This window comes from Strongylocentrotus purpuratus, unplaced genomic scaffold (genome assembly GCF_000002235.5).
Source record: "Strongylocentrotus purpuratus isolate Spur 01 unplaced genomic scaffold, Spur_5.0 spur5_scaffold_5, whole genome shotgun sequence".
NCBI lineage: Eukaryota > Metazoa > Echinodermata > Echinoidea > Camarodonta > Strongylocentrotidae > Strongylocentrotus > Strongylocentrotus purpuratus.
The window spans coordinates 18854552-18907094 of NW_022145611.1; the positions used below are offsets into that span (position 1 = coordinate 18854552).

The 52543-nt window shown below is 37.6% G+C and overlaps 2 protein-coding genes across 3 annotated transcripts; one reads left to right on the forward strand and one right to left on the reverse strand.

Moving 5' to 3' along the window:
- Positions 1–960: 960 nt before the first annotated feature.
- On the reverse strand, positions 961–10353 carry LOC763820. The gene is made up of 9 exons (XM_011684293.2): positions 10255–10353; positions 9595–9764; positions 8941–9017; positions 8202–8330; positions 7769–7846; positions 6697–6790; positions 6101–6183; positions 5445–5596; positions 961–3784 (listed from the first exon to the last, which is right to left on the reverse strand). Exons 1-9 carry the CDS (start codon positions 10343–10345, stop codon positions 2283–2285), a joined length of 2376 nt encoding a protein of 791 aa, XP_011682595.2. The 5' UTR covers positions 10346–10353; the 3' UTR covers positions 961–2282.
- Positions 10354–10602: 249 nt separating this feature from the next.
- On the forward strand, positions 10603–49862 carry LOC575699 (protein arginine methyltransferase NDUFAF7, mitochondrial). 2 transcript variants are annotated; one of them, XM_030999297.1, is made up of 12 exons: positions 10603–10777; positions 11927–12132; positions 13044–13124; positions 13648–13758; positions 15073–15298; positions 17129–17187; positions 18257–18327; positions 18455–18503; positions 20167–20310; positions 34997–35102; positions 35738–35805; positions 49500–49862. In XM_030999297.1, the coding sequence occupies exons 1-12, from the start codon at positions 10711–10713 to the stop codon at positions 49650–49652; spliced, it is 1341 nt and encodes a 446-aa protein (XP_030855157.1). In that variant the 5' UTR covers positions 10603–10710; the 3' UTR covers positions 49653–49862. The 2 variants fall into 2 exon arrangements, with proteins under 2 accessions (XP_030855157.1, XP_781178.2); XM_776085.4 differs by lacking the exon at positions 18257–18327 and having other exon boundaries at positions 10604–10777; positions 18384–18503.
- The last annotated feature ends 2681 nt before the right edge of the window (positions 49863–52543 follow it).

The following is a 52543-nucleotide window of genomic DNA, read 5'->3' on the forward strand; positions in this document are numbered from 1 at the left end:
CCTCGGTAATCATGATGCCGATCGAGGTAGTTAAATGAGGAGACTTGTTTAATAATCTGTTCTTTCAGTTTCAAGTTACATTTTGGACTGCTCTTCTTGGATACCACCAGACACTTCGTCTTGGTATAGTTGATCTCTAGTCCCATTCTCTCACTTTCTTTTACAACTACATTCAGGAGTCTCTGGAAATCTTTCTCTGATTCAGAAAATAAAACGGTGTCATCAGCATATCTAATATTTGTGATTGAATGGCCACCCACTTGTATCCCATTTTCATCTTTCAATTCTATTAGAATGATTTCACTATACATATTGAACAGGTCTGGTGACATAACACGACCCTGCCTGACTCCCCGTCTGATGTTAATATATTCACTACACTCTCCTTCTACCCTGGTGGTTTGTCACTATGGCCAAAATGTCGGCTAATTCGGTACGATCCACCACACCCCCTCCCCCTTAGAGCGCTTCAGGAATGCCCCTGTGGTTGTTCAAGAGTTGCGAGTAGCGTTGATTTCCATTATTTTACTGTTTGCAAGAGACCTTGGCTTTTCATGTACATATATGACTATTTATTTATTTATCTATTTCAAAATGTTCACTTTAAAATCTAAGATAAACTTTCTCTTCTCCTCCTCCCTGCCACCCCAGCTCTCTCTCTCTCTCTCTCTCTCTCTCTCTCTTTCTCATTTTTTTCTTCTCCCTTGTTTCAACTCTCTCCATTCTCTTCCTAAACAAAACCTGTGATAGCCTTTCTTCTCTCGTGCTCATCTTTCATGGCTCAATATACCGTAGCTACAAATTTATTGCTCTGTAATAAATGTATCTTTGTATTTATCTTTAATCATGCTCAATCTGATGTCTGACTCTTCGAAATATGCAATTTTTTATTTCAGATCATTGAATGGTATTCAGGAATCGTTAGGAGGAATAAACATGGCAATGCACATTGAAGGGATATACATGTCTTACATTTTATTCTATGAATCATGATTTTCCTACACTTTTCATCTCTGGTATTAGCTCAAAGCTATATTGGCAATTGTGAATATAAATAATGTCCCTATATTCTCTCACTTGTGGACATAATGCATGGATGCTTACTAGTATGATAAATCAAGATACATATATTCAGGATACATAATAATGAAATAAAACAAGTATGTACTACTGCAAATGGAGGATTCCCCGTTTGGTTTGGTACATGTTTTCATTCCAGCTTTCACTATTCTGTAAGACTAGTTTAAATTTTGTGACTGGGCATTTCTTATTCCAAACAGACAATATTTTATTTCTTAGATTCTCTGAAAAATGGAGCAATTAAAGGGTTAAATACTAAGCTTATATTTACTATAGTAAAATTTGCTTAAGATTAATTGCTTCAATAGTTCTTGTAAGCTATAGCTTGAACAAAGTATGTTTATTTTACAACTACATGTATAGGCTATGAACCCTTTTAATTCAAAATACTGTGAAATCATATTTCTATTCTCATAGTTTTTAAAATTCCATTAATGATTCTCAAGTTATGAAAGTTAGAAAAAAGTTACAAAATAACTTTCTCAGATTTGTTGTGATCCAAAGTGTATGATAATTAATCTTGAAACCCTTTCATATCAGTTTAATCCAATAGATAATGAGGTTCAGGTTGAGGTTCTAAATTGGCCATCTTAACATGAAGTGAATAGACAAATTGAAGTGAATAGACAAATTGAAGAAAACAAAAATTATGCCAGCAGTATCTACCAGGGAAAAAGAGGCAAACAGACTTGTAAGGTACACAATTACACCAATAACATAGTTTGAATGTTAGGTTGATATCTACTGTTTCCATAACATACTTCTCTAGAATATATCTAATGATTTTATTTTCATTTCCATAACCACTGAAATTTTGACGATGATGTTCCAGCTTTCTTTGAAATAATGCCTTTCTTGATAGAAATCTTGATTAGGCCTAAAAAAATAGAGACGTTGATTCACTTGCATTTCAATGTCATCATTTTCATGAAAGTCCAAGATAACTACATTAGTGATTACAGGTACATTTGATACAAAGTTAATTACGTTTTACTTAGTCACCCTTTCAATTTTCAAGTATTTTCGAGCAAAAATCAGAGATGAGTAGCGACTGGGTTTTACAAGTAGTTTAGGGATAGCTTGATTAGGGTTAGATAAAATATTTGGTCCTGAGTTAAAGCCAGGAATTCAACTTGAGTTAGAAATTGCCGGAGCACAAGTTGTAACATCATGTTACCTTTGAGAGCCCTGTTTGTCTATGATCAAAGCAGACTTGAAAATATGGAATCCATATCATGGTTGGTATATCCCTTGTCTTTATTGTTTCCCTTATTCTGATCAACTACCAATTCTTGCTTGGGTATTAAAGTTTCGTGACTCTTCTGTCCCTTCCTTTTGAATATCTTGTGACTCAAATTGTGTCTGACATTTGGTAATAATTGTACTTGTTGGTGACCGTGGTGATCACTGTAATCAACATGCTTCCACTGCTTGTTGCTATGGTGATCATGTTGCTCCATGCTGTATTGGTGATGATGATGCTGACGTTGATCCCCAAAGTGAGGAAGGTCGTACTGCTGATGCTGTGGAATCCGCATTGGACCGTTTCTTGGGATGCTCATTTGATTTGCATAGTACAGTGTACTGTCTGGTACAGTTTGCATTCTACCTACAGCTCTGTTCTTCCCTAGGAACGTCTGTTTCAACTTCTTCAATCTTTTCACAATTTTTCGCTTCTTAGTAAGTTTAGGCTCCGTACCCAGCATGCTTACTGTTCCCGCTGACTTTGATGTAGAGCCTTGCACTGTGCTGACTTTAGATGGCTCATACCTGCTGGAAGGCAACATGCTGTCTGGAAGACCTTGCTCTTTGGCTATATTACTTGATGCTTTTGGTTTGTTTCTTGTTTGGTGCGCTGAATGTCTGCCTCTGTAGCTTGTGGTATCCACTGCAGATGGCTGGGTGATAGAAGACATGCTTGCTTTTGTTTGTCTTCCTCTGTTCAAGGTTGAGATGTGACTGGGTGAAGAACTGAACAATTCTGGATGATCCCTACGATAACCATTTCCTGAATTGTGCGAAGGACCTGCAGCAGTGTGGATTGCTGAGCTAGGAGTACTGGACACAGCAGTATTCTTGATGACTAGACTATTCCAATCACTGCTTTTATCCCCGGACCTACTTCTCTTCTTTCTCTGCTTTACCTTAGTGATATGCTGCTGTAGCCTCTTGCCTCTCTCAGGGTTTTGGATGGCATCCAAGTGATTTGATGATGTACTCTCCGAAGACAAGCTACGTCGAAAGTAAGAAGAACTCCCTAACCTCTGGCTTACAGAAGTTCTTCTACAAACTTTACCTCTCTGAACTGTCATAGCGGTTAGAATGGAGCTTGCCAATCCCTTTGGCTTGCTTCTGTTCCGAGATCTTTTTTGTGTCTTTGAACTGCCAGTAAATATATTATCTGTCAAATGACCGTACCTAGGAACTGAGCCAATATTAAACTTCTTTGTAGGCCATCCTAATTTTGAGCCAAATCCTTTTACTTTTAGCTTCTGCTTCACAACCTTTGGAGATTGTCCTTCCTCTGTATGATGCCATGATCTACGCGCTTTTGTTCTCCTTCTCTTTCTGGGTGATGTCATTCTGTCATTCACCTTCCCTTTCTTGGATGCTCCATCTTGTTTTCTTGGTGAGACTTGAGGATTATATCCCTGCTTACTTCTTGCCATCACCAATGAGGCCAAGTCTGCTCGACTCAATTTTTCTGCATAGGAAAGAAATAAACATACATCTAGATAGAAGTGTGGGAAAATAATGGGCTCTCTCATCTCAAACTTTGGATGGACATGTCAAATGTCTATCACAACAGGAATGACATGGTATCCCCTAACATAGAGGTTATCTACAATTCAATTTTTTATATTATGAATTGATAAATTGTACTGTTTCACACAGGGGAAAAACTATAAGATATCAAACTGTTTTTCATATGATCAACTCTCTTTTTTTACTCATCTTTATGGATACATATTATTCCTCCCAACTGAAGAACATTCAGCTTCTACTTACTCCACTTTTTTTTAAAGAATAACAAACCCTGACTGATAATTTGCGAAGAAAAAATGTTGATTAATATTGTTATCCCCAAAAATCTTTCTTTGACAAAATTGTCGTTGTGCATTTTAATCTTTATACAGTCAAACCTGTCTACAGCGACCGCCCAAGGGAAACGCAAAAAGTGGTCTTTGTAGACAGCTTCCTTTAGTACATGTTTCAATGAGAAACCATTTTCAAGGGAAACATAAAATGTGCTTGTTGTAGACAGGTGGTCATTTGACTGTATAAACCCCCCCCCCCCAAAAAAGACAAAACAAACAAACAAAAACATCCTTTAATTTCTGTGTATGCATATTAAAAGTTCAGGACATAGGAATCAACGAGTTGCATGGCATATCTTCTTTCTGCATTACTCTGCTTTTCATGTTTGAAAATGATTTTGGTTTACAGTAAATGGGTGCACTTTTAAATATTTGCGGAGTCATAGAGACTTTGATCAGGCACAGGGGGTAATAATCATTAAGTCCTTATGCATTACATAAATATTAATATCCTCCCTTTTGATTATGTTGGCATGCTGAAAAGGATGTCCTGTACGTGGCACGGTATCCTAGTTCATCGGACAGGTTTATCTGTTTGTTTTATTGGCTGTTATTTCACCCTTTCAAATAATCAACATACCCTTTGACCTCACACAACAGTCGTAAATTAGAAGTGAATTAATGGCGTTTCTGAAGTTTTAAAACCACAAAATCAATACTGTGAGGTTCAGAAATAAATCATTAGCTTTTTTTTGCCCCTCTGCTCTGATACACTACAAACATACATCACCTCTTTAACCCATTGGTGACAATGAAACGTTCACTCAACATGCTTCTCCATTGGCAAATGTAAGTTAAATTGGACTTAGTCCTTGATGGGTTAATCAGAAGGAAAGTAGGTTCAATGAATCTCTGGTTAAGAGTATGGTAGTGGATCTCCTGGAGCAAAGCCAAATGTGTTATAGCATTTAGGTAGAATGTAATTCCTATTTCCTCTTGATCTGCAGGCAATGTGGCTGCTTCAACTTATAGGATACTAAAACAAAAACTAAATGGAATGAAATTTATAGAAATGTTCAACAAAAAAACCTCTCGATATGACATGACTATGGAATAATGATAGTGATACCAAGAAAACCATTATCACTCAATCATCACATCAAGATATTTTCATTTTAAAAAAATGAAATAACTTGATAAGTTGTCCAGATAACTGTCCCAGGGGAATCATTTGAGCAGTTGTTGTCCGGAGGGGTACTATAAAAGTCATACGTTGTATGGGATACATCGTACAGAATCGCCCTTCCCAACAGTTGACAAATTTACCTCCAAGATCTGGTATTGTTACAGCTGTATTTGTTGATAGCTGACTGACTGCAGTGACCTCCCTCTCTCCTCCGTCTCCCGTGTCCATACTGACCTCTAGACTAGTATCGAAGAGCCTGTCCAGCAGACTGGCATCAGAAGCATTCTTTGAGCTACCAATATGAAAATTACAGCGTTATTAAAGCATGTTTATTCTGCGAATTAATTCAATGCAATGATATAAAATAGGAGCGATTATTGATTACTGATTTTCTTCTTTTTTCCCCCTTTTTTGGGGCCAACCAAACATAAGCAAAAATACCAAGTAGTAGACTTGTGAATGCTATGCTCTGTGTTTTACATGCCATGTTTCACCTGGCTATGTGTTTTACAATTTGAATAATATAACAGGAAATTATTGTGTAAACTAGATAAGCATGAATTGAACATGAAAGAATATCTGCTTGCATAATAAACAAATAAAATAAAATCATGTGGACAAATAAAAGACGTCCTAAAGAAAAGTTTAATGGACTAATAAAACCAGTCCAACATTTCTCATACACAAATCAGTTTACAGCCTACTGTTATGATACTGTCAAGGCACTGTATGTGCATGATTATGTCTAGAGCTATACGTAGTGCCCTCTTCTACAAAAAGAAGTATAGTGGGATACCTTGTGACATCTAAGGCAAGTCTTGTAGCCTCGTTTCCTAGCCATTCTGTCAGGGATGAGGGAAGCTGGGTGTCTTTGAGAAGCTGTGTAGTGAAGCAATCAAGATATGGATTTCAATATTCAGCGTAAAATGATGATACCAAGCAATGTCTGCTCTTACAAAAACAAATAAGCCTGAAGGATTATGAAAGTAATTATATATATACCTGTATATGACCAATATAGGACAATTAAAATACACAGAATGATCTTTCTCCAAAGTCTCAATTCTTTACTAACCTAAACTCACTCACAATGGTTCATGAAGATCATACTTTTTAAAAATAAATAGCATGATATGGATTAGACAGGAGAATATTAACCAATTCTTTACTACAATCCCTATTTATAAATGTGTGATTACCATCATTGTGACAAGAAAAGACTAGGTTCATGTAGGTGCAACTCTATAGCTAACGTGCCTAATGATATTTCATCAAGTGTATGAAATGTATGCCAAGTTAAATTCCAATCTTTAAAAAAAGAAATTATCATGTATTCTATCTAATGAAAATGAGTTAGTGGACAGGTGGCTAAGTTTAAAATGTACAGCTTACCCATTCAGAATTTGTAGAGGGCAAAGAAGACCTCACTGCTATGAGATTATCATACCATCCCACTGCCGATTTGTAGAAATTACAAATCAAGACTCTGCAAAGAGATGAACAAAAAAAAGAAATGTTTGCTATAATGTCAGGAAGTGGACTTGATGTTACACAATCAAGCCATTCTGTCCTCCCGGCACACCCAATAGTATGTAATTTACAAGTAATATGTAATTGTCATAACGTTTTACCAATGAATCTCCTCTAGACCCTAGGCCATTCTAGAAGTTTTGACATGTTCAGAAAATGATACTGAGAAAACGTTATCGGTCAGCAAGGCCTGATGAAACAAGAAGCAAATTATATCACAGCAATAGGCCGTCTTTCAAAATGATAATTATAATAAAATAATAATAAAAACGGTACTTATAAAGCGCTTACCATCTTTCAACTGATAGGAACCCATAGATAATTCATTAGTTATTTGTGTCATTAAATTAACTATACCAATATATAGATACATGTAAGTAACTAAATGTATTCAGTTTGCTAGTATGGTATATATATACCATATATATACCATATATATATATATATATATATATATATACCATATATATACCATATATATATATATATATATATATATATATATATATATAAATATAAACACTAGGATGAGGATATACAGGGTAAGAAAATATGTAATCTTACCCGACAGTTGAATGCATGAAACCTGCTCTTGTAACAAGTGCTCTGCATCAATTTCCTAACCAAACCAAAACATATACATCAGTCCTAGACTTAACACTAACCCTACCCCCAAAACCTAACCTAAAACCAAATTGCATTCCTAACTCTAACCCTGATCCTATATCTGTGACAAAATAAAGCCTGAAGCACTTGTCGCATGAGCAGGGGCCTGTTTCATAAAACTTTTTATTTATAACAAATGCTAAATTTCTATGACAAATTTGCTCTCAGCCAATCAGATGCCATGATTTCAGTAGCTTATAACAGTAGCTTGTAACTTGTTGTTGATATCAAGTTTTATGAAACAGGGCCCAGATGTTGGGTCACCCACCTGACACGACTGACAATGGCCAGGAAGACTAGGTTGCTGCTCAGGAACATCCCACTATGTATAGTCTCTATCATGATGCTGTTTATCACAAGGTTAAGAAAATCATTTTCAGAGTGGTCCAGTGGATAAGTCTCTGGACCGTGAATCACGAGGTTCAGGGTTTGAATCCCTGTAGCAGCACTAATGTCTTGTGACAAGACATTAATCTACATTTGCCACGCTCCACCCAGGTGAGGTAAATGGGTACCGGGTAGGAAGACATTCCTTGAATGCTTGAGCGCCTTTTCATGGCAGCTTGGCTAAAGCCAGGGTAATAATGGGATTGCATGGCCCTCAGGAAGAACAGTATTAATTACTGATGAGGCTAGCCAGGGTAAACAAGAATTATTATTATTATCATTATTATTACCACCATGATGATAATAAAGGATACAGTGCAGCTTGCTCACACAGAGATGCTAGGAAGATACAGAGCTTGGCACATCCTTGGAGACTCACACATAAGTACTCCAGCATTTGCCTACTTGGAAAACTGGTTACAGGGGTCGATGGCTCAAGGGAACTATGAGGCAGAAATGAGAAAGGAAATGAGGGGGGGGGGGGGGAAGGAAAGATGGCAAGAAGAAGATAGAGAGGAAGAGAGGCAGAAGTAGGAGATATTGACAGAGAAAACCATAGAGGGACATGGAGAGTTTGAGAGTAAAAAACAGAGAGAGAGAGAAAAACCTTCAACTAACAAATATATTGGTTGGATGTATTTTTACATAAAAATAAATTCATATTCCTACTTTAAATTATGTTAATGAAAGATTACAACATAGTTTGATTCAAAATTGTGTATCCTAAACTTCTCACCCTCTGTTAAATTAAGTACCAAATAAAAAAAAAATAAAAAAAAAAATCTAGTACACCCTATTTAGCTAGTGCCATAGCATGGGTCCAGACACTGATGGGGTGCTGGCAAATACGAGGGGGGGGGGGGGTGTGAACTTATAATTTCCTAATGCTATTAGGGTAGGCTGTGGGTGTGGGATGGGTCAAAGTATCTACTTTTCACATTTCCTTTCTCCTTTGTTTGTCTGTTGTTTTTCGGGGGGCCATTTGTTTAGAGGGAGGGGAGAACCCATCCCCTGTGCCTTTTGTAACTACGCCTCTGTACTTGGTGAACTTACCTATCCCAAGCTGATAGCATAGTGCCTGCATAGGAGTGTATTGTAGTCTCTGCTAATCTTTCCAGACATTTTTTCAACTGTAATAATGTGATATAGAATATGTCAGAGTGATGTCACAAGGAATAACACATTTTTCTGACAGGCAAATTTGGAATGAGAAACAAAACCTCATTCACATCACTCATTATATCTCAGTCACACGCCAAAACCGACTTAACGCCGAATCCAAACTGACTGAATTTTGGCCACTGAGGGTGATGAATTTGTTTGTTTGGTCTTATGTCAGTCTTGATGGTGTATCTGAGGTACACAATCATGTATAAAACTCCATTATAACGTCAACCTCCATTGTTTGGTGTAAGCATACAAAGTAAACAACTGTGATGCAAAATAGGTACTATTTGGCAATGGCCTTCTGATATATCTAAAGACTGGAATCATTCTACCCATTTGAAGGAAGAAAATGTGCTCTGTTATGCTGCTGATGATACTACATTCCTATAAATTACAATTCGTTGTCCATTGTTTGCGCATTTATGCCTTAGCAACTTTTCTGTTCATAAGACTTTCATTTATATTTTTATATTACAGTGTTACCGGGTTTCTCTTTTACAATTTAAATTCAATTTCTAGTTTTCAGACTGTTATAATTACCTTCACAAGTAGTCCATACAATTTCCAGCTCCTTTGGGAATTCTTATTTTTGTAGAGGAAACGAGAGAGTGTGACTAGCTCCCCTTTCAGCAGTGAACCATTGAGATCCTTGCCATTGTAAATGGAATGTAATGTAGCTTTCAAACAATCATTGGAGTGTGAATGCTCACCTAAAAAAGGAGAAATAAATAAAATAATGATTTTAATGGCCAGTTACTGAATTTCAATCGTGAAAGATAAATATTTAAGATGTTAATTCAAATAACCAATTACACTTTAGGCAAATTGAGCATGAACAGTTTGGAGTGAACATTTTTATGATAGAGGTCTAGATGATAGATCTAGAGGTCTATAAAAAGTAGATTATATTGTGTCGGATATGTAATGTAACACTAATGTAACACTTACACAATGATTGAGTCTACTATTGGGATTCATTACTAAAGTCAAAAGTTTAAAGAGCTTTTATATATTCCACAAAGCTCAAAGGCATAATTCATAACTTACACAATTTAGATCTACTTTAGTTTCACGAACACAAAAATCAACATGTGGGACTCGCATTTATAAATGCAGAATAGTTCACAAGCATTCGTTCTGTAACCTTACATAACATGTAATAAAATAAACCACTAAATTAATAAAAATGCTACTTATTACCATCTTTCAATCTTGTTAAGTTAATTCTCAGGAAATTAGTGGGTGGAGGAATCAACTCTCTGGAATTCCATTGATCACAGGGCGCAGCCATCTTGCAGTAAGAAAAAGAATTAGTTTTTCTTCGAGTCCAAGGGATTAATAAGCGAAGTGAAATGATTTAAAATGTAACTGTAGTTTGCCGTATAATGATTTCTAATCTCTTTGTTTCATTAAAAAATAAGTTAAATCATCAACAATAAAACAGTTTTACATGTATACTGAATTTTGTCAATTTGATGGTATATTTTCCATTTCTATCTTTCTATTTACAATGCAGTAGTATGCATGTGAAAGACTAACACATTTGGCTGGTAGAGGGGCGGGGCTTAATTTAACCGTTGACTGTGCTATGTTGTTGTTGACATCGATGCAGAAGAAGAGAAACTGACATTATTTTCACTTTCAGGCAGGGAAATCATGTTTAGGTCTATAGCTTTTCGACAACAGTTCGCCAGAGGTTACAGGGACTTTGTTAATAGAGTTGGTGAGATCGCACTTTTATTTAGACAATTCTATTTAGAGTAGACGTACAGTAACTAGTCGTCTAAGTTACATCTCAATTCTCATGACTCATGAGACATGAGTCATGATATGAATGATGTACTAAATTAGCTAGATTTATTTATATACCTCATACATAGATTGTCATTCACTGATTGGTCAAAACTATATCACATGTCAAAGAGCATTTCGATCTATCAAGTATCATTACGTCAGAGGGTTTGATAGCTACTATCAAACCCTGGGATAGGACCCCTAAGGCCTAACCCCTCCTGCGACTTAGTTGCGCACACAAATTTTTTGAGTTGCTAGGCTACCGCAATCGCGCGCACGGTTACGCGCAGCGCGTAGGAATTCAATACTCTTGATCTTGCCTTTAATTTTGACTTGATGTTGGATTTTTCTTATTCTGGTGAGTGAATTCCTCTTGATCTCGTTTCCTGTTTTTTAGAGCTAGATCTCGACATACAGCTAGAACTAATCATGAATCAATAAAAAGGATGAGGTATATAAAACAAATATGGACTGCTCTGTAATCGGATGATGGTGGGAACTACCACTCCCTCGGTGGTATTCACACCGGCCCTTCTATCACCCCCTCGGCTCCGCCTCGGGGATGATAGAAGGGCCGGTGTGAACACCACCTTGGCCTTGGGAGTGATAGTTCCCACCATCATCCTCATGAGCAGTCAATATTTGTATACTAGTGTACTTTCGTATCCAGTTTTGACCCGTAACTCTGGTGTGCAGATACCCTACTGAAACATACCAAAACATCAACTTAATCTTCATCAATTGTTTAAATAATGGTCATGTTATAAAATCGTTAATATTTCTTGCCTTTTCGTGTCAATTTTCTTATTTTGGGGGAGAAATTTTTCCAAAAAACGAAGACAAAATAAACACTTTCTCACAGGTTTCACGCAAACCGCTGCACAATTACAAATACAATTGCATTCACGCACGTGGGCCCGCCCGCACCCCTTCGTCGGTATATGCTGTGATATTAAATGTTTGTTTTGTATGCAAAATGTTCTTATTTGACAACAGATAGGTTTTTTTCATTTCTTCAACTAATTTTGGTACATTTTTTCTTTCCTAAGTGGTATGAATATGGTTTATGTCATTTTAGGTATTATTCAAAAGGCAAGGGAACCTTTGTTACCAAGACTGCGCTCGTCTCGGCATTGGAGGACAACATGTACACGTTGCCATGGTAGCAGTGCAGCAGTCGCAAAGGAGAATGTGGTGATGGAGGGGCTCAAGCAGCGCATCCGTACGTTAGGTGCCATCACAGTAGCAGACTATATGAAAGAAGTCCTTACAAGTCCTGTCGGGGTATGCATGAAGAAATCAATTTTTTTTCTTTCTGTGAAAGTTTAGGATAAGATAGGCTTGATGCAATTTATAACAGAAACTTGTGCCATATTCATTATAAACTGTATTGAGCAGGAGTTGTTATAGACTAGCAATAATCTGTTTGTAATAACTGTTTTAGGCCCGTAACTGGTCAAAGCTGATTGTAAACCTCTCACAGCAGAGCCTGTTTCTGCTCGAAAATTCTAAAACGAATTAAAGTTATGTATTACTTTATAAATTGTGTGAGATGAGGCTTTATATATATCATTCACCATCAACATTTTAAGTCATCACATTACTGTTTCCCCAATATCTAGCAAAAGTGAGAGCCATGTTGTTGACCTCTGCCAGGTATCTAGTGCATGCATAATTAATGTGTCATGAAGTGTGTCACAGCTCAACAGACAATATATGGTCTTGGGGCCCTGCCCATACCCATATTGCATACTCTGTTTGCAGTGTCATTATTTCCGCACTTCAGGGAAAAAATTAATATCTTTTTTTCGGGGGCTACTTTTCAAGCTTGCCTGCATGAAATTAACACTCTAAAATTTGTTTTGCATTGAACTCTATGCAAATTAAGAGGGGCTCTTTTCTGATTTTCGGGGGCTCTTTTGCGCATTTCCGGGGCTAATTTTTCCAGAGCCCCCGCACTTGTGCATATTTTCCTTGCAAATATGTTATTTCTGTTCCTAGTATACATTTGGTGTAATCAGCATAGGTGTCGGTGAAATTTAAAAGATGATCCACACTTTACCGGTACACAAAATTTCAAACAAAATTTACAAGTATTTCAATTCTCATTCAAAAGGTTTTGTATTTACTCCCTTTCTTTTTCTTCACTGGAAATAAGTATCACCATCAACACTATTCCTTTCTATATTCTCTAGGGTTACTACATGCAAGGAGATGTATTTGGCGAGAGAGGAGACTTCATTACTTCACCAGAGATCAGTCAGATGTTTGGAGAGGTATTAAGTGAAGTATTTTATTTCTTTGTTTCACTAATCCACATAGATTGTGAGTTTTCCAAGGGTCTACATGCATTTATCAGCTTTATTCACCTCAAACCGGCACCAATTATTCTTAGCTTTCTGCTCTTACATTCATATCAATGTGAGTATTATAATTAAGTACTTTGTGAACTTTCTCATTCTTATGTCATTTTGGAAGAAATTCATTACAGAAATGTCTGTGTTCACACCTGGTTTTTTGAAAGTGTGTTAGCACAGCAAATTCCTGGGCTAAGCTGACCCTGCTGCCAAGTAGGGTTAGCGCTGAAATTGCGGTGCTAACCTGTCAGGTGTGAAAGCATGAGCCGATAGCCTAATTTCTTAGCCCGGGCTATCCTTGGCTAGCTAGGCTAAGAATAGCCCGGGTTATCTGAACCTTATTCTTATTCTATGTCTTATTAATTTAAGGATAAAGGATAATGTAATCTGCCTTTCCAAATTGCCTGATATCCCTTCTGTTTTTGTTTTCTCTTTCTTGTAGTTGATAGCATTGTGGATCATCCATGAATGGTCTAGACTAGGATGCCCTAGACCACTGCAGCTGGTGGAGCTTGGTCCTGGAAGAGGCACCCTAGCTGATGACGTACTCAGGGTAAGGATATTTGATAATATCGATATATTGACTGTTATGAGAGGTCTGGCTGTTTTATATAGGCTCAAGGTCCCCGAGCGCCAACAGCCAGGCCTCAAATATTAAAGCAGTCGATATGTCTTTCATATACCGAATTGACACAAAAATCTACCAAGAATTCTTACCTTATCCTTTTCTTGAGTGAAGATTGGTTAAAGCATCCTGGAAAATCTGAGACACTGTCTGTTAATCTTAGCTGGAAATATGACTGACAATGACAATGACAATGATTGAATGTTACAATCATTTTGGAATTGCAGGCAAAAAGCACTGTATGGTATCCGCGCTCGCACCAAGTAAGTTTTAATACGTAAATCAATGGGGATCACAGCATATTTTTAAATATTTTCCCAGTACCCGGATTTTTGCGGGAATCTCACTCATGAACTATTTACCTGTACTGGCAATGTTCGTTTCTTTACGGGAATGGCTAAAATCATGACTCCAATCAGATTGCTAGATTTCTAAGGAGATGTATATAAAGTATACCAGTCACCTGAAAAAATAGTTTGTGTACAGATAGAATGTATGAAATCAAAATCTTGCATTTTTTGAGGAAATGAAGGATACCATAAGACCCCGAGCTTGGATTGGAACCCAAGTCAGAATTTGTATTTATTCAAGGCAAGTCCTACTAGTCGCTTTTATTGAGAGAGAGTTTTTACTAAAAGTGTATTCAAAGTAATATACATTTGAATTTTATATTTTGAATTGTATACAGAGATGGAAACCCTTGCATACAGTGCAAATTAATTGTTGCATGGTGTGTGTACTTGTGATTGGTACACTTTAAAGCCCCAACCAGGGATTAAGCCCTCAAAAACTTATCTTAAAATGTATCTGTAGCAGCAAGATGAGTTTATGAAAGTATGCGTACAATTAGAAATAAAACAAATGTTTTTCTCTCTATGAGTTAAAATTGAAGCCCTCATTTTGTCACAAGCAGGAGAGAAAATTTCTTCCAACAATGAGATCACCACCACACTATTAAATTAAAAAAATAGATTTTGTCTGTTTCCAATTAAAGTATTTTGTATATGTATTTTGTAAATGTACACCAAGTATGATAATAGCAAATAATTACCAATTTGATGCTGTGTCAACAAATCATTTCTCAGTACAGGGACCCATTTCACAAAGCTTTTTTTCAATGTCAAATGTCAAAAATCAGTGACAAATCTGTTGACAACCAATCAGAAGCAAGGATTTCAGTAGCTTATATAAACAAAAACTGTCATTTGTCACTGATGACAAGTTTTGTGAAACGCCCCCCAGGTCTTCAAGCAGTTTCCTCAGCTTCCCCTGGACACCCTGAGCCTTCATCTTGTCGAAGTGAGTCCTGGCATGAGTGATGTCCAGCACAAGACACTCACAGGTCACCAGCAGAGGTTAAAGGAGGAGGTCAGTGGTGGGATCGTAGATGGCATACCGTACAGGTCAGCATCGGTCAAGGGGGGTATTCCTGTCTCCTGGTACACAAGTCTTTCTCAAGTTCCAAATGGTAAGCCTTCTTTAAATATAGATTGAATTTGATTTTTGTTTGCATACCCACTAACAGTGGCGTTGCATGTGTCCAGGAGTTTAGGAACCCTCACATTTGGGTTGCAGTGGCAGATCTATGGGCAAAGGGGGGGGGGGCATGGGGGTCTGGACCCCTTTTCTTTTTGTCTGCTTATTAGAAATTTGGGGGATTAAACCCCCCCCCCCTTGAGCTGCCTCTGATTTTACTGATCTTAATAGGTGTATGAAATAGGGATTAGAAGGGCTGGTGGTTTATTGGGGGGGGGGGTGGCATGTTGGAGGGTCCTATCACTTGTTTTGTTATACATTGTCCTCCACTTCTCCCTTCATATCTCTCTTTTGTTTATTAAATATTTACTTTATTTTCCCCCTTTTTTATTATTATAATTTGGTTGGGGGGGGGGGGGACATGTGCACTTGTTGCTATGCCACTTCCTGAATTAACTTATTTCAAGGGATTAAGTAATTGGGGATTAAAAGCCTATAATCAAAGGTCACAAGCTCATTAATTGACTTCATTTCAAATCTAGGACCACCAAATAACTGCATCAAAATACCTGTCTGATTACATATAATGCAGCAATTGGAAAAAACTTGTCAAACTAGACTAGGAGGGAAAAAAATGTGTGACCATTCTTACTATGAACATGACAGACAAAGAAAGAGGACAGAATATACAGTTCCCCATTCTACCCTCAACAATTGCTGTGGTAGACAAAGGAACATCCCTTTACTGCTATTATGTAAAAATAAGTAGAACAGGTGAATATGCATGTGACACCTGTTCTACACATTTTTACATAATAGCTGTGAAGAGATGTTCCTTTGTCTACCAAAGCAATTGTTGAGGGTAGAATGAGGAACTGTATATTTTGACCTCTTTCTTTGTCCGTCATGTTCATAGTGGCTTGCTCATAGTATGGAGTCTGAGGAATAAAGACTATGCTAGGGTGAAGAATTGTTATTATGATTATCACACCCTAGGTTTGTGTGCAGTGCATCTATTCTGACTCAAATTCAATAGAATTGTTTACTATTTATAGAACAAAAGTTGCTTTTGACAGTCGGAGAGCTTGCCAGACATAGCAACAACTAATGTATGCTAAGTGGATTCCTTCCATACAGATACCACTATGCATAGCAGGTGCATTAAATAGTAACTAAGGTTTCCAGAGAGATTTATAAGTATGCATAACTTTAAATACCTAAGGAAACAGGCCCATAGATATTGCATTGCTAGGCAAGCAATTAGGTGTTTTCTTTGTAATACAGTATGTAACAAGCTTGGATGAGCAAGCTCATTATTATATAGTCAGTCTGTAGTCAGCTGTAGTAGGGAGAGGATCTACTGTGTTTAGGCTGGGGCAGCTCCGGGTGAAGCCACGCCTAGCTCGATATCATTACTGGAAGTCAGCAGTCATGTTGTACATGGGTGGGTGCTAAAGAGGTCAGAATGAGGTGATGATGCTGTAATAGCAGAACATTTTACTGAAAGATTATAAAATTACTTAAGAGACTAGGGTGTTTTGGGAAACCACTTGTTCCTTTGCATGCACATGCATGCTTGTGTGTCTAGAGTCTATATAGGATTGAAAAAGGAGACCTATGAAGTGCTACTGTGCGGGGCGAATGGATTCCTATTTCATGATAATGCAGAGTCGACCCCAACTGCTTTTAACTATTGCCCAACATTAATAGAGTATATTTTTAGCTTTTAATCTGAGAACAGTCTTTCTATGCAGATATGTTGGAGATGTGTAATTCATAAAATCTAATGTGAATGATCTGTTTATTTTTTCTTTTTCTCCAGGTTTCACATGCTTCCTTGCACATGAGTTCTTTGATGCCTTACCAATTCACAAATTTCAGGTATTTAATAAAGTCTTGCATGTTTCTTACAAATTAGGAATTGTACAGATTAGCATTAAGGGCTTGATAATAATGTAGTTGTGAACAGTGAACTTAACGTTTGCTATCCCGCTCCTACTCCTAATGATCTTGCACTGCAATTAAAATTGAAGGTAAAAATGACCTAAAATTAGTAAATATCTAACCAGAGCAATACTTCCTTTCCACATGTAACAGATGACTTTACGATCTGTATTACAATGATGTTGACCTCTGACATGTGTTGATGACACTTCCATAAAGTGCACTTCGTTTTTATACTGCATCCGGCTTTGGTAAAATGTGCTGTATATGAAGGATACTGTATATGAAGGAAGATCTGGTAATGGCTAATTTTAGGTCATTTTTACCTCCTGAGTTTTAATTGCAGTGCATCATTAGGAGTAGGAGCGGCACTTTAAGGCTAGTACAGATGTGCATACATTTAGTTGAGGTTTTCATTTCAAAACTTAAATTAACATTTTCAATTTTTTTTTTTCTCTCTTTTCCTCATACGAGGCACTTTATTACTTTATATCATTTTAACAACATTGCATATATAGAGTTTAATAACAATATATATATATTTATATTTGCAATAAACAAACTGATATGAACATTTTCAATATACATCTTTGTGTTTTATTTTATATTCAATATTTTGTTTTGTGCATATCATGGTGTATGGCATCGATTCTGCTCTACCAGCTCCTTGAAATGCTAAAAGTTCTTCAAGATGGCGAGAGATAATGATTCATATTATTCATATTCATATTTATTTCATTTCCAACAGAAAGGTAAACAAAGATATTACATTTTTTTTCATACACAATTCATTTTTTCAGGAAACTATACAAATAAACTTTGCACATAATAAAATTATTACAAGAAATTCTTAATTTCTGAGGAAATGGGGGGGGGGGGGATCCACTAAAATGCAGTGCTTGTAGTTTGATTGATGTGGATGATGATTCAAACAGTCCAAATGATCTGAGGTTTGTGCTCTCACCAGCTCCTTGAAATGCTAATTTTCACATTTCTGTTGTTCCAGAAAAGTTCTTCAAGATGGCGAGAGATAATGATTGATGTGGATGATGATTCAAACAGTCCAAATGATCTGAGGTTTGTTCTCTCACGAGCTCCTTGAAATGCTAATTTTCACATTTCTCTGGTTCCAGAAAAGTTCTTCAAGATGGCGAGAGATAATGGTTGATGTGGATGATGATTCAAACAGTCCAAATGATCTGAGGTTTGTGCTCTCACCAGCTCCTACACCGGCTTCCAATTCCTTCATCCAGGTTAGTGTTAATTTCCACAATTTTCTGTTCGACAACACCTTTAGCTATGACACAGACATTTATACAATTTGTTTTACAATAAAGCTTTCTGTTAAAGGTACTATGTCCCATTAGCAGGCCCAAAAAATGAAAAGGTTAAATTCCACCCGCATTTGAAACAAGATAATACTAATTTAGAACTTCCCTCAAAACGAAATTAGGGCTTGAAAATGTCTTTTTGTGGGAAAATAACGACGTTCAGTGGTCAAATCGACTTTAGGGATTGCAATCCTACTAGTAAATAGTCTTATTTTCAGACCCTTGTACCAAATGGAGTATGTTTTGTGCTGCTCAAAAATTCAATCAGTTTAATTTTGGCCATTACAACTAGAAGTGGGTTATTGATGTAGACAAATGCTCGTGTACCCTTCACAGCGCATGTTATGTACCGGCCGGTATGTTAATACCAAAGAAAAATTGTAGTCAGTCACTCAATAGTGTCTGACATTGAAGTCTAAAAAGTGAGCAGGTTTCCTTGCATAATTTGAATACTAGGACACTGCCGACGTTTAAATTTCACAGATGGCCTATGTGACATATTCATAATTCCTGCAAAGTTCTACAGAATTTGATGTTGCCTGCAAATGGGACGTGGAACTTTTAACACCTAAACTAGATTCATGAACCCCCTAATCAGACTAATCAAAATTTTCACTGAGTTTAAAAAAGAAAGAAAGTCTCGTCTATTTCATGTCCATGTCAGACCAAGTGTATTTTTTCTGAAACATTAACATATATGTTTCGGGACTTGTAATTTTACTGAAAACTGTCTGAAATTAATTTTTTTTAAAGGTTCAAATTCGTAGGTTTGTCCATTACACTGAAATTGACAAGATGCTTAGATGCATTTCTCCAATTTTTATTTTATTTTTAAGAATTCTCTTTTCACGCAAAATTCAGCATCATGTAAAGTCTTCTCAATCTATTTACTGTAATGAATTAATGGGATAAAGATCTGTCAGCCCATGTTATTCCGTGGGGACTAGAAAAAGGATGGTAAGAAGTTACACACGGGTTTTCAACATTGTAAAAGTGCAATTTGTATACACTGTACAAATTTATTCTCTAATAACTAGGTTTTTATTGTAAATATTTAAAGGCAGCCTAGCAAAAAAGTCTCAAACAAATCCACCCAAGTGATCAATGTAGACAATGTAGCCTTTCTAGACATGTGCTGCAACACACACACTTCTCTCTCTCCATCTCTCTCTCTATCTCTCTCCCTCCCCCTCTCTCTCTCCCTCCCCCTCTCTCTCTCTCCCTCCCCCCTCTCCCCTCTCTGTCTCATCTCTTGCTCCCCCTCCCTCTCTCACCCCCTCCCTCTCTCTCTCTCTCCCCCTCCCCCTCCCCCTCTCTCTCTCTCTCCCTCCCTCTCTCCCTCCCTCTCTCCCTCCCAACCACTCTCTCTCGAGGAAGGAGACAGGTGGCCTTTATAAAGAGGTTACCACTGTTAAAAGACAGGTTTCACTCTACTTGCTTTCTATAGGCCTCAGAAACCCGAGACCACGTAGAGGTGTGTCCGAGTGCTGTAGTCACAATCAATGCATGTCCAATATTGACAGGTGGCCTTTATAGAGAGGTTGCCACTGTTAAAGACAGGTTTCACTGTACTTGCTTTCTATAGGCCTCAGAAACACGAGACCACGTAGAGGTGTGTCCGACTGCTGCAGTCATAGCCCAGGAGATGGCGAGTCGTATCTACAGTGATGGCGGCATGGCGCTCATTATTGACTATGGACATGATGGGACCAAAACAGATACATTCAGGGTAATTACTTTTTCTTTTACATTCCTCCTTTTTGAAATATTGATGTCTAGTTTTGATCCGATTTCTTGCTCATAGGTTCAGTCTGTCACAAGTAACTCCTGTTAAAGGTTGTTCTGAAAGTCTGAGCAAAATCCAATTAAAAAAAAATAGGAAAGTTGTGAATTTGGGAAAGTTGGAATCAAACGATAAATTGGCAACTCGGTGATATCTTACAAAAGTCCTCTCCCATTTGCAGAAAATTTATATAAATCTCTACTTTGGTTTTATAGAGGAATGTATCTTTGAAAACTTATAGTTTTTTTAGTGCAGAGCAAATGGGCAAGTAACTTGAAAGATTCACCACAGAGTTGCCATTTTGTGTGTGAATTATTGTAACTTTAAACGATTCATATTTTGCTCAAACTTTCACTGATCTGTTTCTCTAATTTGTTTTGCTTCTATGGAATTCAACTTTATATTAGGACAAAACCATTGACCTTCGAACTTTCTGAAAAATAAGCAATGACATGCTTAATGTTGCTACCAGACAATATAATTGTAATACATGCATGTGTACATGTATATTTAAAGTGTATGCATATGTATATTCAAAGTGTACATTGACTAAATTATGGGAAAAAAATATAAAATTTGAAACTAGTGATGTCCCATGTTTTACTTTTTACTCTTTTCATATCTTAATGTAATAGATGTTACCCCTGTCTATTCATTACTGTAGCGCACCATACATTGTGTTTGAAAATTCCCATTTTGAAGTGACTTTGAATTGTACTTCATTTTAAATAGTACCGGTAACTAATATTCTGTCTAATGGTACCTTGTTCATTACTCTACTGCTATGGGCGACTGAGCAGCCTTTTAAAAACATTGTGTACCAAGCTTAGTCTGAAGCAATGAATGGGTCAATAGCCCTGCGCATTATTTCATTCCGAAAACGATTGCTAACTTTTTGTTGTTGACAATGTCATCTTTTAAACACCATGTTGCTCAGTCATCCGTGGCAGAAAAATTATTAATATGGTATCATTTGAAAGAAAAAAAAGGGTCCCTTTTTTTTTTAACGTGATATAGATTTAAAGGTCAAGTCGACTACGACTTCAATCATAAACTACCAAAGTTGGGTATACTTTTTTTGTGATACATACTGTATAGGGATATGTATACAAAATACATGTGGAGTATTCTGTGTCAAATCACTGGCATTCTACATGTCGGTGTCAATGTTGCGTCAATTTTGGCAGACGTGCCAGTGACTAAAATCTATATCGTGGTACAAAGTGACCTTTGATTAAATTTCTCCCTATCAACAGGTTTGTCTGTTTTGTTGATATTGACATTTAAAGGCAAGTACAAATCTAGATCTGCCATTACTTGCCATGTCCCAACGACATCTTGATCTTTGCTTTAAAGGTAGTATACAAAGTTTTGGTATGGGGTCATGACATTAGGAAAACATCTCATTTGAGCTCTGCTCACCAGTTCACCACTTTTCCTGGAGCTACCATAATCTGATAGGAGCACTGACCACTGATAAAGGGATTACCAGTAGGGTCCATGGGGAGAGAGACAGCGGTCAATCATAGCCTAGTTACTGATAAAGGGATTACCAGCTGGTATCTGATATCCAGTCCAGATTCATAGTCTTCTCATCGCAGACCCTACACCTATATTTATAATAGGCCTGGATTCAGTGTGTCTAAAGTCTCACTTCATATTGTTTTTTTTAGCAAGTACTAGCTATTTAAGTTTCTTTTACGTATAGAAGAGAACATTGATGTGCTTGGCAATGGAAAAATGCAGAAGGAAAATATAAAGGGAGGATAAAATAGGGAAAGACGGGTGATAATAAGGAAAGATGGAAATGGAGGGAAAGAAGGAAGAGAAAATAAAGAATATAGCATAAGGAAAGATGGAAAAGGAAGATAAAAAGTTTAAAAAGAAATACATAAGGAAAGATGGAAACAGAAGATAAAGAAGGTTAGAAAAAAAAGAAATACATGAGAAAAGATAGAGAGAATAAAACAAGGTGAAAATAGAGGTATACATAAGGAAAGATGAAAAAGATAAAATTAGGAGAAAATAAAGAATAACATAAGGAAAGATGGAAAAGGAAGATAAAAGAAGGTTTAAAAAGAAATACACAGGGAAAGATGGAAACAGAAGATAATGAAGGTTAGACATAAAGAAATACATGAGAAAAGATAGAGAGAATAAAACAAGGTGAAAATAGAGGAATACATAAGGAAAGATGAAAATTAGAAAGACGGAGAAAATAAAGAAGGGCATAAGGAAAGATGGCTAAAGAAGATAAAATTAGGAGAAAATAAAGAAATATATAATGAAAATTAGAAAAGAGATGTTGAAAGAAGGAGAAAAATAAAGAATAATATCAGCAGAAAGGTATATAGAACAAAGGTGATAATAGTGAAAAACATGAGGAAAGATGGAAAGGAAACATGGAAAGGAAACATTGAGAAGATAAAGAAGTTAATTGGACAAATAAACTTTAAAAAAACCACCAACCAACAAGCGTTAACTGGACCAAACTTTGATTGGTCATGTTGCTGCATAATAACCTAAAAAGGGCGACTTGAAATAATCGCATTGTCACAAGTATTTTAGTTTTTCTGCATAAATATAATCATTACCTTAAAACATAAAGGTTAGATGGCTTATGTATTGAACCAAATCATTAATAGGCAAGCTTGCCCAGTACCTCTTTGATCAAACGACACGGCGAATTTTTAAGAACACTAAAAGAAAATACACTGAAAAACGGCCGCTCAGAGTGCCGGGCGCATTCACGATACTGCATGTGGCAAGCTGTTCCGAATTGGGTGGTGGAGTAACGCCTTTAACAGAGGCTATATTTGTCGACCTTACCCGACTTTCAAATGGAGAATCTCACTTTTCGGTGAACGGGGACCGAAATACCCCACTTGCGTGTCTGGTATTACAGACCGCTTTCTTTCCCGATATCTTCGCGTACACCAAGCTTCGTGAGAATGAGCAATCTCAGAATCTGGATGAATGTTGTCCTTGTAGTGTGAGGTTCATGAGTAATTATTGTTATAAACTACGACATATAGTATGGATGATAATGTTTGTCAAGTTTATTGCGGACTATGTCATCCTAATAAAAGTATTAGATCAAGTAAAAAGGCTTCAATTAAAATAGTTAAACATGACCAGAAATCATTTTGATGTTAAGATATTTTTGACGCACTTCTCGTCATGATATTGAATTTATAACATACAACAAAACGAGGACATCATAATCATAAAGACGTTCGTTGTGCAGATATGTATTTGCTTATTAATACATACAGTGACAAAAAGAATAATGCGCTATAATCATGAGCAAAAAACCAAGAGGTTTCGGAGAAAGGTAAAAAATCATCCGAGCAGTCAATTAGGCAATTCTTCAACAATCTTTAGTATAAAAAAGTGAAAAGGTTTAACTGTCGTGATAAAAATGAGCTTGTCATAGAGATTTATTATACAAGTGAGCATCGAAATGTTTCTTTAACAAACTGCTATAAAATTTTGAAACCAAATACTCTTGTGCTGAAATTTCATATCCTCAGTATCGAGAAGCATAATGTTCCATTATGGTTGCATCAACTATTGTACAATAGATTAAGCCCTTCGATGTCTTGTAATATGCCCTAATTACTTGGCTAATTATTATCTTTCTAAAGGATTGTAGATTTGAGAGTTTCTGTTTCTTTCATGTTACATGCAATGGACATTCAATCATCACGGCTTGCTTGTGGGGAAATAAATATTGTATCCTCTACGTATACAGATCATATTAAATCGAATAAAAGTTTGATGAAATTCAATTCTTATCTTGCCAGAATCATCATTTTTTTAAATACCGTCTTTATAACGAATTCCAAGAAATATGCCGTCTGCCTAAACAACCACCCCCCCCCCCCTCTATTTCAAATTTGACGTCTAAGCCCCGGCCACTCCCTATTTTCAAATCCTTGATCTGCCGTTTGGGGGGGGGGGGGCAAGAAATAGGCAAAGAAAGTTGAGTAGACCTTGAGATTACGCACGGAATAAATGTAACGAAAACAATATTTACAACATTCTATTCTTGCTTTAATACCTCAAAAATATCTAACAGACAAACCAACAAAATGTATGTTTTCCCGGCCTTTCCTTATAGGCCTAGGCCTATATATTTACAACATTCTATTCTTGCTTTAATACCTCAAAAATATTTAACGGTCAAACCAACAAAATGTATGTTTTCCCCGGCCTTTCCTTATAGGCCTAGGCCTACACCATTTTTCTAAACGCGTTCGAGTTTATTTCGTCTATGCGAATACATTTGGTGGCGGAGTAACGCCTTTAACAGAGGCTATATTTGTCAACCTTACCCGACTTTCAAATGGAGAATCTCACTTTTCGGTGAACGGGGACCGAAATACCCCACTTGCGTGTCTAGTATTACAGACCGCTTTCTTTCCCGATATCTTCGCGTACACCAAGCTTCGTGAGAATGAGCAATCTCAGAATCTGGATGAATGTTGTCCTTGTAGTGTGAGGTTCATGAGTAATTATTGTTATAAACTACGACATATAGTATGGATGATAATGTTTGTCAAGTTTATTGCGGAATATGTCATCCTCATAAAAGTATTAGATCAAGTAAAAAGGCTTCAATTAAAATAGTTAAACATGACCAGAAATCATTTCGATGTTAAGATATTTTTGACAATTTTAGACAATATCATATTTAATTGTGTCCATGTACTATATCGAACTAGACAATTATGATGAAACTTGAAAGGAACATAATTATAACCAGGAAGTTCCTGATATAACTATGTTTATAAAGTGAAGCAAGGAAGATGAAACTGGCATCTCCCATGTATACCGGTAGCTATGAGAATGGACATAATCCGAACCTATATGAGACTGCGAATAAGACTAGAACATCATGGAGGAGTTCCAAGCAGTACTTATCAAGGTTGGGCTGGCGATGTCCTGGCAAAGTTTGTTTATACTGCAGATTAGGGACTCTAACTCTCTCTTGCTCTGTGGTGAGCTTACCACCAAAATGCACCCCACTTTCGGGTCCAAAGTGGGGTGAAGTTTAAATGGACTGTTTTCGTCATGAATTTGGGAGCATAAATGCGATCCTACAATATTCAGTGGTCGTTGTCGTTGAAATCGAGTCTTATTAAAGTTATGAAATTGTAAATAATAAACTCTTTATGTTGTATAGCTCCCTCTTAAGGTCAAGATATTAATTCAGCTATAAAATAATGTTTCTTGACTAAAATCGACCGATTAGCTATTCCCGTTTGGAAATTTATATCACAACTACATAATCTGAAATTTTCATAGTTGCAGCTACCATTGTACGGCCGTAGGCGCTATTTGAAATTTATCAAAATTTACCGGGAGCACCAGTAAATTTTTATATTCAATTTTTCTCGAAAGCAGAAGTGTTTTAGGGGCTAAAATTTGTAGTGCTTTTTAATACATCCACAGGGGCATCCAATCTATAATAGTAATACGCTAAGGCTCCGCGGGGGGGCATGACGTCTCCGCCGGCCTTTGTATTCTATTGTTTTTTAATGAGATCGCCGACCCAAGTTGGTGCGGCTATCTCCTCCTGAACCCTCCCCTCGGGGTACCGGTGACCGGTGCCGTCGTCCGCGGGAGAGTCTACTCTAGCGAATTGGCTATACTCCGCCCGAGGTCCTCCTCCGTGTCGACGTCCAGGGCGAAAACAGACGCGACATGCATAATGCAGGATATGCGTGACGACAGAGATAGCTCATGGATATTCAACATTGCATCCGTAGACACACGACCGATGACTGTCCACTCACATTAAGTTGTGTATTAAATGCTCTATGCAAAGGGCGGGATTACCGAGAGTAAAGCATCTTTCTATAGGATGTGCTTTGTTGTAGCTAGGATGTGCTTTGCATGGATTTGCATGTAGTAGCTGCACAAGAGATACACGGGGCTTCCCGTCGACGTCCAAACTTAGAGACCTATTTCCATCATGATTGCCGCGATTTTTATATAGTTTTCGTGAATGGAGGTATGAAATCAAAGCTTATTTTGTGATTATTACGGCCATGTGTACTCAATTTTGATTATCATTTTCTAAAGGGAAAGTTTTGACAAGAAAACCATTGGACTGACAATTCAGTCGCAAGCTAACTTCAGTCACCACACATCACAGTGCAGTAACTCGAGGAATCTCCAACACCGGCACCGGGCACCGCAGGCGTCCGAGGCCTGCGGCGCCTGTGTTTGAGCTTCGTGGAGTTACGCTGGAGTGTTATGTGTGTGAGTAGAGCTGAGCTGAGCTCGAGTCGAAGAGATTTGACACTTTGAAATTGTTATCTGTTGGTTTGCATCATTATTGCCGCGATTTCAATATAGTTTCGTGAATAGATTTACGAAACCTGAGCTTAGAATTAGTAAAAGTATTACTAATGTCTACGTTTTTAAACGACTGTCTGATTTTCTTGTGAAAATTTTACTTTGAAAAATAATTATCGAAATTTATGGTCAGAAATAATCACAATCTAGGGTCTATTATGTTACAGTTCTTGCATCAAATCAATGCATGAAAACTTAGTTATTGAACTAGAAAAATGTTTTTTTTTTAAAATAGGCAATTATGAAGAAGGAAACCTGAAACCCTGAGTTGAGTGTATATTTGTTTCAAGGGGCCATAAACCCCAAAAGCTCGGGGGTTACGTTCTTCAAAGTTGGGGGGGGGGGGGAGAGATCAGATCGCAGCGAGTTGAGTGTATATACAATATAGGCGTGGGGTCCACGGGTTTCAAGGGGCCATAAACCCCCGAAAGCTCGGGGGTTTTAGGCGTTTAATTAGGGTCAGATGAGCATATTTTTAATACTTTATTTGTGACACTTGCGGGTCACTAATTGGCGTGGGGTCAATACGTAGAGTTGCGTAGTGTTGCTACCAACTACGCTGGCCTACGTTACTATATGCTGAGGGACAGAAAGGGGTACGCAAGATGAACGAAAACAAGTCAACATGTTTAATTTTTTTCGCGTACTTTCAGCGTAGAAACTTGACGCAGAAAGTACGCCTTTTTACGCAACACTATGCTACCCTACGCCAGATCGTCAAAGCAGTAAAAGCTTTCCACACAGTAAGCAACCATATAAGCAAACCTGTACGCCAGCCTACGCATAACCTACGCAGGGACTATTTTCCCATTAATACGCAGCCTAATTTCTGCGTAGTCGGTACGCCACACTACGGAACTCTACGCAGTTCCAGTGGCTTAAAGAATAACTACCGGTACAGTTGGATCGTTTTTTTAAATTTTTTTATATAAGGCCAAATTTAAAAAAAAACATGTTTAGCGTCCTGTTTTTTCTGAAAAATGGGAAGGAGGAGGCCCTTTTTTTTTTTTTTTTTTTTTTTCTTTCAAATGGCTGCTCCGTACATTTTCCCTGACATTCAGGCTATTTTTCAAGTTGGCAGACAATTTTTTTCTTTTCTTTTTTAAGATCAGAAATACATTTTAGCAGTGCTTTTCATGTTTTTTTTCTTAAAAAAAAAAATAATAAAAAAAAAAATCCAAAAAAAAATCCAAAAAAAAATTCAAAAAAAAAAAAAATAGGAGAGGCGGCCCCCAGAAAGGAAGCGGGTGGGGACGCTGTTTTTTTTCTATAAAAAAATTTTAAAAAATTTAAAAAAAAAAAAATATAGGAGGCGGCCCCCAAAAAGGAAGCGGGCGGGGACGCTTAACATGTATATTTCTTAATGACCTGAATGGCAAATAAAGTTCTTGGTGGTTTTAATTTAGACAGTCTCTATATATCTATTTACACCCCCCGCCCCCCTCTAGGATCCCGCGGATTTCCGCGGGTCCTGCTAGTCTATATAAGTAATACGCTAAGGCTCCGCGGGGGGCGCGACGTCTCCGCCGGCCTTTGTATTCTATTGTTTTTTAATGAGATCGCCGACCGAAGTTGGTGCGGCTATCTCCTCCTGAACCCTGCCCTCGGGGTACCCGTGCCCGGTGCCATCGTCCGCGGGAGAGTCTACTCTAGCGAATTGGCTATACTCCGCCCGAGGTCCTCCTCCGTGTCGACGTCCAGGGCGAAAACAGACGCGACATGCATAATGCAGGATATGCGTGACGACAGAGATACCTCATGGATATTCAACATTGCATCCGTAGACACACGACCGATGACTATCCACTCACATTAAGTTGCGTATTAAATGCACGATGGACAGGGTCGGGATTACCCGAGTAAAGCATCTTTCTATAGGATGTGCTTTGTTGTAGCTAGGATGTGCTTTGCATGTAGTAGCTGCACAAGAGATTCACGGGGCTTCCCGTCGACGTCCAAACTTAGAGACCTATTCCATCATGATTGCCGCGATTTTTATATAGTTTTCGTGAATGGAGGTATGAAATCAAAGCTTATTTTGTGATTATTACGGCACGGTATACTCAATTTTGATTATCATTTTCTAAAGGAAAGTTTTGACAAGAAAACCATTGGACTGACAATTCAGTCGCAAGCTAACTTCAGTCACCACACATCACAGTGCAGTAACTCCTGGAATCTCCAACACCGGCACCGGGCACCGCAGGCGTCCGAGGCCTGCGGCGCCGGTGTTCGAGCTTCGTGGAGTTACGCTGGAGTGTTATGTGTGTGAGTAAAGCTGAGCTGAGCTCGAGTCGAAGAGATTTGACACAATTGAAATTGTTATCTGTTGGTTTGCATCATTATTGCCGCGATTTCAATATAGTTTCGTGAATAGATTTACGAAACCTGAGCTTAGAATTAGTAAAAGTATTACTAATGTCTACGTTTTTAAACGACTCTCTTATTTTCTTGTGAAAATTTTACTTTGAAAAATAATTATCGAAATTTATGGTCAGAAATAATCACAATCTAGGGTCTATTATGTTAGAGTTCTTGCATCAAATCAATGCATGAAAACTTAGTTATTGAACTAGAAAAATGTTTTTTTTTTAAATAGGCAATTATGAAGAAGGAAACCTGAAACCCTGAGTTGAGTGTATATTTGTTTCAAGGGGCCATAAACCCCCAAAAGCTCGGGGGTTACGTTCTTCAAAGTTGGGGGGGGGGGGAAGATCAGATCGCAGCGAGTTGAGTGTATATACAATATAGGCGTGGGGTCCACGGGTTTCAAGGGGCCATAAACCCCCGAAAGCTCCGGGGTTTTAGGCGTTTAATTAGGGTCAGATGAGCATATTTTTAATACTTTATTTGTGACACTTGCGGGTCACTAATTGGCGTGGGGTCAATACGTAGAGTTGCGTAGTGTTGCTACCAACTACGCTGACCTACGTTACTATATGCTGAGGGACAGAAAGAGGTATGCAAGATAAACGAAAACAAGTCAACATGTTTAATTTTTTTCGCGTACTTTCAGCGTAGAAACTTGACGCAGAAAGTACGCCTTTTTACGCAACCCTATGCTACCCTACGCCAGATCGTCAAAGCAGTAAAAGCTTTCCACACAGTAAGCAACCATATAAGCAAACCTGTACGCCAGCCTACGCATAACCTACGCAGGGACTATTTTCCCATTAATACGCAGCCTAATTTCTGCGTAGTCGGTACGCCACACTACGGAACTCTACGCAGTTCCAGTGGCTTAAAGAATAACTACCGGTACAGTTGGATCGTTTTTTTTATTTTTTTTATATAAGGCCAAATTAAAAAAAAAAACATGTTTAGCGTCCTGTTTTTTCTGAAAAATGGGAAGGAGGATCGAGGCCCTTTTTTTTTTTTTTTTTTTTTTCTTTCAAATGGCTGCTCCGTACATTTTCCCTGACATTCAGGCTATTTTTCAAGATGGCAGCCGACAATTTTTTTCTTTTCTTTTTAAGATCAGAAATACATTTTAGCAGTGCTTTTCATGTTTTTTTTCTTTAAAAAAAAAAAAAATCAAAAAAAAAATCAAAAAAAAAATTCAAAAAAAAAAAAAAAATAGGAGAGGCGGCCCCCAGAAAGAAAGCGGGTGGGGACGCTGTTTTTTTTTCTATCAAAAAAAAAAAAAAAAAAAAAAAAAAAATTCAAAAAAATTTCAAAAAAAAAAAAAGAGGAGGCGGCCCCCAAAAAGGAAGCGGGCGGGGAAGCTGTTTAAAAAAATATATATATAGGAGGTGGCCCCCAAAAAGGAAGCGGGCGGGGACGCTAAACATGTATATTTTTTTAATGGCCTGAATGGCAAATAAAGTTCTTGGTGGTTTTAATTTAGACAGTCTCTATATATCTATTTACACCCCCGCCCCCCTCTAGAATCCCGCGGATTTCCGCGGGTCCTGAGTTGAGTGTATATATAATATAGGCATGGGGTCCATGTTTCAAGGGGCCATAAACCCCCAAAAGCTCGGGGTTACATTCTTCAAAGTTGGGGGGGGGGGGAGAGATCAGATCGCAGCGAGTTGAGTGTATATATAATATAATCGTGGGGTCCACGGGTTTCAAGGGGCCATAAACCCCCGAAAGCTCGGGGGTTTTAGGCGTTTAATTAGGGTCAGATGTGCATATTTTAAATACCTTATTTGTGACACTTGCGGGTTACTAATTGGCGTGGGGTCAATACGTAGTGTTGCGTACCAACTAAGCTGGCCTACGTTACTATATGCTGAGGGACAGAAAGGGGTACACAAGGTGAACAAAAACAATTCAACATGTTTAATTTTGTTCGCGTACTTTCGGCGTAGAAACTTGACGCAGAAAGTACGCCTTTTTACGCAACAGTACGCTACCCTATGCCAGATCGACTAAGCAGTAAAAGCTTTCCACACAGTAAGCAACCATAAGCAAACCTGTACGCCAGCCTACGCATAACCTACGCAGGGACTATTTTCCCATTAATACGCAGCCTAATTTCTGCGTAGTCGGTACGCCACACTACGGAACTCTACGCAGTTCCAGTGGCTTAAAGAATAACTACCGGTACAGTTGGATTGTTTTTTTAAATTTAATATAAGGCCAAATTAAAAAAAAAAACATGCTTATAGCGTCCTGTTTTTTCGAAAAATGGTAAGGAGGAGGCGCTTTTTTTTTCTTTTTTTTCTTTCAAAATGGCCACTCCGTACATTTTCCTTGGCATTCGAGTTATTTTTCAAGATGGCGGCCGACAATTTTTTTTTTTCTTTTTTAAAATCAGAAATACATTTTAGCAGTGCTTTTCATGTTTTTTTTCTTTCAAAAAAAAAATTAAAAAAAAAAAAAAAAAAAAAAAATAGGAGGCGGCCCCCAAAAAGGAAGCGGGCTGGGACGCTAAACATGTATATTTTTTAATGGCCTGAATGGCAAATAAAGTTCTTGGTTGTTTTAATTTAGACAATCTCTATATATCTATTTACACCCCCCGCCCCCTCTAGAATCCCGCGGATTTCCGCGGGTCCTGCTAGTCTATAATAATAATACGCTAAGGCTCCGCGGGGGGCGCGACGTCTCGGCGAGCCTTTGTATTCTATTGTTTTTTAATGAGATCGCCGACCGAAGTTGGTGCGGCTATCTCCTCCTGAACCCTCCCCTCGGGGTACCCGTGCCCGGTGCCATCGTCCGCGGGAGAGTCTACTCTAGCGAATTGGCTATACTCCGCCCGAGGTCCTCCTCCGTGTCGACGTCCAGGGCGAAAACAGACGCGACATGCATAATGCAGGATATGCGTGACGACAGAGATACCTCATGGATATTCAACATTGTATCAAAGAGACACTCGACAGACGACGAGCAACTCACATTATGTTGCGTATTAAATGCTCTATGCAGAGGGCGGGCTTACCCACGAGAAAGCCATCGTGCTATAGGGTGTGCGTTGTACTAGCTGCAAAAGCCCGAGAGATCATACACGGGGCTAATTCCCGTCGACGTCCAAACTTAGAGACCTATTTCCATCATGATTGCCACGATTTGTATATAGTTTTCGTATATGGAGGTATGAAATCAAAGCTTATTTTGTGATTGCTACGGCCATTTATACTACATTTTAATTATCATTTTCTAAAGGAAAGTTTTCACAAGAAAACCATCGGTCTGACAGTTCAGTCGCAATTAGCTGCCTTCAGTCTACGTACACATACATACATTACACACAGTGCAGTGTAACTCCGGAAAGCTCCAACACCGGGACCGCGCACCGCAGGCGTCCGACGCCTGCGGCGCCGGTGTTCGAGCTAAATGGAGTTACGCTGTAGTGTGTGTGTGTGAGTTGAGCTGAGCTGAGCTCGAGCCGAAGAGATTTGACACTTTGAAATTGTTATCTGTTGGTTTGCATGATTATTGCCGCGATTTCAATATAGTTTCGTGAATAGATTTACGAAACCTGAGCTTAGAATTAGTAAAAGTATTACTAATGTCTAGACTGTCTGATTTTCCTGTGAAAATTTTACTTTGAAAAATGATTATCGAAATTCATGGTCAGAAATAATCACAATCTGGGGTCTATTATGTTACAGTTCTTGCATCAAATCAATGCATGAAAACTTAGTTATTGAACTAGAAAAATGTTGTTTTTTTTAAATAGGCAATTATGAAGTAGGAAGAATGAAACCTTAGCCTACTAAACAAATCTCAACAAAGTGTAGGCCTATCCTTATATGAATTAATGAAAAAGTAGCCCCAGAAAAAAGAGCCCCCGAAAATTTCCTTAAAATTTAAAATGGAGCCCCCGAAATGAAAAACTTAATTTTTTGCCTGCGCACCCCCTCTAGAATCCCGCGGATTTCCGCGGGTCCTGAGTTGAGTGTATATATAATATAGGCGTGGGGTCCACAGGTTTCAAGGGGCCATAAACCCCCAAAAGCTCGGGGGTTACGTTCTTCAAAGTTGGGGGGGGGGGAGATCAGATCGCAGCGAGTTGAGTGTATATATAATATAGGCGTGGGGTCCACGGGTTTCAAGGGGCCATAAACCCCCGAAAGCTCGGGGGTTTTAGGCGCATAGGGTCAGATGAGCATATTTTTAATACTTTATTTGTGACACTTGCGGGTCACTAATTGGCGTGGGGTCAATACGTAGAGTTGCGTAGTGTTGCGTAACAACTACGCTGGCCTACGTTACTATATGCTGAGGGACGGAAAGGGGTACGCAAGATGAACGAAAACAATTCAACCTGTTTAATTTTTTTCGCCAGCCTACACATAACCTACGCAGGGACTATTTTCCCATTAATACGCAGCCTAATTTCTGCGTAGTCGGTACGCCACATTACGGAACTCTACGCAGTTCCAGTGGCTTAAAGAATAACTACCGGTACAGTTGGATCGTTTTATTTTATTTTTATATAAGGCCAAATTTAAAAAAAAACATGTTTAGCTTCCTGTTTTTTTCGAAAAATGGGAAGGAGGAGGCCCTTTTTTTTTCTTTTTATTTTCTTTCAAAATGGCGGCTCCGTACATTTTTCCTGACATTCGGGCTATTTTTCAAGATGGCGGCCGACAATTTTTTTTTTTCTTTTTTAAAATCAGAAATACATTTTAGCAGTGCTTTTCATGTTTTTTTTCTTTCAAAAAAATAAAAAAAAATAAATAAAAAAAAAAAAAAAAAAAAAAAATAGGAGGCGGCCCCCAAAAAGGAAGCGGGCGGGGAGTCTTAACATGTATATTTCTTAATGGCCTGAATGGCAAATAAAGTTCTTGGTGGTTTTAATTTAGACAGTCTCTATATATCTATTTACACCCCCCGCCCCCCTCCAGGATCCCGCGGATTTCCGCGGGTCCTGCTAGTTTTTTATATTCAATTTTTCTCGAAAGCAGAAGTGTTTTAGGGGCTAAAATTTGTAGTGCTTTTTAATACATCCACAGGGGCATCCAAATATATCAAAATTGTAAAGAGTCGACACTATCCACCTAATTTTTAAAATTTCCCAAAACTTTGTAATACCTTTAACAGCATTGTGGAATATGTGCTAGAGTGCAAAAACAATCAGTTACCCTCACATTTACAGGGTCTAACCCATCTCATTCTATTCATCCTACGATTGACGTTTTTGTCTCGCCTGCTAAGCAAAAAAGCGAGACATAGGCGCCGCTTTTCCGGTGACGGCGACGACGGCGTCAAACATCAACTTAACCCAAGGTTAAGTTTTTGAATTTCTGATATAATTTTGAAAGTATAAGTTCTTATTCAATGAAACTTGGACTTTAGAGTTATCAAGTATCCCCAATTATGTGACTTGAATTTCAGGTCACAAAGTCAAGGTCAAAGGTCATTTTAGGTCAACAAACTTAGCCTTTTTTGTGGCATCAACATCAAGATTTTGAATTTTTAGCATATTTTCAAAAGTGTTTGTTCAAATTCCATGAAACTTGTACCAAGGGTTATCAAGTATCACAAGTCATATGACACAAGGTCAAAGGTCATTTTAGGTCAGTAGACTTGGATTATGTTTTCACAACTTAATATGAGAATAAATGAATCATTTTTTCTTATTTGTTCATGATTCTTAATCAATATTCACTTTAAAATGCTGATTATATTCAGAGGATTTAATTTTGGGGGGCCTGCTAATGGGCCACCCTGCCTATAAACAATGTTTCAACCTCAATTTTTCATCATTTCGAGAGCGTTTCCCTTGTTTAATTCTTTATATACTTTTTTTTATTGTAATTTATTGTATTCTTTGAGACAGAATTTGTTGATTTATTGTCATTTTCTATAGGGTTTCAAGGATCACAAGCTTCATGATGTATTGATTGAACCTGGTACAGCTGACCTCACTGCCGATGTAGACTTTGCTTACCTCAGGCGGATGGTTGGTGACAGAGGTATGTCAGAATTTAAGTCGCACTCTTTCTTTAAAAAAATATCTTGTGACAGTTGTGTGTGATAATTTAATGAATTGTTTCATTAGACAGATCAAATTGAATGTGGAGAGACTACAATCTTCATTGCTAAGAAAAGGCAAAGAAATGGTGATTTTTATGATGACACCATTTGGAATGGTTTGCAAGTTTTGAAAGATGAACAATAGCCACTTTAGGTATCAACCATTGTTTGACATCATGTCTTCCCTACAGTTCCTGTAATATGAGAGATTATGACTATGTTTACCATATTTATGATTTATAAGCTTTGCAGCATTTCAGATTTTTAATCCATATTGAGGACCAAATTGAGGAGGCGCGATAGCTCAGTTGGTAGAGCAATGGTCTCATAATCCGGTGACCCGGGTTTGAAACCAAGTCGATATGCTAGTGCCCTTTGGTAAGGCATTAATCCTCATTACCAGGTCCATCGGAGAGGACCTAAAGCCTTTGGCCGTGTGGTTGCTTACTAACAAGCATTTACGCTTTCTTAGCAGTCAGGTAAAAAAAGAATCACCAATAACCAATACCTGTTCTTCTGTCGTTTGTAATACTTTGCCATTGAAATAAAACGTGGATTTTGTGTCTTGTTTCAGTTGCCACCTATGGCCCGATCCACCAAGGGCTATTCTTGCAGATGATGGGTATAGACACAAGACTGAAGGTACATGTGAAGAAGTGATTTGCTCCTGCATCAATTGCTTGGGGCTTTATTTTATATAAGAGTGTAGAATTAGCTTAGCAAAATGTAGTTTAATACACAACGCATCCTGAATGCAAGCCAAAGGCGAAATAGTTTACGGTATCTCAATGAACGTCGAGGGTTATCGAGATGGTATGCATTTACCAACTTCAAACTATTCGGTTTTTCTTTTGTGTGATAGAATTATAATTTTCAAGAGTTATGCAGTTTGCTTTTATGGATGCGTCTTTTTGTGCCTCTACATTTGGTTAAGCTGCCTTAGAGGGTCCAGGGTGGAAATTAAGGATTTGGTTGTGGTATTGCAAGGAAATTATGGCAGAAAAAATTGTCACAGCCATTCGAAAATTACCCCTTTTTGGAAAAAATGGCAAGGGGTTAGCTCATCGGTTTTGCCAAAAAGTGAAAATTTTCAATCTTCTCTGTTACTCCCTGTAAAAGCCCTCACACGCTCTTAGAAGTATTTTCACCCTGTTTGTTCCCATAAAGGGGGTTAGGGCAAATATTGATAATTTGAAAATTGCCCCTTTTTGGTAAAAAATGGCAAGGGGTTAGCTCATTGTTTTTACCACAAGGTGAAATTTTTAATCATCTCCCTTTTCCCTCTTTAATAGTCCGAACATCTCCTTAGAATCATTACGATTCTGGTATGTTCACAAAAAGGGAAATAAAAGCACATTTGATATAAATTCTAAAATTGCCCCTTTTTGGAAAAAATGGCAAGGGGTTAGTTCATAGTTTTTGCCAAAAAATGAAAATTTTCAATTCTCTCCCTTTTCTCTCTGTGATGATCCTAACATGCCCTTAGATGTATCTTCACCCCCGTTTGTTCCCATAAAGAGGTAAGGGCAAATATTGATAATTTGAAAATTGCCCCTTTTTGGAAAAAAATGGCAAGGGGTTAGCCCATCGTTTTTACCAAAAAGTGAAAATTTTCAATCCTCTCCCTTTTCTCTCTGTGATAGTCCTAACATGCGCTTTGTAGTATTTTGAATCCCGTTTGTTCCTCCCATAAAGGGGATTAGGGCAAATATTGATAATTTGAAAATTGCCCCTTTTGGAAAAAAATGGCAAGAGGTTAGCTCATTGTTTTTACCACAAGGTGAAATTTTTTCAATCCTCTCCCTTTTCTCTCTGTGATAGTCCTAACATGCCCTTTGTAGTATTTTGAATCCCGTTTGTTCCCATAAAGGGGATTAGGGCAAATATTGATAATTTGAAAATTGCCCCTTTTTGGAAAAAACATGCCCTTAGAATCATAACGACTCCCGTTCGTTCCCAAAAAGGGCGTTAGGGCAAATATTGATGATTTGAAAATTGCCCTTTTTTTGAAAAAATGGCAAGGGGTTAGTTCATTGTTTTTGCCAAAAAATGAAAATTTTCAATCCTCTCCCTTTTCTCTCTGTGATAGTCCTAACATGCCCTTTGTAGTATTTTGAATCCCGTTTGTTCCTCCCATAAAGGGGATTAGGGCAAATATTGATAATTTGAAAATTGCCCCTTTTTGGAAAAAAATGGCAAGAGGTTAGCTCATTGTTTTTGGCAAAAAGTGAAAATTTTCAATCTTCTCTGTTACTCCCTGTAAAAGCCCTCACACGCTCTTAGAAGTATTTTCACCCTGTTTGTTCCCATAAAGGGGGTTAGGGCAAATATTGATAATTTGAAAATTGCCCCTTTTTGGTAAAAAATGGCAAGGGGTTAGCTCATTGTTTTTACCACAAGGTGAAATTTTTAATCATCTCCCTTTTCCCTCTTTAATAGTCCGAACATCTCCTTAGAATCATTACGATTCTGGTATGTTCACAAAAAGGGAAATAAAAGCACATTTGATATAAATTCTAAAATTGCCCCTTTTTGGAAAAAATGGCAAGGGGTTAGTTCATAGTTTTTGCCAAAAAATGAAAATTTTCAATTCTCTCCCTTTTCTCTCTGTGATGATCCTAACATGCCCTTAGATGTATCTTCACCCCCGTTTGTTCCCATAAAGAGGTAAGGGCAAATATTGATAATTTGAAAATTGCCCCTTTTTGGAAAAAAATGGCAAGGGGTTAGCCCATCGTTTTTACCAAAAAGTGAAAATTTTCAATCCTCTCCCTTTTCTCTCTGTGATAGTCCTAACATGCGCTTTGTTGTATTTTGAATCCCGTTTGTTCCTCCCATAAAGGGGATTAGGGCAAATATTGATAATTTGAAAATTGCCCCTTTTTGGAAAAAAATGGCAAGAGGTTAGCTCATTGTTTTTACCACAAGGTGAAATTTTTCAATCCTCTCCCTTTTCTCTCTGTGATAGTCCTAACATGCCCTTTGTAGTATTTTGAATTCCGTTTGTTCCCATAAAGGAGATTAGGGCAAATATTGATAATTTGAAAATTGCCCCTTTTTGGAAAAAAATGGCAAGGGGTTAGCTCATTGTTTTTACCACAAGGTGAAATTTTTCAATCCTCTCCCTTTTCTCTCTGTGATAGTCCTAACATGCCCTTAGAATCATAACGACTCCCGTTCGTTCCCAAAAAGGGGATTAGGGCAAATATTGATAATTTGAAAATTGCCCCTTTTTGGAAAAAAATGGCAAGAGGTTAGCTCATTGTTTTTACCACAAGGTGAAATTTTTCAATCCTCTCCCTTTTCTCTCTGTGATAGTCCTAACATGCCCTTTGTAGTATTTTGAATTCCGTTTGTTCCCATAAAGGAGATTAGGGCAAATATTGATAATTTGAAAATTGCCCCTTTTTGGAAAAAAATGGCAAGGGGTTAGCTCATTGTTTTTACCACAAGGTGAAATTTTTCAATCCTCTCCTTTTTCTCTCTGTGATAGTCCTAACATGCCCTTAGAATCATAACGACTCCCGTTCGTTCCCAAAAAGGGGATTAGGGCAAATATTGATGATTTGAAAATTGCCCCTTTTTGGAAAAAAATGGCAAGAGGTTAGCTCATTGTTTTTACCACAAGGTGAAATTTTTCAATCCTCTCCCCTTTCTCTCTCTGATAGTCCTAACATGCCCTTTGTAGTATTTTGAATTCCGTTTGTTCCCATAAAGGAGATTAGGGCAAATATTGATAATTTGAAAATTGCCCCTTTTTGGAAAAAAATGGCAAGGGGTTAGCTCATTGTTTTTACCACAAGGTGAAATTTTTCAATCCTCTCCCTTTTCTCTCTGTGATAGTCCTAACATGCCCTTAGAATCATAACGACTCCCGTTCGTTCCCAAAAAGGGGATTAGGGCAAATATTGATGATTTGAAAATTGCCCCTTTTTGGAAAAAAATGGCAAGAGGTTAGCTCATTGTTTTTACCACAAGGTGAAATTTTTCAATCCTCTCCCTTTTCTCTCTGTGATAGTCCTAACATGCCCTTACAGGTATTTTCACCCCTGTTTGTTCCCATAAAGGGGGTTAGGGCAAATATTGATAATTTGAAAATTGCCCCTTTTTGGAAAAAAATGGCAAGGGGTTAGCCCATCGTTTTTACCAAAAAGTGAAATTTTTCAATCCTCTCCCTTTTCTCTCTGTGATAGTCCTAACATGCCCTTAGAGGTATTTTCACCCCTGTTTGTTCCCATAAAGGGGGTTAGGGCAAATATTGATAATTTGAAAATTGCCCCTTTTTGGAAAAAAATGGCTCATTGTTTTTACCACAAGGTGAAATTTTTCAATCCTCTCCCTTTTCTCTCTGTGATAGTCCTAACATGCCCTTAGAATCATAACGACTCCCGTTCGTTCCCAAAAAGGGCGTTAGGGCAAATATTGATAATTTGAAAATTGCCCCTTTTTGGTAAAAAATGGCAAGGGGTTAGCTCATTGTTTTTACCACAAGGTGAAATTTTTAATCATCTCCCTTTTCCCTCTTTAATAGTCCGAACATCTCCTTAGAATCATTACGATTCTGGTATGTTCACAAAAAGGGAAATAAAAGCACATTTGATATAAATTCTAAAATTGCCCCTTTTTGGAAAAAATGGCAAGGGGTTAGTTCATTGTTTTTGCCAAAAAATGAAAATTTTCAATTCTCTCCCTTTTCTCTCTGTGATGGTCCTTACATGCCCTTAGAGGTATTTTCACCCCCGTTTGTTCCCATAAAGGGGGTTAGGGCAAATATTGATAATTTGAAAATTGCCCCTTTTTGGAAAAAAATGGCAAGGGGTTAGCCCATCGTTTTTACCAAAAAGTGAAAATTTTCAATCCTCTCCCTTTTCTCTCTGTGATAGTCCTAACATGCGCTTTGTAGTATTTTGAATCCCGTTTGTTCCTCCCATAAAGGGGATTAGGGCAAATATTGATAATTTGAAAATTGCCCCTTTTTGGAAAAAAATGGCAAGAGGTGAGCTCATTGTTTTTACCACAAGGTGAAATTTTTCAATCCTCTCCCTTTTCTCTCTGTGATAGTCCTAACATGCCCTTTGTAGTATTTTGAATCCCGTTTGTTCCCATAAAGGGGATTAGGGCAAATATTGATAATTTGAAAATTGCCCCTTTTTGGAAAAAAATGGCAAGGGGTTAGCTCATTGTTTTTACCACAAGGTGAAATTTTTCAATCCTCTCCCTTTTCTCTCTGTGATAGTCCTAACATGCCCTTAGAATCTTAACGACTCCCGTTCGTTCCCAAAAAGGGCGTTAGGGCAAATATTGATGATTTGAAAATTGCCCTTTTTTTGAAAAAATGGCAAGGGGTTAGTTCATTGTTTTTGCCAAAAAATGAAAATTTTCAATCCTCTCCCTTTTCTCTCTGTGATAGTCCTAACATGCCCTTTGTAGTATTTTGAATCCCGTTTGTTCCTCCCATAAAGGGGATTAGGGTAAATATTGATAATTTGAAAATTGCCCCTTTTTGGAAAAAAATGGCAAGAGGTTAGCTCATTGTTTTTGGCAAAAAGTGAAAATTTTCAATCTTCTCTGTTACTCCCTGTAAAAGCCCTCACACGCTCTTAGAAGTATTTTCACCCTGTTTGTTCCCATAAAGGGGGTTAGGGCAAATATTGATAATTTGAAAATTGCCCCTTTTTGGTAAAAAATGGCAAGGGGTTAGCTCATTGTTTTTACCACAAGGTGAAATTTTTAATCATCTCCCTTTTCCCTCTTTAATAGTCCGAACATCTCCTTAGAATCATTACGATTCTGGTATGTTCACAAAAAGGGAAATAAAAGCACATTTGATATAAATTCTAAAATTGCCCCTTTTTGGAAAAAATGGCAAGGGGTTAGTTCATAGTTTTTGCCAAAAAATGAAAATTTTCAATCCTCTCCATGATAGTCCTAACATGCCTTTAGAATCATTACGACTCCCGTTCGTTCCCAAAAAGGGCGTTAGGGCAAATATTGATGATTTGAAAATTGCCCTTTTTTTGAAAAACTGGCAAGGGGTTAGTTCATTGTTTTTGCCAAAAAATGAACATTTTCAATTCTCTCCCTTTTCTCTCTGTGATGGTCCTTACATGCCCTTAGAGGTATTTTCACCCCCGTTTGTTCCCATAAAGGGGGTTAGGGCAAATATTGATAATTTGAAAATTGCCCCTTTTTGGAAAAAAATGGCAAGGGGTTAGCCCATCGTTTTTACCAAAAAGTGAAATTTTTCAATCCTCTCCCTTTTCTCTCTGTGATAGTCCTAACATGCCCTTAGAATCATAACGACTCCCGTTCATTCCCCAAAAAGGGCGTTAGGGCAAATATTGATGATTTGAAAATTGCCCTATTTTTGAAAAACTGGCAAGGGGTTAGTTCATTGTTTTTGCCAAAAAATGAACATTTTCAATTCTCTCCCTTTTCTCTCTGTGATGGTCCTTACATGCCCTTAGAGGTATTTTCACCCCCGTTTGTTCCCATAAAGGGGATTAGGGCAAATATTGATAATTTGAAAATTGCCCCTTTTTGGAAAAAAATGGCAAGGGGTTAGCCCATCGTTTTTACCAAAAAGTGAAAATTTTCAATCCTCTCCCTTTTCTCTCTGTGATAGTCCTAACATGCGCTTTGTAGTATTTTGAATCCCGTTTGTTCCTCCCATAAAGGGGATTAGGGCAAATATTGATAATTTGAAAATTGCCCCTTTTTGGTAAAAAATGGCAAGGGGTTAGCTCATTGTTTTTACCACAAGGTGAAATTTTTAATCATCTCCCTTTTCGCTCTTTAATAGTCCGAACATCTCCTTAGAATCATTACGATGCTGGTATGTTCACAAAAAGGGAAATAAAAGCACATTTGATATAAATTCTAAAATTGCCCCTTTTTGGAAAAAATGGCAAGGGGTTAGTTCATAGTTTTTGCCAAAAAATGAAAATTTTCAATCCTCTCCATGATAGTCCTAACATGCCTTTAGAATCATTACGACTCCCGTTCGTTCCCAAAAAGGGGATTAGGGCAAATATTGATGATTTGAAAATTGCCCCTTTTTGGAAAAAAATGGCAAGAGGTTAGCTCATTGTTTTTACCACAAGGTGAAATTTTTCAATCCTCTCCCTTTTCTCTCTGTGATAGTCCTAACATGCCCTTAGAATCATAACGACTCCCGTTCGTTCCCAAAAAGGGGATTAGGGCAAATATTGATGATTTGAAAATTGCCCCTTTTTGGAAAAAAATGGCAAGAGGTTAGCTCATTGTTTTTACCACAAGGTGAAATTTTTCAATCCTCTCCCTTTTCTCTCTGTGATAGTCCTAACATGCCCTTTGTAGTATTTTGAATCCCGTTTGTTCCTCCCATAAAGGGGATTAGGGCAAATATTGATAATTTGAAAATTGCCCCTTTTTGGAAAAAAATGGCAAGAGGTTAGCTCATTGTTTTTACCACAAGGTGAAATTTTTCAATCCTCTCCCTTTTCTCTCTGTGATAGTCCTAACATGCCCTTTGTAGTATTTTGAATCTCGTTTGTTCCCATAAAGGAGATTAGGGCAAATATTGATAATTTGAAAATTGCCCCTTTTTGGAAAAAAATGGCAAGGGGTTAGCTCATTGTTTTTACCACAAGGTGAAATTTTTCAATCCTCTCCCTTTTCTCTCTGTGATAGTCCTAACATGCCCTTAGAATCATAACGACTCCCGTTCGTTCCCAAAAAGGGGATTAGGGCAAATATTGATGATTTGAAAATTGCCCCTTTTTGGAAAAAAATGGCAAGAGGTTAGCTCATTGTTTTTACCACAAGGTGAAATTTTTCAATCCTCTCCCTTTTCTCTCTGTGATAGTCCTAACATGCCCTTTGTAGTATTTTGAATTCCGTTTGTTCCCATAAAGGAGATTAGGGCAAATATTGATAATTTGAAAATTGCCCCTTTTTGGAAAAAAATGGCAAGGGGTTAGCTCATTGTTTTTACCACAAGGTGAAATTTTTCAATCCTCTCCCTTTTCTCTCTGTGATAGTCCTAACATGCCCTTTGTAGTATTTTGAATTCCGTTTGTTCCCATAAAGGAGATTAGGGCAAATATTGATAATTTGAAAATTGCCCCTTTTTTGGAAAAAAATGGCAAGGGGTTAGCTCATTGTTTTTACCACAAGGTGAAATTTTTCAATCCTCTCCCTTTTCTCTCTGTGATAGTCCTAACATGCCCTTTGTAGTATTTTGAATCCCGTTTGTTCCCATAAAGGGGATTAAGGCAAATATTGATAATTAGAAAATTGCCCCTTTTTGGAAAAAAATGGCAAGGGGTTAGCTCATTGTTTTTACAACAAGGTGAAATTTTTCAATCCTCTCCTTTTTCTCTCTGTGATAGTCCTAACATGCCCTTAGAATCATAACGACTCCCGTTCGTTCCCAAAAAGGGGATAAGGGCAAATATTGATGATTTGAAAATTGCCCCTTTTTGGAAAAAAATGGCAAGAGGTTAGCTCATTGTTTTTACCACAAGGTGAAATTTTTCAATTCTCTCCCTTTTTTCAATGTGATAGTCCTAACATGCCCTTAGAGGTATTTTTACCCCTGTTTGTTCCCATAAAGGGGGTTAGGGCAAATATTGATAATTTGAAAATTGCCCCTTTTTGGAAAAAAATGGCAAGGGGTTAGCCCATCGTTTTTACCAAAAAGTGAAAATTTTCAATCCTCTCCCTTTTCTCTCTGTGATGGTCCTAACATGCCCTTAGAGGTATTTTCACCCCCGTTTGTTCCCATAAAGGGGGTTAGGGCAAATATTGATAATTTGAAAATTACTCCTTTTTGGAAAAAAATGGCAAGGGGTTAGCCCATCGTTTTTACCAAAAAGTGAAAATTTTCAATCCTCTCCCTTTTCTCTCTGTGATAGTCCTAACATGCGCTTTGTAGTATTTTGAATCCCGTTTGTTCCTCCCATAAAGGGGATTAGGGCAAATATTGATAATTTGAAAATTGCCCCTTTTTGGAAAAAAATGGCAAGAGGTTAGCTCATTGTTTTTACCACAAGGTGAAATTTTTCAATCCTCTCCCTTTTCTCTCTGTGATAGTCCTAACATGCCCTTTGTAGTATTTTGAATTCTGTTTGTTCCCATAAAGGGGATTAGGGCAAATATTGATAATTTGAAAATTGCCCCTTTTTGGAAAAAAATGGCAAGGGGTTAGCTCATTGTTTTTACCACAAGGTGAAATTTTTAATCATCTCCCTTTTCCCTCTTTAATAGTCCGAACATCTCCTTAGAATCATTACGATGCTGGTATGTTCACAAAAAGGGAAATAAAAGCACATTTGATATAAATTCTAAAATTGCCCCTTTTTGGAAAAAATGGCAAGGGGTTAGTTCATAGTTTTTGCCAAAAAATGAAAATTTTCAATCCTCTCCATGATAGTCCTAACATGCCTTTAGAATCATTACGACTCCCGTTCGTTCCCAAAAAGGGGATTAGGGCAAATATTGATGATTTGAAAATTGCCCCTTTTTGGAAAAAAATGGCAAGAGGTTAGCTCATTGTTTTTACCACAAGGTGAAATTTTTCAATCCTCTCCCTTTTCTCTCTGTGATAGTCCTAACATGCCCTTAGAATCATAACGACTCCCGTTCGTTCCCAAAAAGGGGATTAGGGCAAATATTGATGATTTGAAAATTGCCCCTTTTTGGAAAAAAATGGCAAGAGGTTAGCTCATTGTTTTTACCACAAGGTGAAATTTTTCAATCCTCTCCCTTTTCTCTCTGTGATAGTCCTAACATGCCCTTTGTAGTATTTTGAATCCCGTTTGTTCCTCCCATAAAGGGGATTAGGGCAAATATTGATAATTTGAAAATTGCCCCTTTTTGGAAAAAAATGGCAAGAGGTTAGCTCATTGTTTTTACCACAAGGTGAAATTTTTCAATCCTCTCCCTTTTCTCTCTGTGATAGTCCTAACATGCCCTTTGTAGTATTTTGAATCTCGTTTGTTCCCATAAAGGAGATTAGGGCAAATATTGATAATTTGAAAATTGCCCCTTTTTGGAAAAAAATGGCAAGGGGTTAGCTCATTGTTTTTACCACAAGGTGAAATTTTTCAATCCTCTCCCTTTTCTCTCTGTGATAGTCCTAACATGCCCTTAGAATCATAACGACTCCCGTTCGTTCCCAAAAAGGGGATTAGGGCAAATATTGATGATTTGAAAATTGCCCCTTTTTGGAAAAAAATGGCAAGAGGTTAGCTCATTGTTTTTACCACAAGGTGAAATTTTTCAATCCTCTCCCTTTTCTCTCTGTGATAGTCCTAACATGCCCTTTGTAGTATTTTGAATTCCGTTTGTTCCCATAAAGGAGATTAGGGCAAATATTGATAATTTGAAAATTGCCCCTTTTTGGAAAAAAATGGCAAGGGGTTAGCTCATTGTTTTTACCACAAGGTGAAATTTTTCAATCCTCTCCCTTTTCTCTCTGTGATAGTCCTAACATGCCCTTTGTAGTATTTTGAATTCCGTTTGTTCCCATAAAGGAGATTAGGGCAAATATTGATAATTTGAAAATTGCCCCTTTTTTGGAAAAAAATGGCAAGGGGTTAGCTCATTGTTTTTACCACAAGGTGAAATTTTTCAATCCTCTCCCTTTTCTCTCTGTGATAGTCCTAACATGCCCTTAGAATCATAACGACTCCCGTTCGTTCCCAAAAAGGGGATTAGGGCAAATATTGATGATTTGAAAATTGCCCCTTTTTGGAAAAAAATGGCAAGAGGTTAGCTCATTGTTTTTACCACAAGGTGAAATTTTTCAATCCTCTCCCTTTTCTCTCTGTGATAGTCCTAACATGCCCTTACAGGTATTTTCACCCCTGTTTGTTCCCATAAAGGGGGTTAGGGCAAATATTGATAATTTGAAAATTGCCCCTTTTTGGAAAAAAATGGCAAGGGGTTAGCCCATCGTTTTTACCAAAAAGTGAAATTTTTCAATCCTCTCCCTTTTCTCTCTGTGATAGTCCTAACATGCCCTTAGAGGTATTTTCACCCCTGTTTGTTCCCATAAAGGAGATTAGGGCAAATATTGATAATTTGAAAATTGCCCCTTTTTTGGAAAAAAATGGCAAGGGGTTAGCTCATTGTTTTTACCACAAGGTGAAATTTTTCAATCCTCTCCCTTTTCTCTCTGTGATAGTCCTAACATGCCCTTTGTAGTATTTTGAATCCCGTTTGTTCCCATAAAGGGGATTAAGGCAAATATTGATAATTAGAAAATTGCCCCTTTTTGGAAAAAAATGGCAAGGGGTTAGCTCATTGTTTTTACAACAAGGTGAAATTTTTCAATCCTCTCCTTTTTCTCTCTGTGATAGTCCTAACATGCCCTTAGAATCATAACGACTCCCGTTCGTTCCCAAAAAGGGGATAAGGGCAAATATTGATGATTTGAAAATTGCCCCTTTTTGGAAAAAAATGGCAAGAGGTTAGCTCATTGTTTTTACCACAAGGTGAAATTTTTCAATTCTCTCCCTTTTTTCAATGTGATAGTCCTAACATGCCCTTAGAGGTATTTTTACCCCTGTTTGTTCCCATAAAGGGGGTTAGGGCAAATATTGATAATTTGAAAATTGCCCCTTTTTGGAAAAAAATGGCAAGGGGTTAGCCCATCGTTTTTACCAAAAAGTGAAAATTTTCAATCCTCTCCCTTTTCTCTCTGTGATGGTCCTAACATGCCCTTAGAGGTATTTTCACCCCCGTTTGTTCCCATAAAGGGGGTTAGGGCAAATATTGATAATTTGAAAATTACTCCTTTTTGGAAAAAAATGGCAAGGGGTTAGCCCATCGTTTTTACCAAAAAGTGAAAATTTTCAATCCTCTCCCTTTTCTCTCTGTGATAGTCCTAACATGCGCTTTGTAGTATTTTGAATCCCGTTTGTTCCTCCCATAAAGGGGATTAGGGCAAATATTGATAATTTGAAAATTGCCCCTTTTTGGAAAAAAATGGCAAGAGGTTAGCTCATTGTTTTTACCACAAGGTGAAATTTTTCAATCCTCTCCCTTTTCTCTCTGTGATAGTCCTAACATGCCCTTTGTAGTATTTTGAATTCTGTTTGTTCCCATAAAGGGGATTAGGGCAAATATTGATAATTTGAAAATTGCCCCTTTTTGGAAAAAAATGGCAAGGGGTTAGCTCATTGTTTTTACCACAAGGTGAAATTTTTAATCATCTCCCTTTTCCCTCTTTAATAGTCCGAACATCTCCTTAGAATCATTACGATGCTGGTATGTTCACAAAAAGGGAAATAAAAGCACATTTGATATAAATTCTAAAATTGCCCCTTTTGGAAAAAATGGCAAGGGGTTAGTTCATAGTTTTTGCCAAAAAATGAAAATTTTCAATCCTCTCCATGATAGTCCTAACATGCCTTTAGAATCATTACGACTCCCGTTCGTTCCCAAAAAGGGGATTAGGGCAAATATTGATGATTTGAAAATTGCCCCTTTTTGGAAAAAAATGGCAAGAGGTTAGCTCATTGTTTTTACCACAAGGTGAAATTTTTCAATCCTCTCCCTTTTCTCTCTGTGATAGTCCTAACATGCCCTTAGAATCATAACGACTCCCGTTCGTTCCCAAAAAGGGGATTAGGGCAAATATTGATGATTTGAAAATTGCCCCTTTTTGGAAAAAAATGGCAAGAGGTTAGCTCATTGTTTTTACCACAAGGTGAAATTTTTCAATCCTCTCCCTTTTCTCTCTGTGATAGTCCTAACATGCCCTTTGTAGTATTTTGAATCCCGTTTGTTCCTCCCATAAAGGGGATTAGGGCAAATATTGATAATTTGAAAATTGCCCCTTTTTGGAAAAAAATGGCAAGAGGTTAGCTCATTGTTTTTACCACAAGGTGAAATTTTTCAATCCTCTCCCTTTTCTCTCTGTGATAGTCCTAACATGCCCTTTGTAGTATTTTGAATCTCGTTTGTTCCCATAAAGGAGATTAGGGCAAATATTGATAATTTGAAAATTGCCCCTTTTTGGAAAAAAATGGCAAGGGGTTAGCTCATTGTTTTTACCACAAGGTGAAATTTTTCAATCCTCTCCCTTTTCTCTCTGTGATAGTCCTAACATGCCCTTAGAATCATAACGACTCCCGTTCGTTCCCAAAAAGGGGATTAGGGCAAATATTGATGATTTGAAAATTGCCCCTTTTTGGAAAAAAATGGCAAGAGGTTAGCTCATTGTTTTTACCACAAGGTGAAATTTTTCAATCCTCTCCCTTTTCTCTCTGTGATAGTCCTAACATGCCCTTTGTAGTATTTTGAATTCCGTTTGTTCCCATAAAGGAGATTAGGGCAAATATTGATAATTTGAAAATTGCCCCTTTTTGGAAAAAAATGGCAAGGGGTTAGCTCATTGTTTTTACCACAAGGTGAAATTTTTCAATCCTCTCCCTTTTCTCTCTGTGATAGTCCTAACATGCCCTTTGTAGTATTTTGAATTCCGTTTGTTCCCATAAAGGAGATTAGGGCAAATATTGATAATTTGAAAATTGCCCCTTTTTTGGAAAAAAATGGCAAGGGGTTAGCTCATTGTTTTTACCACAAGGTGAAATTTTTCAATCCTCTCCCTTTTCTCTCTGTGATAGTCCTAACATGCCCTTAGAATCATAACGACTCCCGTTCGTTCCCAAAAAGGGGATTAGGGCAAATATTGATGATTTGAAAATTGCCCCTTTTTGGAAAAAAATGGCAAGAGGTTAGCTCATTGTTTTTACCACAAGGTGAAATTTTTCAATCCTCTCCCTTTTCTCTCTGTGATAGTCCTAACATGCCCTTACAGGTATTTTCACCCCTGTTTGTTCCCATAAAGGGGGTTAGGGCAAATATTGATAATTTGAAAATTGCCCCTTTTTGGAAAAAAATGGCAAGGGGTTAGCTCATTGTTTTTACCACAAGGTGAAATTTTTCAATCCTCTCCCTTTTCTCTCTGTGATAGTCCTAACATGCCCTTAGAATCATAACGACTCCCGTTCGTTCCCAAAAAGGGGATTAGGGCAAATATTGATGATTTGAAAATTGCCCCTTTTTGGAAAAAAATGGCAAGAGGTTAGCTCATTGTTTTTACCACAAGGTGAAATTTTTCAATCCTCTCCCTTTTCTCTCTGTGATAGTCCTAACATGCCCTTAGAGGTATTTTCACCCCTGTTTGTTCCCATAAAGGGGGTTAGGGCAAATATTGATAATTTGAAAATTTCTGCCAAAAAATGAAAAATTTCAATTCTCTCCATGATATACCCAACACCAAGGATAATTTAGGGTTGATGAAATTGATTTTAGAAATCCACTCAAATTTTGTCTTTCCTCAGGCATTACTGAAAGCCACGCCTTCCGAGGAGCACACGAATCTCATCAGCGGCTACAAGATGCTGACCGAACCTGATCAGATGGGTGAAAGATTCAAGTTCTTCTCCATCCTACCTCAACTACCAAACCAGTATGTTCCAGCTGGATTCAGATAATACTGCCCTGGTGCCTTCATTGGAAGCACATAAAGACATTTTATATATAGATATATATCATCTTGTGTGTGTGTAGTGACCGAGAGAAATCTTTTCCATATTCAAATACTGGTCTTCCTGTACACGAATGTTACGTTAAAGCCATCATTTGTATACAGTGCGTCCCAGAAAAAAAGAAACCGAGAAGTATCGATGTTTTATCATAACTTAATCACACATATTTGGAAAGCTTAGAGTCTCCTCTTTCATGTGGTGCTACTCAGAAAATGCATATTTCACGCATGAATGATTAAAAGCAATTTAAAGGAAGGAAACCAAAAAGACATTTGGCAGGCGGTATCTGAATTTCAAAGAAAAAAATTCACATTTCTAAAAAGTTAATTTTCTGACCTTTCATATGATTCCTCAATCAAGGAAAATGAACCAGGAATAACAAAGTTCTGTTTGTTTAAAGTAGCCCTTACATTTTCATAATTTTAACAAACGAATTCGTTTTCACTGGGTGCCTGCCGTAGCAAAAAGCAGATTTGACAAAAGACTCAACTCCGTTTCGTTAACAATCAGCCATCATGAAGACTCTCGTCTACGGCTGATTGTCAACGAAACGGAGTTAAGTCTTTCGTTTATTGATACGGCAGGCAGCCAGTGAAAACGAATTCGTTTAATAAAATTATGGAAATGCAAACAGTACTTTGTCATTCCTCGCTCATTTTTCCTGAATGAGGTGTCATATGAAAGGGCAGAAACTGAACTCTCTTCGAATACCGCCCGCCAAATGTCTTTTTGGTTTCCTTCCTTTAAATTGCTTTTAATCATTCATGCGTGAAATATGCATTATCTGAGTAGCATCACATGAAAGAGGAGACTCTAAGCTTTCCAAATATGTATCATTCATTAGTTATGATAGAACATCTGGGACGCACTGTATAATTATGCTGCACATTAGAATGAAGTTGGGGATATAGTGCCGTTCCGTCCTTCCAGTAATTTTTAATGAAATAAAGGGTACATGGTATAAAAACACAAGTTCGGAAGTCAAAGTAATGTTTATTATGATGGATTTTAATCAAAGCATCAATATACTAAGTAGGTCGAATAATAATTAAACATGGCGCATACTTTTTCTTCGCCATGCTGATACAACATAGTAGGAGACCAGCCTCTGGGAACAAAGGTTCGTTATTGTGTACCCTGATTAATACCTCATAATTTTGACTTGGGCTGCCCCCTTGAAAATCCCGGGCATATGTGAGGGACCAACAACAGGGGTCGAAATTAAAATATATTCCAATCGTGTCGATATAAATATCAAAAACTTTTAACTGGTGGTCAAATTCACCGACACAGTTAACATCGTCCGACTCTAATGATTTTAGCGTCTAATGTTTTCTGACATGGCCTATATAACTTTCAAAATGGCTGCCCCGTTTCAGTGACAAACAACTTATCCATGGGTTTGGGGGAAATTTCAAGGTTATGGCAACCATTTTTTTTTATTTTAAAAGTTGCTCAGTTGAATTTGCCTTGTCAAAAAACATATTAAACACTAAAATCATTAGAATCGGACGATGTTAACTGTGTCAGTGAATTTGACTACCAGTCAAAAGTGTGTTGACCTTTCAACGTTTTTGATATGCATATCGACCCGATTGGAAAATATGTTGGCCACTCATGAAAATGGGCAGCCAAAGTCAAAATTGTTCAGTATTCATCCGGGAACACTCAAACATTAGTTCCCAGTGATTGGTCACGGGACCTACAAACATGGATGAATTGGCACGTCATGCCAATAACATTAATACAATAATTAATAAAGGTCTGTGACATCATAAAAATCTATTTTCTCAAATGTGTTAAGTTTTGGCCGAGATATGACCCACCTGAATAAAAAGATTTCCTATATAGCTCAGTGTTATTTTGATCTGGTTCGTAAAGGAAATCTATTTATTCAGATGGTCATATCTCAGCCAATACATAACATATTCAATTTTGTTTTCGAAATTTTTGATGCTCTTTCCTTGCCACATCAACATACAAGTTACTATGTGAGTAGAAAATTGCTAATTATCTATGAACAGTAAATGATTATACATCTTATGACAGAGTGTTTTATCCCAAATCATTTGGTATTGTTTGCGAGAGTGCAAAATCGACTTGTGCCACAGTGATGCTTACAGTGTGTATTATGTTTCGATTAGCAGAGTGAGAGAATAAATTTAAACGATGCACATTAATCATTAATATGCATTTCACACACGTAAAATTTTGCTTAGCCCGCTTTCTGTTCAGACATGAATTAACAGAAGTGGGCTAGCCCCACCTAAAGTACGGGGTTAGTTGGCTCTGCAATTCTGGTGCCAAGCAACCGAATAAGACCAAAAACAAACTAGATGGATCTTCGACCGCACACAGTCGAAAATGATGCCTCCGCCATGCAGCAATTTTACAAACCAAAACAGAAGCGAGCTATTTTTGCATACATAATGAGCCCTGTGTTCATTGGTTCTGCAAGATAACATACATGGCCTAAGTTTGGCGGGAATCCATCAATGGGTTCTTGAGATAACGCGATCACGAGAACGGGACGTACGGACGGACAACCCAAAAATATAATGCCTCCGGCTACTTTGTAGCGGAGGCATAAAAATAGTCTAATGTACTATGCAATGGAGCGTATTGGAGCAACACACTGTCCAATCAGAGACAATGTATTCATGAATATCCATTTCCTGTAAAGCACTACTAGTACGAAAGGACATGTTGAGCGCGCTCTTATTGTATATTATGCAGATTTTCACTATTCTTTTTTGAGGCGACTTTTATAAACGGAGTGATCTTACTGAAATGATAAGAATTGAGATTGTGTTTGAATAATCAGCTGAATAACAAGC

Bases quoted from the DNA above. Each gene is read 5' to 3' on its own strand.
- LOC763820 (XM_011684293.2), bottom strand. From the start codon at position 10,345: ATGGCTGCGCCCTGTGATCAATGGAATTCCAGAGAGTTGATTCCTCCA. The intron at 9,018-9,594 runs GTAATTATAACA...ACATTATTACAG, and splicing joins TGTATGGACTACTTGTGAAG to TTGAAAAAATGTCTGGAAAG. The intron at 6,184-6,696 runs GTAAGCTGTACA...TTCACTACACAG, and splicing joins CCTCTACAAATTCTGAATGG to CTTCTCAAAGACACCCAGCT.
- LOC575699 (XM_030999297.1), top strand. From the start codon at position 10,711: ATGTTTAGGTCTATAGCTTTTCGACAACAGTTCGCCAGAGGTTACAGG. The intron at 13,759-15,072 runs GTAAGGATATTT...AACGCCCCCCAG, and splicing joins TAGCTGATGACGTACTCAGG to GTCTTCAAGCAGTTTCCTCA. The intron at 35,806-49,499 runs GTACATGTGAAG...GTCTTTCCTCAG, and splicing joins GTATAGACACAAGACTGAAG to GCATTACTGAAAGCCACGCC.